At 37.8% G+C, this 72,089-nt stretch overlaps 4 protein-coding genes across 13 annotated transcripts; 2 read left to right on the top strand and 2 right to left on the bottom strand.

The window, feature by feature from the left end:
* The first annotated feature begins 13,213 nt into the window (after positions 1 to 13,213).
* Positions 13,214 to 15,503, top strand: LOC105040338 (protein DETOXIFICATION 51-like). The gene has a single exon (XM_073252875.1). It carries the CDS (start codon positions 13,604 to 13,606, stop codon positions 15,200 to 15,202), a length of 1,599 nt encoding a protein of 532 aa, XP_073108976.1. The 5' UTR covers positions 13,214 to 13,603; the 3' UTR covers positions 15,203 to 15,503.
* A 10,602-nt stretch (positions 15,504 to 26,105) lies between these two features.
* Positions 26,106 to 44,760, bottom strand: LOC105040326 (nuclear poly(A) polymerase 4-like). Of its 9 annotated transcripts, none has more exons than XM_073252870.1 (12): positions 43,889 to 44,760; positions 43,710 to 43,787; positions 42,997 to 43,104; positions 39,497 to 39,559; positions 39,258 to 39,416; positions 28,858 to 28,971; positions 28,720 to 28,782; positions 28,311 to 28,640; positions 28,065 to 28,229; positions 26,966 to 27,868; positions 26,785 to 26,860; positions 26,106 to 26,687 (listed from the first exon to the last, which is right to left on the bottom strand). In XM_073252870.1, exons 1-11 carry the CDS (start codon positions 44,009 to 44,011, stop codon positions 26,834 to 26,836), a joined length of 2,133 nt encoding a protein of 710 aa, XP_073108971.1. In that variant the 5' UTR covers positions 44,012 to 44,760; the 3' UTR covers positions 26,106 to 26,687; positions 26,785 to 26,833. The 9 variants fall into 9 exon arrangements, 7 of the variants coding, with proteins under 7 accessions (XP_073108971.1, XP_073108972.1, XP_073108974.1 ...); XM_073252871.1 differs by having other exon boundaries at positions 26,804 to 26,860; XM_073252873.1 differs by having other exon boundaries at positions 27,038 to 27,868.
* Positions 44,761 to 51,555: 6,795 nt separating this feature from the next.
* LOC105040319 (protein IQ-domain 26-like) lies at positions 51,556 to 55,131 on the top strand. Of its 2 annotated transcripts, none has more exons than XM_029264515.2 (4): positions 51,556 to 52,176; positions 52,997 to 53,470; positions 53,875 to 54,081; positions 54,179 to 55,131. In XM_029264515.2, exons 2-4 carry the CDS (start codon positions 53,075 to 53,077, stop codon positions 54,875 to 54,877), a joined length of 1,302 nt encoding a protein of 433 aa, XP_029120348.1. In that variant the 5' UTR covers positions 51,556 to 52,176; positions 52,997 to 53,074; the 3' UTR covers positions 54,878 to 55,131. The 2 variants fall into 2 exon arrangements, with proteins under 2 accessions (XP_029120348.1, XP_073107485.1); XM_073251384.1 differs by lacking the exon at positions 51,556 to 52,176 and adding an exon at positions 52,224 to 52,686.
* An 8,867-nt stretch (positions 55,132 to 63,998) lies between these two features.
* On the bottom strand, positions 63,999 to 70,008 carry LOC105040297 (probable pectinesterase 53). Its single transcript, XM_010916778.4, is given in 6 exon segments — positions 63,999 to 64,255; positions 67,394 to 67,629; positions 68,615 to 68,821; positions 69,166 to 69,235; positions 69,237 to 69,353; positions 69,561 to 70,008. Coding segments are annotated over 6 exon segments (1,140 nt in total). The 5' UTR covers positions 69,923 to 70,008; the 3' UTR covers positions 63,999 to 64,107.
* Between the last annotated feature and the right edge of the window lie 2,081 nt (positions 70,009 to 72,089).

Here is a 72,089-nt window from a genome sequence, read left to right as displayed (position 1 = left end):
AGAAAAGCATACAATATCTTATTTCTCTTGAGTATAGCCGAGAGGAAGTGGACTTCAGTTTATGGGCCAGACTTTACATGTCCGGTCCAAATCATGAAGCCACTATATTTAAGAATTTTGCATACTATTCCAATCTCAGGCTTGGGCCATTTGTCATCCTTAACTCCACACTCTACCAAATGCCCATCATTACCACATTACTATGCATTGTTGCGATTGTCACGCCGTGCCTACCGCCTAGGTAGGGAATAACATGCTTAAGTGATTAAACATGGTTTTATTTTGTTAAAGGAAAATCCTTTTGTTTGAACATAGTAGTTTAGCTCTGTATTTAGATTCTTTTTGGGGAGTCAGCCTTTGTTATTTCTTGGATTAATTCTTCTTCTGTCTCATACAGCGAAGATAGGTTCTTACTATTTTTACAACAACTCGTATTTTCTGAGGAACAGACAAAGTTGCTGATTGGATTGCTAGGAGTGATTGAGCCTATGATAATGATCTTAATCCTTTCGATCCTCTTCCACTGGAGTTGTAGTTGCTTCTGCAAACTGATACAACTGGGACTTATTATTGTCAGGTATACCTACGGTTTGTTGTTCATATTTTCTTTATTTTTTTTATGTTTAACTTAATAAGTTCTCGCTTCTTGCGATGGTTCTTGGAGTGTTTCTCAGGTTTTGGGCTCAGATTATCCATCACATTCTATCCTTAGGATCCATTGGATCACCAAAAAAAACCACACTTTGCCAAATGCCTATCATCACCACATCTCTCCATACTACTACGACTGTCACACCATGTCTAGCCAGGGAATAATATCTTTTGTTTGAATATAGTAATTGTTATGTATGCATTGGTTTATAGGTATCTATTCCAGCTTTTTACTACGTTTGCTACCAATTTTTTCGATATGAATCATCTCCAAATTAGCAAAAGAATGAAGAATTTAAAATAGATTCATCACTATATGTTGAATAAAAGATCTACAACTTATTCGGTACGAATTTATAATCCATTTTGATTTGAATCATGAAATTTCAGAATCAAAGACCATGGATATATGATATAGATTTAGGAGAGAAAAAGATCGAGAGAGGGCAAGTCGAGGCAAACTAGGTTGGTAGTGGCCCTATTAGACTGAGGCCACTAAGTTACAAATTGAAACCAATTTGGTTCTTTAGAATTCAGGCCTAGGCCCAGCCCAAATCACAACCAAGATTACCAAGTCCAGGTCTGATCCAAAACTTTAGATCATTTCTCCATCCCAATCGGTTGGAACCCTTATAAATTTAAACTAGTGGAAATATTCCAGCTTCTAGGGTTTCTCAAATAATTAACATTTAGGGCCTGAAATCCAGATGTCACTCAAGTTTTCCAATCTCAATTCCATGTAATTCATTGCATAATAAATGTTTCACTCTAATTCAAAGTGTTAAAATTTACATTATAATTGTTATATCATATGATAGATTGTTATATTGTTATTACAGTCATTTAATATAAGGTAATGAAATTGATGAAGTTTTTTTAAGTATTATAGATAATAATTTGACATTGATGTTACATATTTATGTAATAACTAAATATAAGCATGCGCCAATACATATGTCCCTATAACAACAATCTTTACATATATATATAAAATAAAATAATTATTATATTGATAAATGTTATAAATTAATTTATTAATTTTTAAAATTTAAGTTAGTAAATTGACCGGTGATATATCTCTAGCTTAACATCTCTTTTCTGTACCCATGATCTTCATTAACTAATTTCTGATATGATATTAACTAACCAGCTGCTTATAAAATGTAAGTTATTGAAAAAATATAGTTCGAGTGAGAAAGTATTAATTATCAAGAAAATTAATGATAAAATAATAAAATGTTAGGATGTCTACATGGGAATTCGGATTTGAATCTTATCCTCACTTGAATTGGATCATTATCATCAATCTTGTTTCTCAGAAAAAAAAAAAAATTATTTTTTTATAATGATGCCCGGCAGTACTATCCAGAAGCAAGGGAATAATTGATATAATTTGACTGCTGCATTGTCAGGCCGGAAGAATCTTGGCAGAGAGCAACTAGTATCATTAATTCCCTGAAAAGTCTCCACGATCGGCAACAATCAATGCACAATCTTCGTTGGATCATCCAACTTCAAAAGCTGAATCATCACTTCATAAACAACAAGTAGAATCAAACATCAACCGATGGTACTTGTTTGTTTCGGTAGAAGAGCAAAATATGATTACTTTAATGAGATAAGAAAGTCCAAAAAATATCAGTAATAAAATATGAGGAGAAGATAGGATACAGTGGAGCACCTCGCAGGAGGCATCATTCCTTTCTTTCTTGCACGGCTGAATGGGAAGACACCAATTCCTATTGTTTCGATGAAAGCAATGTTACCGGCTGCCACTTTCTTACACGGCCATGGATTTTTCATAGAGTGCTATCTCAGGGACATATTTCAATTGCAAGTGTTAAGTGTAATTATTTTGTTTTGAGAAATTCCCATAGCTAAAGTTGCAGAAGATTTGCATCCATGTGCCTCTGAAAAATAGCTAGATGTTTTGATGAACTATTGAATGGAAGGTTGGTAACTAAGCCTTGAAAGACAAGGCAATTCATCTGTGAATAACATAAAGACTAGATTATAACTCTGGAATACACATAGCAGTTATCAAAGAAAGCAAGTTACAATTACCAAACCTAATTGCTATACTAGCTTAAACACTGAGGTTCTGTTTGGTACTATTATTGTTTTTGTGATTTCCTTTCTCCACAAATTAGTGAAAAACTAGCATGGAGCTTGATGTGGATGACAGCATTTCCATGAACTCAAGCTATTCATTGATTATGTTTTCATTTATCTTCGAAAGCAATAAATTTATGTTTTCAAAGTCTGAGCAAGCTTTCATCAAACAAATTTGAAAATGTAAAATGGTTTTTATCATGCAGGTTGTTTGTCTAGTACATTTTTTTTTGGGCTTCTAAAAATAAAAACAGAAAATGAAAACAATATCAAACGGGCTCTCAATTATTTTAAGCTTCATGATAAGAGAAATAGTTTATTGGACTATTGGGTCCTATAATCATAAAAAGCAAAGATTAGGTTCAACACCACTCCCTATTATCGGATGCAGAGATTCACACATGAAATATACGTTCTATCAAATGGGACCTAATCTACATTAATGGATGCTTCGAAGAAAAGTATCTAATATGTCCAAAAAGTGGAAACAACGTGGTTAATTATATTGCAAAGTTATCTGATTTTATAGTAAATAGTGACAATATCAACTGTACAACAGCAAAACAATTATTATTTTAGAGTATAATTTGGTGGTGCCAATAAAAATTAACTGATAAAATATAAGAGGGGCAAATATGATATAGTAGAGAATGACATGGGAGTGATATTAGTGGAGCAAGCATGAGCAAAAAAAAATATATTTTAGAATGTGGTACGGCGGTGCCAATAAAAATAATTAATAAACTATGAGAGGAGCAAGAATGATATATATGGTAGAACATGACATGAAAGTGATCATATGAAAGGAGCAGACATGATATACTGCACAACAGCAAAAAAATTAATTATTTTAAAGTGTGATATGTTGGTCCCAATAAAAATTAGCTAATAAAAATATGAGAGGAGCAAACATGATAGTATAGAGCATGAAGGGTTTTGAACCAGGAGGGGGAAGGCAAAACAAGAAAAGGAGAAATATCCATAACCCATGGCAAGTGAAAATTTGTGCTGTACCAATGGCATCGGACTCTTCACATGGCCTTGGGCTTTCCATGGAACATCATATCAATGTCGGTCTCATAAACGTCAAAGGCAAGCTTATGACTAATATATGTAACCGTGCCATATGACATGATGCTGGATGCAATCCACCAAGTGGATGCAATACATGGTGGGTTTGTGGTATGGATCACCAATTCTTGCATGACACATTCCAATAGGGCCTCTGTTTCTGATAGGGTTAGGTCCCGAGGCTTTCTTTTTCTAAGCTAAAATATTAGAGTCTGCCACCTCTCTCTCTCTCTCTCTCTGTTTTTGATAAAAGGTTGAGGAGCAAAATTGACTACTAGGCCACAAAACTATTGCTGACTCATCCATGAGTTACCCGGATATATATATTCTAGGTTACAGCTCTTTAATTTAGTTACAATTTGGAGTGCATATAGCAACACTTGTATAGATAACGCATGGGACAATTATCAAAACAAGTTGTTATGATGACTAAAAGGCTCGACTGGGCTAATCTCCCAGGAGGTAGAGAAGTGAGCCAATTAGCTCTAGCTCAATTGGTGAGCATTGCTTTATATTTCTAAGAGAACAAGAAAAAGAGAAAAGAGAAGCCCATTTTATGGGTTGTGCAACCATAAAATACAATCGTTAGGTCCAACATCACTTACCATTGTTGGACGTGCAAATCCTAGTGAAATCTCTGTCTGTGGAACTGGGACCTCGACGCTTCAAAAGGAAGTATCCAATATGTCCAGAAATATAGACCAAACGTGGGGATGCTGCATGCACCCTATAATGTGGTGTTCCTCAAAGCTAATTGTGACTTTTGCTGGAAAACAGGGGAATTTTCATGAGTTGGACTTGATAAGAGTTCTCATCATCATGCATCCGCTCAACTGGGGAAATAGATTCCATAGACATGACTAAAGAATTGCAAATGGCTAAGGCGGTGGTGGATCACGATGCCATGTCCTTTTCCATTTAATGGTCCTGTACATTGGATAGCATGCTGCACTCTTAAGTATGCTTGTTGGAAAGAAAAATTCTGCCTGTCTTGACAAAGGCAATGACCTCAAGATAGCAAATTGGTTATCAGTGGGTCCTTAAAAAATCATTTGAGTGATTCTAAATCTAGCCTGGATATGGTCCACCATGTGCATCCGAGCTTCTTTAGCATGTCATTGAACCGATTTGTACCAAACCTCCTCCCCTAGCCCTAGGCTTTCCAGGATTTCCGGATCATAACCGTAACAAGCGTCCCATCAAGATGGTGATGACACAGAGAAGAAGATATTGAGTAGGAAGCTAAGATGGATGGGATTCAAACATCTCAAAGATCTTTTAGTTATAGAAGGCAAGTAGTGAAAGTAGGCAATTAGAAACCGCACCAGCTAAACCAAAAGCCGAAGTAAATGGGGTGGCCCGAGACACAACGTGCATGAACTGTGCATGGGAGGATAAGTCGTTGGCATTCATAGACCAGTCCGCATGTGTGGGAACCACGTGCGGTCCTTCCTTTGCCTTTTTCCCCAATTTCGAGCCCGAACTTTTCTTAAAGGGAGGTGGACGGGAAAACTAACACAAAGCGCCAAAAAGCGCCACCTGAAATGATGATGAAAAAAATGGCCACCCATACATGGCGGTTCTGATTAGAAGGTGCATTTGGCAGCCATTACGGGTATTAAAAAATTTGTTTAAGATAAAAACTAAATCGATTTATCTTATGGCACCGTTTGAATCTTTCATTTAGCATATTATATGTCAGCTGTTGAAAAGGTTTAAGAATACTAATGTTCCCTGGTTACGGGTCAATACCCCTCTCTTGATCCCATGTGCTGGACAAAGTTTTGGATTCGGATTGTATCTTTCGGATGAAGGATGATTGTTTTTTTTTTTCACCACATCAACCATTGAATTGTATATTGCACATCTTACAAAGCACAATGTGATCTATACTATAAATGGAAGGAAGTCTTTGGAGCTCTTTGAAAGTTGTGTAGTGCTCAATTTAGTGATTGGCATTATTAAAGAAGATCAACCATTTTCTCAAATAAGAAAAAACAATCCAAATCTAAACTTTTGGGGTTGGAGGTCTGAAGATGGGCTGTCCCAAAGGTTTAAGAGGAAAAATTATAATTCAACAACTTGCAAAACTAACTGTAACTAACTTTGCTAATTGAAATTCAAATAAATAAATGGAGTAGCATATTTGCATAAGAACTAGCATTGCATATTAGTTTCGATTTGTTGCGGATAATTTAAAAATTATTTCTTGAAACAAGCTCAGAGGTCTAGATTTAACATAGTGAAATTATCATCTTAAACTTTATTTGACTACCGTTCCATAACCACTCATTGCAATCTAGCATTTCATGTTCAATATCTTGTTTGCACAAAATTAACTCTAGTCATCTATATAATTATACATATTTTATAAACATTTATGCATGACCTAAGAATTAAATATAATCCATCCTTGGAAACCAGGGGCTATTATTTAAATCACTAACCGATAGAAGCTAATCTGTAAAACAAAATTCTATTCAAAAGCTAGACCTATAGCTATCTCAAATGCTCTCCATTTATGCAACTTGTGAATTGATACATCTTGGACTAATTCATGGTATGACTTAGATCAAGAAAATATCTCAGTGTCATCTTATATATTTTCAACAATATATATATATATATATATATCAAGCTTCATGCTATCAAATATTTTCAAAGTTAATATATTTTATGTTACCTGCATAAATAAATTTTTTTTATCATATTCTAAGCATATATGTTATCTTTAGGAGCTACTTCCCACCTTCTAATCCATATCCACCCAATCTCTTTGAGGACTGAACCCAACTAGAACAGGATATAATTTTTTTCTTCGAATGTCAAAGGATCATACCATCCAAGCAAACCCTTAGTAGCAAGTGTATCAAGTCCTTAGGTGGACAGTGATTTAAATTAGAAACCTAATCCTGAATTGGTGAATGAAGTTATGAACTGGATAGCATGTCAAATAGGATAGACTTACTCAATCTAAACCTTTTTTTTTTTTTTTTTCAAATAAACAAATAAATGTTAAACAATAAATTTTATTTTGCTTCATATATAATGGAAGATTGTTTAACATAGAGTAATAACATATTTAACAAGTCCTAATCACCGTATCTTTCTTCATCCCTCTTCTCTTCCATGTCTACGTGTCTCGTTCCTCACCGTTAGAAGTTGTAAAGCAGTCTTATAAGCTTGCTGCCAGAAAGCATGCAAGAAGAGACACCACTACTTTTTTCAAAATAAAATAAACAAGTCATACGATGTGTCATGATTCACATTAATTATTCAACAATGTTTCCGGATGCATGCAACTACTAGCGTGCTCTCACACAACTAATGCAAATTGCCAGTAACAAAAGTTGTTTATAGTTTAAAATAGATTAAGTTTGATCCGATCCCGATTGGACACATGGCTCTTGGCATATAAAGTCATGTAGCATGTAGAATTCGTGCAGAAGAAAAGGAAATGGTACGCATCGTATAATACAAAATTTGGTGAGAACACTCCACGATGTCATTTTCCACTAAATAAGCACCATTAAAATTAAATGCTAGGTCCCCTCACGGGGATCAACCCTACTATGTTGACCATCCAGCGCACTCAATTCCGTGGCTCAAGGGCCCCTAGTTTGGCTTATGTAAAATTCTCTTATGTCAAGTTGATACAGCTTGACTTGAATATTTGTTTTGAAAGTTAGGTATGGGATTTGTTGGATCCATCAAGCCAAAGTAACTGCTAATGTTTAGCATTATAGTTGTGTTTTATTACAAAACAATCTACAACGTGCTAATTGTTATGAAAGATAAAACAAGACGGTGATCATTCACGAGGGTGCTTTTTTTGGCCGACACAGCAATTATATGAGACATATTGATTTTTGATGTATTTCATGTGAATTGACCCAGCAGTCTTATCATGCAACAATGTCAAAACCCTTGGACAATATTATGCCGGATGTTTGGCGACCTACGTACTATTTTAAGTTGTTCTCCTAAAAAACCTCATCCAACTCTCTCGCTCTGATTTGGCGGGTATTCACCTTTAGAATCACCACCAGATCTAATGCATCTTTTCGTAAGAATGCATCGTGAAGAGGAGAGAGAAATAAAGATAAAATTAATCTTTATCCACTCAATAATTCTATTATTTAAATAAATTTTGTATTTAAGTAGGTTAGTATTTAGTTCGATATCTATTGTGGGACTATTCTAAAAACTTAAAATTTTGATTTATATATATATTTTTTATTTATAACCAACAAGTTGAACCTGGATATGTCATTTAGCGGTTAAGAAGCAGGTAATGATTTGATTATCCAGGCCTATAAGCTAGCTCTAGAGCTCCAATTCCACCTCTATTCTGGTGATGCAATTAACTATTACGTGAAATATATATGCACGAATGTGGAGAGCATCTCATTTTGACATGGATAAAGGGTGATTCAACAACAGTAGTCTAATGGATCAACTCACACACATGCTATGAAAAAATCACCCTTCTCTTTTGCATCACTCATACCTAACGGGAGGCCCATAGGGCAGTGGATTGGTTGGCTTCTACAAGATCGTTGATACTGATAGTTAGGATTGTGCTTTCCATTATTATTTAAAACATGGGCCTCGCACTATATCAATAAATTATTGTATATTAAATCAAAGAAGAAATAAAATGTTTTGAACACTTTTTTTTGGTACTCTTTAAGGACAAAAATAGAATCAGTGTGGCTGCCAGGATTTCTCCTCTTGGTGCTCCTACATGGCCCACTTTCCCCTCCACTACCACACCATAACTGAATGTATCCACTCCATCAGCTTGAAACCTTTATAGTTGGATGGTCATGATCAATTGGTCGTGGCTTGTGCTCTTTCCATCTTATAGAATTTATTAGTTTGTAAGAAAAAATTTTATTCAAAAAATACTATTCTCGAAAATTACTTTCTAAAAATATGATATATAAAAATATAATTTTGTCATGTTTGATTGTTCATAAAAAATTGTTATTACAGAATGATTTATATTTGATTAAGCATCTATTTTTTTTAAAAAAATAATAAAAAATATTTATTATATTCTTAATAGATATATAGGATCCTACATTTTTGCTCTCAAACCTTATATCAATGTTAATATTTTATTTATATAAATATAAATATTTTAATATAATAAATCTATTAACATAGATATTAATATAATATAATATAAATATAAATATTATATTAATATTAATATATTATAATATGTTATAATATTTATATTAATATAAATATATTATTATTCGATATTTTATTTTAACCACCTATTTATATTTTATAAAATTTTAATTGTAGACTTTAAAAATATATTTTTTTTAAAAAAAACATCCGTTCTCTTCCGACAGAAAGTCACAAAATCCACCGTCATTATGAATTTTTATTTTTTATAAAATATAAAAAATATATTAGAATAGAAATAGCTTTTTTTTTTTTTTTTGTCATCCTCTTCCTCTTGAAACTCCAATCTCTTCTAATCTCGAGGTCGTCTTTTCCCGCAAACGACTCCCTAGCGGTTGGATTTGCATTCGTACCAGACGGTTGTGATTGAGCTGTTGAATAGAAGGACGGGTGAGACCGATAGCAGGTGAGCACTGCCGAGCAGTTTGCCTGACAACCCGCGCGTGTCCAGAACCTGCCCGAAGAAAACCATGCTGCTGCTTTGCGGCAGACAGCTTGCTAGTGCGTACGTCTTGGCGACGTCACTTCCTACATCGCTGTGCACGTAATAGGATTTTTTTTTTTTTTTTTTGGATAGAACAAAATGGGAACCCCGTCACAGGACAAACTTATATTTATCTTCATGTTATTTATGAGAAAATTTTATCTCGGCTTGGAAATGTTTTTACGTTGGTATTTGCCAATTTGTAATGGCTCAATCACTCGCATCTCTCCCCTCCAGGGAGAGGGTTATGAATTAAAGATGACTTGGTCCTCTAAACTTTGGGGCACGAGATTGGGAATCAAGTTGGGCGATCTCAGTTGTCCATGCTGCACAATGAACGTGGTGCATATATTGCTGTATCATAGTTTTGAATAACATAGATGGTTATGATTGTCAAATTTAATTCTCAAGTTCCACATTTGAACTTGAGAGAAGGAAAACCCAATTTAAAAAATGATGGAAGAATCTACACGATATTTTTTTTAAATAGTATTTAATTCAAATAATGATACTTAATAGCATTTATCTCTAGGTATTATTAAAAAAATATCTGGACATAATAGCTCCTATTTACCTCGTGTATTTGATAAATTTGAATGGGTCACCTTTTCCTTTGCATCAGGCATAATGAGTCAAAGATTAAAAAAGCTTAACAATAAATAAGTTTAACTAGGGCATTTATTTCTCTCTTGATAATAATTTTACAAATTTATTTGATAGTAATGAGACATTTCTTGGGCAATATTGCTACTTTATTTCATATGAAACATAACCTTTGGACAACTTTATTTTTTTTCTCGTCAAGCATCAAACATTGTATGATAATCACGGATGATACTATTTGGATATATGCAATAGATGTAATAGGTTAAAAACAAATAATCTAAATAAAATGTCTAGCTATTTATAAAAAGTTTGATATTTATTGACGTACTGCAGTTGCCTTAAAATCATCCATTCTACTGCAACGGTATGTGATGTGATGCACGCACCTCTACATTGTCGCCAAGCCACTTCGATTAACAGGTTTCCCTATAAACTCTTTTTCAATTTCATGTCACGTGCATTGCACTCACCATAAACTAATTTGTTTATAGAAAATAAAATAAAAATTTCTAGGGATCATTCTTAAGTTAGTTAGCTTATCAAAAATCCAGACACTCTTTAGCTAATAAAATTATGTATACAAACTTGAGCTCTAGAGCTAGCTTGTTGAGTTGGCTTATGAGTTTACATTTGGAACTCATACCTAAAATCAACTAGAGGAACATGAAAGAAAGAACAGCTTGGTTTTTTATCCCTAAATCTCAATAACAACTAAGTGATTTTTCTTTTTAAAGTATAGCTAGGTGTATTAAATATTAAAGCTAAGCTTGATTAACCTTTTGTTGCCTTCAAAAACTATTTTTGGAATATTTTTCAACATTATATTAGAGCTCAGGTTTGTTGGAAGTGAGTAATTATGGTCCCTCCACATGTATGGTCTGGACAGCATGTGGAATGGACTTTTGAGCCTAATTTAGATTGCTGATTCTATTTTTATAACCTAAATATCTCAAGTGAACAAGTCACAAATAAGTTATTGGCATTTCATCTGCATCCTCTTCCCTGATTTATTATTCGAGCATATATAACTACTGTAGGGAGAAGGATGTATGTACACGCGCGCGCGCGCGCGCGTGTATGTATATATATATATATATATATATATAAAAGAGAAAAAATTGAGTTTAGAGTCCAGCAATAAGTTCTTGCAAAGGTAAATTCAGAAACCGCTGTCTCCTTTCGCAATGACTTGCCGGGTAAAACCACAACTCCCGCCCATTCCACGGGCCCCGTCGCGTCACTTCTTCCATCCTCCTCCCTTTTGACGCGACCAAGCTCCCGGACTGTGAGCCCGTGACTACTTTTGGTGGAAAAATAAATTTCCATATGCCGTCACCAACCACAAATTTTTTTGTATCACATCCACCATCTTGTATGTGACTCACACGCTACTGACGTGAATTTATTACGTCGTCTCTCGTACATGTCAAGAGTTCTCTGGAATTAAAAATATTCAAAAACAGACATCAAATCAAGCCGGCCAATCGGATTAAAGGCCCCATCCAGCCTGGTACCGCTTATTGGAATCTTGCCGGTGCTAATCCGCACGTGTGGACTCCACGTGTCGTGGAGGGACGGGCCAATCTCTAGTTTAGAACGCTTCAATCATTGCTGCCGAGGTACTTTATTAGTACTAATCTAATGACCATGCGAGCCGTTAAAATGACCGTTTTAGGCTAATGGGATCTTTTTCACCGCATACATAGTAGTATGCGTGTGCTGTATTTTTATAATTATACCAAAAGATTGGGAGGTATCGGATACGCTACTAGTGATGGCTGATGCTGTAGTTTGTTGGCCCATCAACACCGCCAATTAGATTGAAGCCGTTTATCTTGTAAAGAGGCTTAATGGATGGCCCCATTACACTTGTAAATCACAGGGAGGGTGAGATTTTTCAAAAGAAAAAGTAACGTTGCTTGGAAATTTTCATAAAAAAAAAAAGCCCACTTGACTTGAATTCATTGGATAGAGCCCTTTCTTGGTTGGCCATAACCTGAGAGCTACAGGTGGGGTCACAGTGTGGATGGATTAGCCGCCTATCCTAGGCCCTCGCCACGGGTGCAGGGAAGAATAAAGTTTGAAGTCTACCGGACGATCGACACAAACAATGTAGACTTGACTTCGGCTACATCTGTATAGATTGGGCATTCTCACTGGTTCCCCCATCACCCATGGATAGTTATGGCCTGCAGCCTTTTCTTACCATCAAGCAGTGCTGATGTAACAAAAAAATTCTCAAGTAAGTTGTGTCAGGCGCAACTTTATATTATTTATCTTTGTAATGGTAGCACGAGAATTCCATGTAATATGTGAAATGCTGGTTTTTTGCAGGATTTGTGTTGCTAATGTTGACGGTAATCCAGGAAGCAGCAAAGGTCCATTTAGGTATGAAAATGTATGCAAGTTTACTTTTCAAGCTTATTTCCATCATCATCTACAATCATGACGTCAAATTGAACATTAACCAAAATCACCACCACAACCTGTTTTGAGGCTATGGGCACGGAATTTCTGAAGCAAATATAAAGTCACGAAAGCTTTAATGCTACCAATCGCATATGCTGAACAAGTCGCAATAGAATCTATCAAAACCTGAAACACTAGGATCTATTAAATTACCTACATATGCTGAGCACATATATTTGCAAATATGAGCTATTATATATATATATATATATATATTATTATTTTTTTAATTCCAGAGTGGAGTCAATCCACGTGCCACAAGTAACCAATGAATGGCATCCATCTAGGGAGAAATTTCTTTAGATCATGTGAGCAATCAGGTAAGTCATAAGTTCAAGCTTAAAACAAGCCATCTTCCTCAACGCTCATATTTAAGAACCATGATCCCTTGCAATGCATTGTATACACCATAAAGAGTTGTAAAATCGTTCAATAGCCAACATTAGGAAATAGATGACCTTCCACAATAATATATTATATATGGCATGTTGATAATCATCCATTTCCTGATAGTGGCAATCGAGCGTAATACAGTACTCTGCACTATACTCTGCACTATATATGGTGCACCATACATGATTTGTACTTTTTATTTAAACGAGTCTAGATTCTTTATTATGTGATAAAATTTTGTATCGATATGTATAGCGGCTACCTTATCCATCTTAGAGATGGGCAACTCCTTTTCATTCCAGGAGTATGCCCATATGATTTGCCGCATGATACATGTACAGAACATGAAAAGGGACCATCAATCTTTAAAATAAACGACGTGATGACGATCCACAATCGCACCGGTCGTCGCACAGCAGAGGATCCCGTTTCTATTTAAGCAAACCCATCTCCTTCTGGCCATCTCGCGCTAAATGGTTGTCGTAACGCTAACAATCAAAGATCCTCGTAACGGAAGCAACACAGATTTGCTTGGTAACCCCTCCTCCCTTCCCTCCCTCCATTCAGTGTCTACACCCCAAAACACAATCTTTCGACCCTCTTAAACCCAACAGCATGTGCAATACCAGCGTCGCCAGCAAGCCCCATGTCTCCCTTCCGACAAAGCCGTGGAAGAACCAGAGCCACTCGCCAACGAGAGAAACTGTAACGAAGCCTCACCTACTCCTCCCCCTGCCGCCTCCGGCCGAGACTATAAAGGAGGCGGCCGCCCTCTTCCACCTCTCCTTCCCCATCGCCGTCACAGCTCTCCTCATCTACTCCCGCTCCATCCTCTCCATGCTCTTCCTCGGCTTCCTCGGCGACCTCCCCCTCGCCGCCGGTTCTCTCGCCATCGCCTTCGCCAACATCACCGGCTACTCCGTTCTTTCTGGCCTCTCCCTCGGAATGGAGCCCCTCTGTTCGCAGGCCTTCGGTGCCAACCAGCCCAAGCTCCTCTTCCTCACCCTCCACCGCTCTGTTATCTTTCTCCTCTGTTCTTCTCTCCCCATTGCCGTCCTCTGGCTCCACATGTCAAAGATCCTCCTTTTCCTCCACCAAGACCCCGAAATCACCTCTCTCGCCCAAAGTTACCTCCTTTATACCCTCCCCGACCTCATCTCCTTCTCTTTTATCCATCCCATTAGAATATACCTTCGGTCACAGGGGATCACTCGCCCCCTCACCGTCGCCGCCACTGTCTCTGCGGCGCTCCACTTCCCCGCGGGGCTCCTCTTGGTCGGTCGGCTCCACCTCGGCGCACCCGGAGTCGCGGTCGCCTCCGCCGCAGCCAACCTGTCCTTCCTCATCTGCCTTCTCCCTCACCTCCTCCGCGACCCGGCATGGCGGGCCCCCAACTCCGAGGCCCTTTCCGGGTGGGGCCCCCTCGCCCGCCTCGCCGCCCCGAGCTGCGCTTCTGTCTGCCTTGAGTGGTGGTGGTACGAGCTCATGATCCTCCTCTGTGGCCTCCTCCCTGATCCCAAACCCGCCGTCGCCGCCATGGGAGTCCTCATCCAAACCACCGCCTTGCTTTACGTTTTTCCTTCTTCGATCGGGTTCGGGGCGTCGACGAGGGTGGGGAACGAGCTGGGGGCCAACCGGCCGGCGGGCGCGCAGGCCGCGGCGGCGGTGGCGGTGGCAGTGGCGGCGGGGATGGGGATGGTGGCGATGGGGTTCGCGGCGGGGGTGAGGGAGCGGTGGGGCCGGATGTTCACAAGCGATGGAGAGATCCTACGGCTGACGGCGGCTGCGCTGCCGATCGTTGGGTTGTGCGAGCTCGGGAACTGCCCGCAGACGGTGGGGTGCGGGGTCTTGAGGGGGAGTGCGCGGCCGGCACACGCGGCGCGCGTTAACCTGGGGGCGTTTTACTTGGTGGGGATGCCGGTGGCGGTAGGGCTGGGGTTCGGCGTAGGGGTGGGTTTCGTTGGGCTCTGGGTGGGACTGTTGGCAGCCCAGGTTTGTTGTGCCGGGCTCATGCTTTATTTGGTGGGGGCCACGAACTGGGAGGCCCAGGCAGATAGGGCCCAGCTTCTCACATGTGCTGGAGAAGGGAAGCACGCGCTGGGGGATCTGGAGGAAGGGAGAGAAGCTCTGTTGGAGGGAGAAGAGAAGGAGGAGGTGGATTGCTGTGAAACATCGGTACCGGTCAAAGTGAGTGACCTTGAGAGGGAACAATGAAACGGAGAGATGGAGGGGAAGTGGGGTGCGTTTTGACTTTGATTATTGACATGGGTGGGGAAGAACGTAGATTCTCTCTCTCTTTCTCTCTCTCTTCGAATTTTTTTGTTCGAATCTTTCATCAATTGATTTTTGGTTGGATGAGGAGACCATTAGTTGAGGGAAGAGAGAAATTTTCTTCGTTCGTTTCCTGTTTGCAGTTCATATAAAATTATCGGTGTTAATTGTTGTATCTACTTAACAAATGTCCCTATTTGCAATTATCAGGAGCAAACTTGATTGAAGGTTGCTTTTTATGCCATATTGCATTAGCCTAATGCATTCCACCGATATTTGATAGTTTGAATTTTAAAGTGTGCCATATATCAACTTTTTGTTAAACAAAAAAGAAATAATGCATTATTTTGTTTAATAAATCTTAATTAAACAGTATTACATCAAGCGTACGTGTCTTGCCATAAATGAAACTACCTGCACCATATATGCTTGCCTGCTGATATATCAAGCGCGAGGAGAGAGAAAGTACAACAAGTACAGTTTCACTTCCGCAACGCACTCGTGAGTCCATCTCCAGCGCAGAAAAAAAAAAAAAAAGGGAACATAAAAGCAGCAACGTAGCTCGACTCCACCACATGCACCCTAAATCTAGTTGTAACGTACCATTGGATCGCACCGTACGTGGAAAAGGCACGGAGGTAACATGCAACATTAAACGACATATATCAATCACTCTCCCGCTCCATATGCACCGTCAGTTTACAACCATCAGGGAGCACATCAGCTTCGGCTGCAAATTAAATCAGTTGGGGCAAAGCTCCCCAATCATTAGCTTGATGGCTTTCCTGTCCGATCTCAAAAGGATGGCTGGCCTAGTTGTACTGGGATTCCTCCCCTCCTCTATGGTTGCGGTTGTGGCTGGGACAAGTCCAACGATTCTTTCCATTCGTTTGATTCGGAGACGTTATTATACTGCATGCCTACGTTCCGGCCCACGGGGACACCAGGCAGGCACAAAGAAGGGTGGTTGTGTCCACGTGAGGGAAGCTGGCACGTCTATTTGTGGACAGGCAAGGCTCCGTGTGGTCTGTGGTCCCGTGGTCCAGGGTAGGTTGAGAGTCTATAAGAGCGGGGATGGGCGGACGTGATTGCCATCCAAACGGCAGACATCCAAACACCACCGAGATAGCCGAGGTGACCCGGCACCTGCAATTTTCCGCATCAACATCACATTTTTCTTCTCCTATCCATGTTATCTAGGACCGGCTTTGTACGAAAATTCATGTTTGTGATGCCTTTTTTTTTTTTTTTTTTTTCTTTTCACCTCCCGCGTTACCTAGGACTGGTTATGTAAGAAAGGTATCATGTTGGTCATGGTACCAATGTCGGCAAGTTGACTAATGCACCGGCGGAGCGCCAACGACCTCCAAGGTTTTTGAAATCCGTCTCAGGTGCAGAGATGTGGGTCCCTTCTCTTTCCTATCTAATTAATCTTGTATCTCTTTTCTAATAAGGAATCTTAATTTCAAATCAGAATCTTAAATAACCATCCAATTTATCCACCTAAAATTTCTGGCTCTCGGTTTTTTTCCCACGTCTTCTCTCTACCTTCTCCCATCCTACGCTGGCGCTTAAATCATTGTGAACGGTTCTTTGTGGCACATGTTTCCGTCAGCAGTGAAGGCATCTAAACGGTTCTTTAAGCCGCGCACCCCACACCAACACCCCCACCCACCCCCAAAACCCCAACCCCAAAATTAATAATAAAAAAAAAAAAAAAGATTTTATTTTTTTATAAATTAAAAAAAAAGTAGAAACGAAGATGTTATAAGAAGATTACTACAGAATAAGGATTCATTGGATCAACCAACTAGATGGCGAAGGACTAATGCTTATTTTCATGGATATCATGGCTCAATAAGGCACATAAAATAAAATAAAGTGATCTAGATATGAGGATCAAGATAGACACGAGAGCACACATGAATGTAAGTACCAACAACTATATATTGGCTTTGAAGGAAAATTAAAAACTCAAAATTCATTCCATCTATTTCCAACCAAATCTTAGTTTTTATGAAGTTTAGTCCACATTAAAAAAAATAATAAAAAAAATATTTTGAAGATCCTTCTCTGAGACCTATCAACCACGCGTGCAGCTCGGCTCAGCACGCATGCGATCGCACTGTGCTCGCACTGCGGCGTGGCAGAGCTTACATTTTATTTCTCCGATCTTTATTCCACCCATTTTGTGATCGGTTAAGTTGTTTCCGTCCGTTTAGACTGGATTGTTACGAGATTATCGTTGGACTAACTATTCGTTGGCCTATAAAATGCCCTATGGTGGAGAGGTTTAGGAGCAGAAAAATACTCGCTCCTTTCTTCTGATCTCATTTCATCTTCTCCATCAGTATTTTTTTCATTTTTTCTTGATCCTTTGATCGTTCATTTGTTAGGTCAAAGTTCTGTCATCGTTTTCACTGTCGTGCTCGCAGAGGAGGTCTCTAATTGTATCTTGAGATGCATTTCTCGAGTCTGATAGCTCATGAAGATCGACAATCGTCTTAGGACAGTACACTGTACGCCTTCGATCCGTAAGCTTTAGATTGATTTAATATTAATTTATATTTATTTTATATTGATTTAATATTAATATATGTTTGTTAGTTTAATTAGATTGTAATCAGCTCTCGTGAGAAATAAGATTCTAACAATCTAAAGTGATTCCCGTTCCGATTGTGATTTAATTGCTACCAGTCTATCAAATTTCTTGATATAATAATTATTTGATCTTGTATAGTCAATTCTATTAGTGATAGTGTAATAGTTATTTTTCTCATCTTGATATAATAAATTTGAGTTAGTAATAGTGTATAATTAGTATTTATTTTCCTACTAATGGTCTATTGCAAATTCAATTTTTCGTGCAAAAAAAAAGTTAATTTCTATGTATCAGTTCAGTTCTGTATTTAAATTTATTTAAATTTTTATTTATCAGTTCTTTATGTATTAAAATTTATTTCCTCCTGTTAGTAAAAAATAATAAGATTCTACAGATAAATCAGTGATATGGAATCACTAAATATTTCGATATATATTTTTTACAGCTCTTTTCTCTTATAGTTTTGTTCCTTAATTTTTTTTTGAGATATTTTCTTATGAATTCTGAAGATTCATCTAGTCTCAAACTTGATAGGTTCAATAGAAAAAAAATTCTTAAATGGTAAGAACAATTAAAAGTTTGGTTGATATCTTTAGATTTGCTATCTACTCTAAAAAATCACTACTATTTGAATTATCCTCTTCTACAAAGATTCTAAATCCTTTGAAGAGATAGATTATCACTGTAGGTTTAAAATTCTAAGTTACCTATCTGATGAACTATATGAGACTTATAGAAAATATAAGACCTCTAAAGATCTTTGGCAAGCTTTAGAAGAAACTTATATCCGAGATAATGAAGGGGCTATAAGGTTCATCATTTCTGACTTCCACAATTTTAAAATAGTGGACGATATATTTATCAATGATCAAATTCATCAATTCTAAAATCTAATCCAAGAGATTCATAGAGGGAGATCTATTTTGGATGAAAACTATCATGTATCATACTTGATAGACAAGCTTCCACCCTCTTGATCTCAATTTGTCCGTGATCTTAGAAGATCTCAGTCTTTCCTCAATCTTAGGACTGTTTTTCAATCTATTAGGATAGAAGATCAATTTAGAATTAGAGAGATTAAAAAAAATCAAGAAAATCAACTTCAAATTAAAGTTAATCTAACTGAATCTCAAAATTCAAATCCAAATCTTATAGGTCAAATTTATAGAAGTCAAAACTCAAATTTCAAAGCTAAAAAAAAGAATTTTAAAGGAAAGAATAAAGCTAGATTTTAAAATCAAAAGTTGAGGTCTAACAATCAATTCCAAAAACTTAAAAAATAAGGTGATGAGAGATTCTGCTTTATTTGTAGTTGGGACAACCATCTTGCATCTAAATATTTCTATCAGAAAAGAAAAAAAATCTATAAAAAGAAGAATATGAAAAATCAAAATCAAACTAAACCTCAGGTCAACATAATAGAAGGAGAACCATCTTCTTTTAGGTCAATCTTTTTTTTTTTTTTCCATCTGTCAATTTAACCTACTTAGATTCAAAATGGTGTTAGATACTAGAGCCAATATCCATATCTATTATGATAGATCTTGTTTTTCATCATTTCAGAAATTAAGTGAAGGAAGTGTAACCATGGATGATGGGACAGCTATTAAAGTTATTGGAAGTGGAACAGTTAATCTAAAATTTACTTCAAGAAAAATTTTAACTCTTTGAAATATGCAGCTTATACCTGCCATAAAAAGAAATTTGTTAAGTGGTTCTTTATTTGTACAATTAGGTTTTGAGATTGTTTTAGAGTCTAATAAAATTATAATTTCTAAGGAAGATATAAACATTGGAAAGAGCTTTGTGTCTAAAGTTGTTCAAGTTAAATATATTTTCTCCTTCTAAAATTAATGAAAGTTCATTAGTTCTTCTTCATCTCTTGTACTAAATTCTGAATTTTGTGGAACATAACATGAAAGATTAAGACATGTCAATCTTAGATCAATCAAAAAAATATCATATCTTAACTTGATTTCAAAATTCAATATTGATCAAAATTCAAAATGTGAAGTTTGTGTTCAGACCAAATAGCCTAAAAAATTTTCAAACTTGTAGCTTTTAGAGATACTCAAATTCTCGAACTTATTCACAGTGCTGTCTATGATTCTAATAGAGATCCAATCTGTAGAGGTAGTCGTTATTTTATAACTTTTATTGACGACTTCTCCAAATTTTACTATATCTATTTTTTAAAGATCAAAGATGAAGTCTTAAACAAAAGGTTTATAAAGCAGAAGCTGAAAATCAACTTGAAAAAAGAATTAAAATCTTAAGGTCTAATCGAGGAGTAAATATACTTCAAATGAATTAACCCTATTCTGTGAAGAAAATGAAATAATTCATGAAGTCACTGCTTCTTATTCTCCTCAATTGAATGGCGTGCTTGAGCGACGAAAAATCGAACCTTACTTGGCATAGTCAATGCCATGATTATAAATTCTGGTGTATCTCAAAACTTATGGAGAGAGGCTCTTCTATCAACCTACTATATTCTAAATAGAGTTCCTCATAAAGATAGAGAAAAGACATTCTCTAAACTTTAGAAAAGATATCATCCTAGGCTTAGTTACTTCCGAGTTTGGGGGTGCTTGGCTAAAGCTGAAATTTCTGAACCAAAAAGAGTGAAAATAGGACCTAAAATTGTTGATATTGTTTTTATTGGCTACTCTTTAGATAGTAATACGTATAGGTTCCTTGTGGTCAACTTTAAAATACCTTCAATATCAAACAATATCATTATTGAATCTGGAGATGTAATTTTTTTCGAAAATATCTTTCTTTTTAAAACTCATATTTTTAGATCAATCATTGATTAACTATTCTCTTCTGACTTACCATCACCATTGTCATTTGTTTTTACTCTAATATAATGAACTTTTGAACCTGAATTTAGGAGAAGCAAGAGAACTAGGGTTGAAAACTACTTTGGTGATGACTTCTTTACTTTTTGATAGAATATACCTCTATCTCTTTTCAAGAAGCCATGAACTCTCCTGATACTCCATTCTAGAAGGAGGCAATTAACAATGAAGTCGAATCAATTATTGAAATAATACTTGGATTCTCATTGATTTACCTTCTGAAAACAAACCTTTAGGATGCAAGTGGGTCTTCAAAAAGAAATTAAGAATTGATGGTACAATTGAAAAATACAAGACAAGACTTGTTGCTCAAGATTTTGGACAAAAAGTCGGTATTGACTTATTCAATATCTATTCACCTATAGCTCACATTATTACTATCCGAGTTCTACTTATCTTAACTTCCATCTATAAACTTGTTGTTCATCAAATGGATGTTAAGAATGTCTTTCTGCATGGAGATTTTGAAGAAGAGATTTACATGCATCATCTTGAGGGTTTTTCTGTGCTAGGCCAGAAGCATAAAGTTTGTAGATTTGTTCGATCTCTTCATGGTTTAAAGCAAGCTCCTGAGCAATGGCATGAAAAGTTTGATTAAATAATTTTTTCTATGAATTTTAAATCAATGAATCATATAATTATATTTATTATAAATAATTTGATGATCAATTTATTCTTCTTTGCCTTAATGTTGATGATATTTTGATTCTTGCTTTTGATATTGAGTTAATCACTAACATCAAGAACTTTCTATCACATCATTTTGATATGAAATATTTAGGTGAAGCTAATATAATTCTTAATATGAAAATCATTTGTACTTTTGATTCAATTTATCTATCCCAATCTCATTATACTCAAATGGTTATTAATAAATTTGGATATTGTGATTCTATTTTCGTATCTACTCCTTGTGATCCATCCATCCACCTCTTGAAGAATAGAGAAAAATCTGTGAACCAAAAAAATATGTCCAATTTATTGGTTCATTAATATATCTATCTGATCGGACAGAACTAATATTACTTATGCTATTTCTAAACTCAGTAAATATACCAGTAATCCTAGTTTAGTTCATTGGATTGCTTTAGAGAGAGTATTCAGATATCTTAAAGGTACTACAGATTATTTTTTATATTTTGTAGGTTATCCAGATGTACTTAAAGTTTATAGTGATTCAAATTGGATTTCTGACACATTAGATGTTAAATCCATTTCTGATTATGTGTTTCTTCTAGAAGAAAGTGCTGTTTCTTGCAATATTTCAAATAAACAATTTTAGCTAGAAGTACTATGAAAGCTGAACTTGTTAGCCTTGATTCCATCTGTTCTCAAGCTGAATGGCTAAAAGAATTTCTATCTGAGATTCCTTTAGTATCTTCTCCTATTTCTCCAATATCAATTTATTGTGATTTAAAAGCTATAATAGATTTTTGTAAAAAAAAAATTATGAATACTAAAATAAACAGACATATTAAACTAAGACAAAAATTTGTAAAAAAAAAAAGAGAAACTTCAAATAATTTCTTTGAATCATATTGCAGCTAATCTTAATTTAGCAGATTGCCTTACAAAAGGCTCAAATAGGACTAAAGTCCTACAGTCATCGAGGGGGATGGGGCTTAACCTATAAAAGACCTTCCAGCAATAGGAACCCAACCTCTATGATAGAAGATTCTTTGGAGGAGGTTCAATGTGGTAATAATAAGCTGATTGATTGGTCAGAAAGCACATATGATAGACTCCAGTCCATCCTTATGGTGATTAGTGTTGTATGTAGTGGTTAGGAAGAGTTTATCTTTGAATAAGATCCGAGAGGTATTCCTTAAAATGTAATACTATACATATCTCTAGAGGGACTCACCTATGTGAGAGTATCTGTATTTGACCGCGGCTAAAGACATAGGCAATCTTTAAAAATTCTTATGAAATAATCAAGATACCTGCACACGGTCAGTAATGTGCAAACTTGCGATATGAGCTTCTATATTGTGCGTATAATACTTAAAATTTGAGTTAAAAGAATATAGTTCAAGATCTAGTTTACGTCGCTTCTTTCAGATTGATACTATTAACACTAAGTGAAGTTAAGTCTTGAAAGGCACTTAACCTATTGCACATATTTATGTCCAACAAAAAATTTTTCACATTATTAATTTTAATTATGTTGAAAATTTTGAATTTTGAGAAGAATTGTTGGTTTTGAAGGAAAATTGAAAACTCAAAATTTTCTCCATCTATTTCTAACCAAATCTCTAGCTTCCATGAAATTTAGTCCTACATTGAAAAAAAAAAAAGAAAGAGATTTATTTTGAAGACTCTTCTCTTGAGCCTATGAACATGCACGCACGGCCGGTCCGACTAGCATGGGTGTGTCCCGTCGTGCCAGCGTCTGCGGCATGATAGGGCTTACATTTTATTTCTCCAATCTTTATTTTTTTATTTTTCAAATATTATATTTTATCTGTTGAAATTTGTTAAGTTGTTTCCGTCCGTTTTGCGATCGATTAAGTTGTTTCCATTTATTTTACAATTGATTAAGTTATTTCCGTCCGTTTTGCGATCGATTAAGTTATTTTTCGTCCGTTTAGATTGAATTATTACGAGATTATCGTTGGACTAGTTAGTCCGTAGACTTATAAAATGATCATGTGGTGGAGGGGTTTAGGAGCAGAAAAATACTCGCTCTTTCCTCCCTTCTGATGTCATTTCATCTTCTCCACCGGTGTTTCCTTCTTCAAAATTTTTTCTTGATCCTTTGATCGTTCATCTACTAGGTCAAGGCTCTATTATCCTCTCCATAGTCGTGCTCACTGGGAAGATCTTTAGTTGTATCATGGGACAAATTTTTTCAAATCCGATCCTGCAAAAAGGTCGGAAATCACCTTAAGATAGTGCACTACATGCCTCTGATCTATAAATTTTAGATTAATTTAATATATCATTTTAAATTGATTTAATATTATATTTATTTATTAATTTAATTAAATTACAATCGATTTTTATGAGAAATAAGATTTTTGACACTATATTCCTTCGTTCTTTGGTTATTGCACCTGATAGAAGTCTGTTCTATACAACTCGATACTTCCACTATGAGAACTAAACCAGAGCAGTACATGCATACCTACAAACATACATATAGAAAACGATAATGATGGTGAGGTCTGACGTTTTCCAATTGAAGGATTTAGATATTGGTGCCATAACCATGATAGGAGCCTTTATAGTGATTTCAGCCACTGCCCTTTACGTTATCGAGATAAATAACGTAAAAAAATTATAACGACAGTTATTTTTTATTATTTTCTACAGCGACGGGACATTATAATATAAATAATGACCATTGCTTTCGCTTATACATTCTTTTCAATAAAATAATATTTTTCAAACAATTTTTTACCGCAAAATTTTCTTAACATTGGTTGTACGATCCAAAATATAATAATTATTATTTTATCTAATGATAAGCGAAGGAAAAGATAATGTTGTTATTCTTTAATTACTAGCCATTATAATAACATTACAACAGTCCTTATTTTACAAAGTATTTTAATATCAAAAATTCGAAAGTAACATTTTGAGACAAATAAAAGTTACTATAACATTCATAATGATGCATAACGGGTTACAGTTGATGCTGGTTAAAACCTTGATACAAATTCCGATAATGAAGAATGAAGGGAGAAGAAAGAAAGAGTTCTTTTTTTTTTGGTGTGTGGGGGGGGGGGGGGGGGGAGATGGGGGGCCGTTGTGGTGGGGGTGGTAAAAGAAGGAAAAAGAGTTTAAATGCATTCACATATAATTCACCATAAATATTTAACAAAGAATAATTATTCACTCGAATTACCTATTCTACACATCATAATTCTAGGGGAGAAACCGACTGCATTTGCAAATTATGATGCTTCCTAAACCCATGCACTAAAAAATACGCATGACTAATCAATGCCAACTAAAGACCAGTCACCATAGGCACAACTTTCCTTTCCATAAAACAATTAAGTCCCTCCAGTGCATTTGGGTTCCATGCTCCATGGTATTTCAAGCATAGTCACATGCATACGATTCCATAAATACTCGAACCAGGGCTGACATAAAAGCAAGCTATTTATAAGCTGGCTTGAGTTCAGCTCACTTGATTAAGAAATGAGCTGATCTAGAACTAAGCATAACTTACTTGAGCTCGGACTGAATCAGTTCAAAATACTAGTATATGAAGAGAATTACGGAAGAAAGATATGGTCACTTTTCAATTTGCAGGCCCGATACTGAAGTTCTATTTTTATAGATTTGGTACAAATTTTTGATACTAACAACACAATTGCCCCTACACCTTCCGCCCCATCCCACCAATGTATTACGTTGGCATAGACTGTACAAGTTTTGAATGAAATTTGCAAAAATGAAAAATTGATTTTAGGAAAATAGAAAATCTTCATGGGTCTTATGCATGGTTGCTATTTTTGCATTCCACTTGTTCTCTGATGAGTAACGACATTAGTTCCTTATTCCATACATCTATTATTGATGAATTTTATGACATTTCTGAACTGCAACCACGTCTAAAACTTGTGCAAAAGATGTTAAAAACTTGTACAAATTTTCAACATGCTGACTTAATTAGTCAAATAGATGTCAATAAAAGTTAGAAGCTCCATTACACACTAACTAACTCACAATGCTAGTTTAAATTGCACAAGTTCTACATGAAATTTTCACAAAGGTATGAATAGTTGAGCACATAAATATAGTTAGTGTACTAAAAATCTTGCATAGACCTTTTGCAAGTTCTACAATATGTTAGCTTTAAAGCCATTTATTGTGCTCTAACAAGTTATAATACTAGCCGTTTATCAATATATTTATTATTTATCAATATAATAAACTAGTTATCATGCTATATATAGTTTTGAACTCTATCCACTGCGTACACCTTATTCGAAACTAATGTAAACGGTATCAAAATCTTGTGCAAGTTTTAAACATTGGCAACGTAGAAAGATAAAATTCTAGACAGAACAGGCTAAGCAATTTTATTTCCATGAAACCTAAAAAATGTAAAACAGTATTCAATTTGCAAAATAAAAGGGTTTTTTGGCAACATCCTAATTAATACATACATACGACACACATTGTGATCCATAAATAATTATTTTTGTATTTATTTATACTAAATTAAGATAGACAATGTAGAATACAACCCATTCCACCCATTAACCATGATCAAAGTATAATCTAGTTATATAGACAAAGTTCCAAATAATCTCGAGCCCAACTAAAAATTAAACAAGCTAGCTGCAGCTCGACCATAAAATAAGCTGAGCTAAGGTTAGACCTGGCTCGAGTCTGACTGAAGATGCACAAGAGAACAAGCAGATTGACAGAAGATATGCCAATTTAAGATCTTGTATTACAGAAAGAGCAGTTTGCTACGAAGATGAAAATGTTTTTAAAGGAAAAAAATAAAGGAAATGGAAGAAACTAACCTAATCCTAAAACCCAGTACCTCTTTTTTGAACCCCGCCTCTCCCAACAGCCCGCCCCTCCGCAAAGACATCCTCATACAAGGACATGAGAGGTCATAGAAAGGACGCCAGCCCCACAGAACTAATCCCCCTGCACCTGATCTATGCGACATCTAAATTTATAAGCACGCACATTCGAACAAATCACTAAACCAGAAACTGACTGCCATTTGTTAAGAAAATCCTAAGAGGTCCACCATTTCAGAGAACTCAGCCATCAGGTCCCACAGCTCACACAGCAAAGTCTCGTGATATCCACCAAACCATGTGGCACACGAAAACTTCACCCAAAAAACCTTAACCCGCTAACAATGTTGCAGCGTTCCTAATCCCCGTTATCCTCCAAATCATCATGCTTTATACGCCCCACCCAACTTATTCATGAACGCACCCTACAATCGTACCCTCATGCAGAAGTCAAGCTCAAATTCAACCTGCCATGACAAACAGACACAAAAACAACCAAGTAGAACAGTAAAAAGATAACACAGCACAAAATAGACGAGTTTGAAATTCAAAGTAAATGCATGCCTTAGCGCTGTTTCTGTACATGTTCTGAAGTCATTCCTCCATCAGCATCCTAGGTCATCGCAGGCGCAGAATTTGGCTACACATGCAAAAAAAGTGGGGGCAAAGAGTCAGTCAACGAATAAGTACTACATTAGCAACTTGCAATGCAATATAGACATGCAGCAGGAATTAGACGCCAGACCCCTAACTCCTCCAGCAGGCCATTCTGAAAAACTCCATGTCCATTTAAGCACTCATTCTCCAAGAGGCCCACCTCTGTAGCTATCTCGTGAAGCCTTGTTGAGACTTCCTGACTGCCACTAGAATCAGTTTTCTCACTGTTCTTGTCCCCTTCCGCTTGCTTCTCTAAGAGGGCCACCTCCTCATCTAAACTGCTGCCAATATCATTCACGACATCCTTCCTGCCTTCAAATTGTTTCTGCTGCAGTTGAGCTTCAGAGTATTTACTAACACCAGTAGGAGCAAACTCCTCCATTTTAAGATAATTCCAAGACCCATGCTGAACAATGTCTACCGAGTTTTTATCCAGGTCCATATCAGAATTTTGTGCATCAGGGGATGTCTCCATATCCAGACAGGTACTCTCTGTTCCTCCTGAACCACCATTCGCAACTTCAGGTGAACCAAACAACAGTCGATTAGGACTAACGGATGCCTGTTTTTGTGGTTTTTTTGGTTCTGCATCATCTATGGCAAACCTTTTTCTTTTGCACCGTCCACCCAAAGAGCCACACTCACAATCATCAACTCCATCACTGCATTTTTCTGCCTTCAACTGGACTGTAAGTTTAGAGGGTCGAGATCTCTTGTACCCTTCTGGAAACACAAAAGAAGGAATCTGCCTCCTACGAACATGAGAAACAAAGATTTGCATTCCTGGCTTCCAAAACATGTACATGTTAACCGAATGCCTGAACTCATCAACTGTTACACGTATATCAAACTGCTGTCCTTCATGAACTCTCACCCCCTGTTTCCTTTGCAAACCCAAGAAAAAGGCACAGTGCGAACACTGTTTCGAAGCATCCATGTATTCATTGGGATATGGGTGACACTGCAACATATCATTAGTGTCCCGCTCTATCTGTCAAAATCCCAAATAAAAGAATGATGAAAGAAACTATCATTAGTGTAGACCTAATATATAGCTGACAAGCAGCAGAGGATTAAAATATCCTGTGTGTACCACACCCCCATGCCAAATTACAGAGATTACCAAGCACTGGGTTGGAAAGAACTTCGCCTTGTTATGGAGAGAACCCCAAAAGCATGGAATTTACCTTCAGAGTCAGCTGCCTCAGTCGAGATTCCACCCATCCCTTCCATAGACGCAAATCATCAGCATCTGCAGCAAATATGTCAACCTGAAGGTAGTTCTTGTAATTATCAAAGAAAAGGTAAGGTTCAAACAAAGCACTCCAACAAGACTTGTTGAGCTCAATCTCCTGAGAACACAGCAAAAAACAAGTGAAGCAGAAGTATGTATTTACAAAATGCCTGCCTCAATAAAACCATAAATTTCATACCTCACATATTCTATTACCAATATCAAACTGATCGTTCATGACACGTAAGGTGCTTGAGGAGACATTGTAGCTAGAGTTCATGCAAGGATATGCAGGTGTAATTATTGGCATATGATGTGTTCGGTCCCGAGGGTTCTTACGAGGATCCCAAACAGGAAACCCAAGTTCATCTTCCTCGATTGGACAAAGCATCACAGGATTTGGCCAATGCCATTGTGTATAAACTCTAAAGAACCGGGAAACTAGCATACTGGGTACAGCATTAGGATATAGCTGGCAAACACGAGCAACCAATAAAGCCCAATTGACACCCCCAAGAAAACCGGTTACCTGAGAAAAGATACCTAAAACATATTAGAGAAAGAAACAAAAATGAGAAATTTGCCATTAGGGAGCAGAGAAATCTTACATTTGAATAAACACCACGTCTCTTTGCCCAAAACTTTATGCATCTTAAAGTCATCCGGAAATGCTATGAAGAACATAAATGTTTCAGAAAAGTAATGCTGCAATCTGCTATTAAAACATACAATATTACAAATAGTACCTCAACACTGGGGACAAGTCGAAGAATTTGGTCTGCCACTCTGCAGCCATTCAGACTTCGAACAGTGAATTCATCAGCATTGTAAAGAACTGATCTATTAGAGATGTCCAAATCCTGCATGGTAGTTAGTACAAGAAATAACCATTATATTAAAAACATAACAAACAAGAAAAAGGCAGGTATCACTTACATGAGGCATTTAAGTATTGACATAATATCACCCACAGATTCTTAATATAAATTTTGAAAAAACAAGTAGTATACAGCCTCTAGGCAAAATATAACTATTTTATGGCTTATTCAATTGATGAAGTCCCTTGCAACCAACTGAAATAATTCTTAGAATCACTTTAGATGAGGCTCCAAGATTGCATCAAGTATAATAAGTTACTCTTCATCCCAGAAAGCTCTAGGATGCCAGAACACAGGTTATATGGTCCTCCTTCCTGCCCACAGATGTAAGTGTTGAAGAGATTCTAAAGGGGTATGATGGAGAACAAACCAACTAGTGGAGATGATATTTTGAAAAAAATAAAGCACAAAAAGATGCAACTCATCTTCACAAAGAAATGAATATAACAAAGACTTGGAAGATGCTTAATGAAACTTGCTCACAAGGGCTAAAGATTTTTTTTTTTTTTTTAAAGCAAGATATAATTAGTTGGATGCCTATCATGATGAAATAAATTTTCCATTGGAAGCTCAATAACAATTAGTTTCCCATAAACAATACAATAAACAAAGGTATGCATCAAAAGAAGCATCAATGGTTGCTACATCTATTTGACTGCATGTTTTATCAGTTTAATATCAAGCAGACTACTACTCATCCTTTAATTCACCCCAGAAAATGCAAATGAACCTCACAAACATTAGTTTACATTGTCCTTTGCCAGCAAAAGAGAAGGTTAGTTCAACTATAAATGGAGTGACAAAAAGAAGCATAACAGTTACCAAAAAGAAAAAAAGAGTTTGAATTATCATTATCAAAAGGTCAAATACCGAAGGAACATCTTGGGCAGATAAAAACCAAACTCACCAAAATGAATATGACAATCAATCATGACAAGACACATAAGATACAGGTGAGGAAAACATCATCCCTTAACCTCTTTAAAAAAAAAAAAAAAAAAAGAGAGAGTAAAGCATCATCTCCTTTAGCATCTCAACACTCACACACTGACCCCTCCCATGGTAAACAACATAATTTTTTCTAAAAAAAAGGAGAAAGGAAACCGATGTCTCAAAGCTACGATATTTCCAGGCAAAAAGAGAGAACAAGTGGATAGGGTATGACCAGAGTGTTGAGCAAATAGGGGAAAAGCCATAGAAGCTTACAAAAAGAAATGATGCAAAAAATGGAAAATAGCAAATCAATAAGAAGCTTGTAGGTCAAAAGTTTGGTCAAAACTGCATAAACAGCTAAATTCATGACCTAGCAGCAAGAAAAACTTGTTACAAATGATAAATAAGACAAAAGGAAGAATGCAACAATAGGTCAAAGATGAGCAGGCACCACACAAGAGCGGTTCTCCCTAAATCCTAACCATGGCAAGACAACTGCAAACATTACATTTCGTCAGTTGAGGACTCCATAGCTTCTCCAGGTCATGTGAAGTTTGAAATTTTTCTATCTATCCACTCTTTCTTCTTCATCCTTCTTTTTCTATGATGTTCAAGATTTTGCATCATCTACCTCTTATTTAGAAAGATCCAACCACGTTCCTGACCATCATGATTTGATCTCCAACAGCTTTACTCTGTTGCATCTCAATATATTAATGAGGCAAACAAAATTCATAGTTTCTCAATTGCCTGTACTTCGCAGTGTACCACCATGTCTTCAATATGCTCTTGGCATTTGATTAAATGAGTCCACAAAAGATAATAATCCACTATTGGCATGCAAAATCAGGACTGCAATATTCTTCCCAAAGGCAATTTTAAACAGCCGGCTCCCATATCTACTTTTTCTTGACATGCAAACTTAAAAAGAAGCAACAAGTTTAGATATTTAAAACAAACACTTAATACAAATCAGACATCCTTTGCTAGCATCAGCTATAACCTGCTACTTCAGCATAACATGTGGTAAGTACCTGTGTTAAATGCTATTATTCAACTAGTAAAATTCTTTCACAAGTGATCCTTGCAGAGGTTTCCTTGTCAACCACATAGCAACCCACCGACCTTTGCTATTCTGGCCCAATGAAATGATAAAGGCAGTCAGATGATACAGTCTGATGTAGTCATGAATACAGAACTGGTTTTGTTGTCTACGGAACAATCTGGCAGTGGTGCATCACAAGGTGGATGAATAAGTTAATTAGTCAACTCATCTTTTTCTTGATGATTATAGATTGATTGGCAGACTATGAACACAAGAGAGTCATTCACAGTTAACTGCAATGTGCTAAAATCTTTATGAGGATCCCATTTCATTGCAGAGTCAAAAACCCCAATGGAAGTCAGACTTCCATGGCCACGATTATGATGAAACTTTTCCAGTTACTGACATTTGATGTAGCAAAAAAATCTGACATCCATAACCTAGACGAAGCAGACCATGCTAAACTGATTGATATGGCTCCAAAGTCAAGTAACCGATGGGTGCTTCAGTAGCATATCGGTTGATCAAGATTTCTTAGGATTTTATGGAGGTAGGATCTGAAATAACAGATTGCTAGAATCTCATCAGAATGGTTCAAGCCCACTAGCAGGTTGAGAAAAAGTAGAAACCTGGTTGAGTCAAAGGTAAAGACTTCTGAATTGACAATAGAATAGAGCTGAAAGGTGTTGGGAAAGGATTCAAGTATTGAAAAGGTAAACAAAAACCGGACAAAAAGATAACAAATGGTGATGTACCAACACAGAGGCCCGGCAATAGTTGAATTGAGATTTCACGGTTGGTTCACATTGTAGGAGTGCTTTCCTAGAAAACAAATGGATATAAATAATAAAGCCTGGTCATAATGAGATTTCTCTCCCAAGCGAGACCAAAACACCTCCAAAGGTCCATAGTTAACAACTCTTCTTCCCCTCTTTCTGTCTTCTTCTTTAATTTTTATTGTACACATAGCAAAACTTCTCCATCACAGAATCATTTTAGTCAATTCGATATCAGAAATGCATAGCAAAAGTGACTGCCATTCCTCTTAGAAGGCCCATCAAATAATTTCTAAATTGGAATCATTGCATTCCCAACATTACATAGCAGTAGTTTCTGACTTTATTAACTAAAAGAAACCCTAATATGGTGGTTATGAACCTTAGAAATAGCTTTCTGATGATTATGATCTTGGCCTTATGCAAACGCTACAACTTATCTATGTGAAGCATTATCATGCCACAGACCTTGTGAAAGAAACTAAGATTCATCAGAATGGAAGAGAAACATGGAACTACTAGCAAGTAACACAGCAAAAGCTTATAAAGAGCATGCATGGCAGGAAAATCATGATAGCGCTTCTGCACTTAATTGATTTTTGGTTAACAAATATAATAAAAGTACCCCCAGGATCTAATTCCAGAAGACTTAAGCCCAATTTTGTTAAAATCTAGGTGTAGATTGAGAATTTTAACATGCACAAAAGATATGAATCAGGGTTTGGTTTCCATCCATAATGAGTTGATTAAATGAGTACTTAAATGCAAAAACTACAATCTCTATGCACCTACTATATATCTGCTTTTAAGTGAGGCAAAACACTACTTTTATGGAAAACAAGGTTGGTGCTTCAATTAAGTGTAAGCCAAAAGGCAATTTATTTTTAAAATCTCCTAGGTTGCATTTGGTAGCTGGCAATCTATCCAGATTGCTGGCAATTTAATATGGTAATCTAGATTACTGTATTTGGTATGCTTTTTGGGTGGTAATTCAGATTTTCTTGAAAATCTAGATTGCCTCATGGGAGGTAATGTAGATTGCCTTGAGAAGGGACGGCCATTCAGATTACCACTTCTTTGGCAATGTTGCAATAAAAATTTTGGATAAAATTATCCCTCAAAAAAATCACACAAAACCCATTGCCCAACCCTCCCTCCCCCCCACCTCTGACCCGCAGCTCCTCCATCACCCTTCGTCTGCCCGCGACTCCTCCACCTTTGTCCCCCACCACCCTTCCATGGCTCCTCCATGCCTGTCCCCACCACCTCCATGGCTCCACATGCATCGGCCCCCCCACCCCCCCAGTGCTTGCGGTTTCCCACACCCTTTAGCCCGCTACTTCTTCGCGCCATCACCATACCCACATCACTCCTGTTACTTCTCATCAGGAAAAAAAAGAGCATCGGGATAAAATTATTAGGGGTATTTCGAAAATTTGATTTTACATTACTGATAATTTGATTGTCATACCAAACATGTCAATCAAGATTTCTAGTAATTTTACTGCAACACTAGTCTTTGACCTACGCTGTGCAGCGGGTTTTCATTTCCTCATCATATTTATTCAATACATGCCCGTTGCTCTATACTCTTTATAGCTACAGGAGTCCCTTTTACAATTATCATTTTTCAATAATAAATATACAAAAAAATTAGAAAAATATCATATACATTCTAAATCATCAAAACAAAAAAAATATCTACATCTAAAACACAAAGAGCTATAACACATTTTTTTACATAGTTAACATTCTATTTTTCTTTTTTTTCTTTTATAATGCAGAATATAACTTACTAATAAATGATGGTTTAATCCAATATTTATAATCAAATTATTTAATTTTCATGGATATTTTTACTGCTAGTGAATATTTTTTTACTTACCATAAAAATTTATTTTTTATTAAAAATGCTACCACAACTTTGAAATCTATGCAACTTTTTTTTTCAAAATATATCTTATAACATTTTCTACATATTATGATATCTTATATCAATATGATATAATATTATTATATTATATTATTATATTATATTATATCATACTAATATAACATATTAATATAATATAATTTCTATTATACAATATTATTATGTATAACAATATAGTATAATATATTATAGTATATTAATATAAATTATTACATATTAAACATATTATATTATTATTATATAAATATATTATATATAATAATTGATATAATATATTGTTATATTATTATATTATAATATATAATAATAAATTATATTATTATATTGTTATACATTACTATATTATTATAATATATTATAACCATTATCATATATAATAATTATATATTATAATAATATAGGATATTATATTATACTATAATAATATGTTGTAATATTTAATATAAATATTATTATATAGTATATTATGTTAATACAATATACTATAATATAATATTATTTTATTATATTATAATATATTAATATATCATGTTAATATTATCATATATTATTATACCATTATTACAATATATTATAATATATTATGTATATTATGTCAATATCTTATATTAATATAACATAATATAATATATATTATTATATATAATAACATATTATATTATTATATTATCATAGTATTATACCATTATATACAATAATATAGTATAATATATTATATTATATTTGTATATATTATTATATATAGATATATTATACGATTATATTATTATTGTAGTATTAGATGAATATTATATATTATATTATTATATTTTTACTGCTAGAAAATATTTTTTTAGTCACTAAAAAAAATTTATTGAAAATGCTACCATAACTTTGGAATCTATGCAAACCTTTTTTTCAAAATAAATAATATTTTTTTATCTGTGTATATTGCCTAAATTTAACATAATTTTATTAATAATTTTTTAAAACATATTTTTTTTATAATTTAAGATTTTTTTGTAATTACAATGAAATGGTGGACTGCCCTGTAAAAATAATAAGTAGAATATTTTTTTTTTGCAAAAATATATATTTTTTAAAAGTTTCATCCAGAATTTTCTAACTCATTCTCTATACCCTAGATCCTACCCCCCTCCACTCTTGATCCCCAAACCCTAGCCCCCTTTGTTCCTCAGTCCGTCGCTCCCCGGTGACGTGGCCCACTCTCTCTACCCCTCCTCCCACAATCTCTCCTCCCCGTTCCTCTCCCATGGGCTAGCCCCCAGATCGGCCCCATGGCCTCCCGTCGGATCCTTTCCTCCCTCCTTCGTTCCTTCACCTACCGCTCCCCGATGGTGTGGCCCACCTCATCGAGTATACAACCAGTCCCTTCCTCCCTGGTCTCCTCCACTGATCTCCCCCACCGCTCCCCCACTCTCGATCCCCAAACGCTAGCCTCTAGATCGGCCCCATGCCCTCCCACTGGGTTCTTTCCTCCCTCCTTCGCTCCTCCGTTCGCTGCTCCCCAACGACGCGGCCCACCCTCTCCGCCCCTCGTCCCCCACTATCTACTCCCAGTTCCTCTCCCACGAGCTTCCTCCTCTATCGTCCCGTCGAGTAGACAACCAGCGTCGTCGTCTCTGCCGTCCCTTCCACCGATCTCCACCGCTGGCACCGGCGGAAAGATGTGTGTGAGGTGATCAGTGCCGTTGTTGATGTCCGGTTCGATGAGGGACTGCCGCTGATCTTGACGGCCCTTGAGGTCATCGACAACTCAATCCACCTCATGGTAAGCCCTCCTCTTCCCCCTCTCTCTGCCCTTTTTTTTTTTCAGTTCTGCTTTTCCTCTTTCGCTTATTTCCTCTTTTTTCCTAGATTGATCTCCTCATTTTTCCCTTTTTCCTCTTCCACACCCCCTTGTCCTCTCAACCGGATATTCCACTATCCATGCTCTGACAGCAGCTAGGGTTAGGGTTTCTCCTTCCCTAGGGTTAGGATTAGAATTCAGCATTTGGGTTAGCCAAATACCAGCCCAAATTGTATACCTTAGGCCCACCCTACAGGCTGATCCATATCCCACTCCCAACTCATTGGGCTTTAACCAATGGTCTGAGCCCAGGTCCAAAGGCCTAACCCATGACCAATACCATGGGCTATAATCCAAAAGCCTAAAGCCTAGATCCAAAATGTTATGTACCCCAAGCCCAACCCATAATCTAACCCAACTCAAGCCCACAAACCCATAAGCCCATGTCCAGCCCAACCCTATATGCAACTGGATCCTGATCCAGAAACGTGAGTCTAAACCCACATTAATCTTAACCCATACCTGCAGACCCGAACCCATCCACAAACCCGAACCCATTTACGAATCCGGATCCTCCATCGGACTCGTATCCATGCCCGCGAACCTAAACCCATCGACAAATCCAAACCCATTTATGAATCTGGATCCTTTACCAGATCCGTATCTTAAACCCATTTACATACCCGTTATTAAACCCATTTACATAACTTTTATCGGACCCGTATCTTAAACCCATTTGCATTCTCGTTCAGCCATCTCCTCTTTACCCATCAGCACTCTATCTTCTCGTTTAGCCATGATCCAGTTCTTTGTTTTTCTTCTAGCATAGGAAGGCTGCTGTACCACAGCAGCAACCATACCCGAACCCTTGCGTTTGAGATTTTTTTCGTGTTTACAAAACATCATGGATAGCAGCAACCTTTGTCCAACTTCATGAGCACTGGAAGGCTCCTGCACTACAGCAGCAACCGTGCTCCAAAATTTTTTTTGGCACAGCAAGGCTACTGCACTGCAGTAGCAACTGTGCCCGGACCCTCTAACGGCCCCTCTCTCAACCTCTGACCGCCCCTCCCCTAAATGATGTCATAAAATAAGGAGTGAAAGGCCATTGTTAGCAAAACAGCAACCCTTTTTTGTAGCTAGTGAGAAACAAAATTAGATTTCTCATACAATGCTAAAATTACATAATGCTGATGGGGAATAAAAAAAAAATTATCTAATCCCGCTCTGGTCATGAACTCCCTCGCTAAAACAATCCTTGCTCAAACAATCCTTTCTTACTGTGCACCTAACAATAAATTGAAACATATAATGAGCAAAAAAAAAACAAAGAAAGAAAAAAATCTAGAATTAACTGAAAACCCACCTTGGAACCTCAACCCGACCAACTGGGCCAGCAACTCCCACAAAACCCTTCTTAAACACAATTTCTCCATACGCTCTGTCATCCACAAATAAATGCCCCGTCTAATCCACTTTCCCTACCATTTCTTCCCACCACTCCTCCCGCCACGCACAGCCACCGTCCACAGACTCTACAATACTTTTTTTTCCCTCTTCCAACACTGAACAGTACACTGACATGTTACATGCCTGTCACATCAGACCATTCCTCTTTTAATTACCTCCCAAACCTACTCTAAAGCTCACCTCTCTCCTTGCCCTCTCTGGACCTAATCCCATGTCCACCACGTCCTGTTCTCCTCCTGCCATTTCTTTTTTTTCTTTCTAATCCACCTTCCCTACCATTTCTCCTGCCGCGCACAGCCACCGTCCGTGGTCTCTACAATACTTTTTTTTTCTTTTCCAATACTGAACAGTACACTGACATGTTACATGCCTGTCACATCAAGCCATTCCTCTTTTAATTACCTCCCAAATCTACTCTAAAGCTCTCCTCTCCCCTCTCCCTCTCTAGACCTAATCCCATATCCACCACGCCCTGTTCTCCTCCGTCGTTTCTTTTTTTTTTCCTTAGGTGTACGGGAACTTGTGGCACGTGGGGAGAGCGCACAGTCAACGAGAATGCCACATGGCACATGGAGACAGCGCACAGTCAGCTCCAATTGCATATATCAGCGAACATGCCATGTGGCATGTTGGGAGAGCGTAGGGATGCGCTTTAATGTATAGGATAGATTATCGTGTGTACCAAACACAGTAATCAACATTACTGACAATTTAATGGTGGCAATCTATCCTGAAGACAATCCACATTACCTTCCAAGATTGCTTGGCGATGCACCAAACGCATGCTCGTGTAAGGAATACTTTACTTGCAGTCATGGTTTTAAGAACCGTCCCAAACTGAACAGTTTGGGATGTGCCGAATCGAACCAACGGAGAGCCGGAACGGTTCCAGCTTGGAAAGGGGCATACGCTGGCGCCAAGGGATAAAAGGAGAGAAAGAGAGGAAGAGAAAACAAGAGGAGAGGAAGAGAGAGGAGGACGCCGTTGGAGGCCAGTGATGGCCCGCTGCGATCGTCGAAGGGCCACAAAAGCCTCCGCGACTCAACCATTGTTCGATAGCACTTTTAAATGAGCGAGAAAGATAGAGTGAGGGTGAGTGATGTACCAGAGGGAGGGTTGCTGGAGCTTGTCGGCTGGTCGTTGTGGCCATTGGGCGGAGGAAATTGCACAGATGGAGCCGCGGCCGTGGAACAGGGGCTACCGTCCCTGTTCCTTCATCGTATTTTTTTAAAAATATGATGAATAGTGAAGCCAGCAATTGGTTTGCCGGCTTCACTCTATTCATTCAGCAATCGGTTTGCCGGCTTCACTTAAGTGAAGCCGGCAAACCCAAGTGAAGCTGGCTTAAAAAAATACGATAAATAGTGAAGCCAGCAATCGGTTTGCCGGCTTCACTTAAGTGAAGCCAACAAACCCAAGTGAAGCCGGCAAACCCACTGCCGGCTTCATTTTTTTTGAATTATTTTTTAAAAAAGAAAAAACATGAAGCCGGCAAATAGTTTGCCGGCTTCACTTAAGTTCAGATTTTTTTAAAAAAATCCCATGAAATAAGGACATCACCCCTATTTCATGCCCGCGGCACCGCGCGCATAGACTGCGCCGTTCGACGGCCACGGTGGTCAGCTAAAGACTGTCTGACGGCCCCTCCGACTCCTTCCCCTCTCTTCTTTTTTTCTTCCCCCCTCTCTCTATTTCTTTCTCTCTCTTTTCCTCCTCCGATTCCCTTCTTTTCTCTATGTCGGTTTGTGTCGGTCCGGATCCATACCGACTCGTACTGCCGGCCGGCGTGCATGGACTCCGATACCGAGTCCACAAACCTTGCTTGCAGTACTACCAAATGCAGTTTCTTTCAAGAAGTATTTTTTTTCCTTTACTTCAGAAACTGTAAAGTGTTGTTTCTAAGCAATGTCAGGCATGTTAATGCTGTGAAACCTGCACCTACAGGGGGGTGGGGGTGGGGGTGGGGACCATAAGACCATGACATAAATGTAGAGATAACCTTCCACAAAGTATGACAAGAAGCATTAAAAACATTCAAACTAAAGTACAAATGAAAATCACAAACTTAAAACCAGCACAAAATACATCGAATCATAAATTGAAGACTGATTAATTTGAAGCACATCCAAGGCTACAGGGTAAAAGACAGGGATGAGAAACAATCTGAGAAAACTATAAATTTGACCATCAATTATATGAAACTATAATGAGCAACAGATCCTTAAAACCTTATTAAAGAAAACTTCTGATAGTGAAGCCAAGATGAATTGGGGATAAGTGCCAAAATAAAATCAGTGTAAACATCTCCAGCAACCAACTTACTTCTGGAACAACTAGGAGAGAGATACTGGCGTAAAGAAGATCAAGAGATATCCCATTAAATTTGAGCTTCATAACAGGAACGTGAGCATCTGGCACTGGTTGTAGTTCAGTCACTTCTTCCATGCCTGCCAAAGTGTCATGCAGTATAGTGAAGAAGTCCTGCCGAAAGGAGTAAGCAAACTCGGAAGTTAGGTACAGATACAAATGTCAAAACAATGGATTAAACAAATTAAAATTACCTCTCGATTAACATATGAAGGTCCAACACAAAGAGTATCAATGTCAGCCCCTGGTCCATGCACCTGTCAACAAATTTCACATATGAATTATGTTCATGCAAGCTTTCAAATGATAAGCAACAAAGTTGTAAGAATGTATAGCTGTACTTAAAGTTGAACTAGGAGAATTAACATGGAAGTTCTTAGAAGGTACCGACTAGCAAGAATAATGTACTAAGCCTAATGATCTAAAGGGAAAGGGAAAAAAAACAGCTGTAGTTAACATGCACTAAGGAACCACCAGTGCCTAACTGCATATATCGTACAAAGTGAGGATATTAAGGTGAAGCAGAGGCAGAACTCCAAGACAATAAATAAATCATAAATCAACATTATCCAATTATTCTCCACAGGTAACTAACATTTGAACAGAGATGATCTATGCTAGTCTGCATCAGACAACAAATTAAAGGCCAAGACTTGAGAAAACATTAATGACATGTTTTCCAGTGTGTGATACAAGACTGGTAGCACAAAAGCAAAAGGTTGAATACTATCCATGTACATGTACCCAAAACTTATGCTGCATGATCCAGCACTTTTCACTTTTCCCACACATGCGTGGCACTTGTGGTCAACCTCAATTTAAATAATCAATAGGCCACAAAACTATTTTGAGGCAACCTATCTATATTCAAGTTTTAAACCCCTTCAAGCACAGAAAAGAGACTAACATTGGTGTACACGTGGTTTGAAGTTCTGGCCAAGACTTTGAAACCAAAAGACAAACTTATTAGTTTTCGCCAAACTGATCCAAAAGCCAGATTGGTCGCAGAGATTTAGCTAATACGTTCCTATGTTCCAAATATATGGCAGACAACGGCAACTCATTCTAAGTTTTTGACCTTCTCAATTCGGAGAAGCATTATTATTGAGAATAAATTTGACAATTGCAATTTCTGTGAAGGATTGGAAACATTTACATATTGGGTTCAGAGAGATTTAGAAGATTAAATTTTTGATATAGGCTTGCCTATGCTAGATATTTAACTTGATAGACATTTAGATTTTATTGTCAGATATGCATAAAACAATAAAATCATACAATAGAAAAAAAATGATATGGAATATAATTGCTCAATCATTTACTTGAAGGACAGAAAAAGAAAACAAACACACAAGATCTCATATGCACAGATAACCAAAACAATATAATCAAAGGTCTGAACGGTACAGCATACTCTAAATGTTGTCCACCTTGTTTTCTTGAATTGTGCATTTTCCATTTTCTAAGGTATTCATAATGTTTTTATCACAACTGAAACTGATTTTTACCCATCCAAAATCAAGGCCAAGTTTCAAAATGTTCAAATGGCCATTGCAAATTTGCACTGGTCAAAAGGATGTGAAGTGGTCAGTAGTTTTCATATAAGGCCCAACATGGTGCAACTTGACAGGGTAGAAAATTCCAACAAAAGACATCACTCATTGAATTACTCAGGGTGAAGAAAATGAAGCTTCCAGTGTTGCACAAACACCTCATTTAGATGAGACTGGAAAAGTTTTGTACAATATGGAAATAAGGCCACTAGTGTTTCCATCAGAATGTTGGACAAAACTAAAGAGGACAAACACATTCTTATATCTTAAAATTTGAAAGAGAGATTAATTTACATAGGTTTTCTTAATAGATCTGATCTAACAAACATCTTTAGAAGAAAAAAAAAAAACAGAAAGAAAATACAGTCTACTTCAAATGATAGAGTCAATCAAGTGGTACCTACTATTATATTCACTGTTGAAAACAAAATTAGTCCCATGTATATGAAATCAGCTGAATGGTCAAGAACATGTTACTGTTGGCTTTTAGTTTAATATCAACATTATGTGAATGGTTCAAAATTACAGGACAAAGTAACCTTTGACATGAAAAGGGCTACCAAGAAAACCAGAAGAGTAGCTGGCAAGTAGGGCCATCTATCATATTGGTCTCCAAAGTCTCTCCCAAAGCAAGAAAAATTAGACAAGGGTAAAATTTTACACAGGGAACAACTACATTTATCTCTAAGCCACAAGTCAAAAACCCAAAACTTAAAAATGGAGACACATTCCTTATCAACAAAACAGGAGAAAGATTCCAAGCAAAGACAATACAAGGAGGAAGGATGGCAAAATCCATATGTAGTGAACTTGACATCATCTGGTTACCATATTTGCATCTAAAGATGTATTTTATGATTTGATATTATTGCTCCTCTAGTTGATATCAAAAGATAAGACATTTTACAAAAGTCTCATTTTAAGAGAAAAAGGATATTGAGATATTGAACCACTGTTTCAAAACTTCCAAATTTTTAATATTGTCAAGCAAAATTTATGACCCAACTAATTGAACTCTTTTCCTAAATCTCAGAGACATTTTATTTTCTTTATTTTCAAAAAAAAAAACAAAAAAAAACAGGTTGAACAATATTAATGGGTACGCAATGCAAAGGGTGCCAAATGACCAAGAAGGTAAATTCTCTTGTCTTGATACAAGAGACATGGGATTGATCCTGTCCTCACTCCTATAGTTCAATTAAAAATTGAAAAAAAGGGTGTGTATGTGCTGCAAAAATAAAATAAAAATATCAGACGTGCATACAAGAGAAACACAGGTAATATGAAACTATAATGCTGAGATGAAGTGATGAGGAAGAGGCTAGGTGATATATGTCGAACACAAAGACAAACAGATATTGTCTGGGTAGGAGTGTGCACCATAATTCATCATAAGATATTAAATTGCAAAATGTTCTTCTCCCCCTCCCCACTTTTCCCCCTCTCCCTCTCTGTCTCTCCACGTGTATTTGTGTTTACTGGGTGGAGGATGGTTAGTTAGTTATGAAAACTATAATAGAAATTGTGGAGGATTTGAAAAGGATAGGTATGACCAAACTTAACCCTAACTCTGACTGGATGGTTCAGAAGCTCATGAAATGAAATCAACCACAAACTAAAATGACATGGGACGTGATCTCTTTCGTTTTCTCATGTTACAAGATGCTAAAATGAATCAAATGCACAATAGATTCTGAACTTGTTTAATGAAAAGACCAATATCGTGCAGCTTGTTCATTCAATTGTTCAGAGACAAAGTCCAAGGTTGAAATGCACTGCATTAGTTGGAGAAGACAAGAAAAAACAGCAGCCATAGCCTTAACTATGTTAAATCAGTCAAAAATGGAAGACAGGGATCCTGATGCCACTGATTGTTCAAGTACTATTAAAAAAAAAAAAAAAAAAGCATCACTAGTACAAACATATCAGTATTAAAAATTCCAAGTAGATACATATTTTCGTTACTACTTACCAAATATCCTTTCATCCACATTGTTTGTCATCTTTATATTAAAAGCTCAATATTGTATGATCCATAAGGTATTTCACATCAGTCCAACTCCAAACAGTTAAAGGAACTGTTATAAAAAGAAATTTAAGAAAAAGGCCTCCAACTATGACAGAATAAATTTCAAGCTTACCCCCAAGCGATAAGAACCAAAGGTGAAAATGATGGCATTAGCATCTTCAACCATTTGATTAGTATACCCTCTCTGGCGGGTTAACTGCCTCACCCAGCTTTTGACAATCTAAGATATCCACCAATCAAACATGAAATCTTCAGTTAACAGGAGAACTACATTCAAGAAATTTCCAGCATTGGGTATAAATTGCAGAACAACAATATCCATTTCAGCTAAATTGGGAAAAATTATTACAGAAAAATTAAACAACCTATGACTACAGGAAAGGAGACAAAAGGTAATGACTCATCGAGACATCACATCCTACAAAATACAGGTTAAAAAGGAACTGCTAGCAGCGACATGTTCATAAGCATTTATCCATTTCTGTCCCATAAGAGAACTGATTTGCTTGTTATGGAAAGCTAAATAACGTGCGCGTGTGTTTGTGGAAAGAAATCCATCAAAACAACATAACCACATGGCCTCTTTCATGTTCGTTTCATTTTTATAAATCTGTAACAGGAGAGCATATAAGACATAACTATGTGAAATTCTAATACAGTCTTCGGCATTGATGTAATATCATAGCATACTAACTATCATAAGACCTGCCGCAATTAGAGGGGAACAACCTGTGTAGAAACCCAATTGATAGCAAAATTCCCCACAAATAGTATCTTTTAATGTTTGGAAGGGAATGTAGCTATCAGATAAACGAGAAAAGTCACCTGATCTATCTGTCCTAGAACCTCTTCTCTCTTCGCTGTTTCCTCCTTGTTCTCATATAGACCGGAGTCAACCAACAACTGTAACCGGAGAGGGAGAAAACAACATATTAGAAAAGCATGCCCACAAAAATAAGAAAGCTACTTGATATATGAGGCAAGAAAGAGCGAAAGAAACATACTTTCTCTAATTCCACGGTTCTCCGGATATCTGCCTCCGTTGGACCAGCGGTGGAGATTGGTTTCGTTACACCATACTGCCTCTGAGCTTGCAGCGGCCCCCTACCAACCTCGAAGCTACCCATCTCCCCCCTCCACCCCACCTTAAAGGGGGGATAAAAAAATTCCTGGCGAAACCTAAATCAAGAAACTGCCTAATCCGCCGAAGCACCCACTTAGAACGAGTTCTAACGGGAAATTCAAGATTCTTTAATCATTAAGAAGAACAAAACCTCGAAAAAGAATTCAGATGTCCATCGAACAATCTCACATAGAAGATTGTTATAGAATCGGAAAGATGTGAGAGGGACACACGAAGCTTCGAAATTGAAGACCTAATCCCCGGAATCATCGAGAAAAGCGTTTCTTGACTCGATACCGATAATAACGACCGAAATAACGAGTCTTTTTTTTTTTTTTTCAGAACAAAAAACACGATAATTCTCCAAGAATCCAGAGATCGAGGTTCCCGCGATCATCAAAAAAAAAAAAAAAAGCGAATCGAAATTAAAACCACAGAATCCAGACTCATAACCAAATTTGCAACCTTGGAAGAGAAACACAGACAGAATTCAAAGAAAACAAGGGATCAAAGCAGACAGCAAGCATCGATCTTGGACTGCTGAGATCTTCCGGTCGAACGCCGGAAGGAGATGCCGCACGCCGGAGGGAGGGAGGTAGGGAGGGGGGGAGAGAGAGAGAGAGAGAGAATGGAGGAGGGTAGGGGAGTGGAGTGGTTCTGGAGAGCTCTCCGGCGGTTTTCGGAAGCAGTCGTCGTGACAGGATAAGTATTAAAAAAAGGCGGTACCGGGGAAGGCTTTGGGCTGCCTGGACAGGTATTTCTGGGCAAGGGGAGGATATTTTATATTTTTATAGCGGCAAAAATATCTATTTTTTTTTGGGGGAGGAAAAAACGTAGCGTCAACAGGTGTGGACGGTCGTGATTCAATGGCCTTTGTTGGAGCGGTCCACTGGATGGGTGTAGGGGCTGTTTGTTTGGTTTAGAAAACGGTGGAAGAACGAGAATGGGACTTTGGAAGTTTCGAATGTTTTCTGATGGTGTAGTGCTAGAAAAATATGGTGTCAACTGTGGCCAAGCTTTGGCCGCGTGGTTCCGGGCTGCATTTTTGCGCAAAAGAATGATTCACCTTTCCCCACAATATGGGCCGTTGGGTCGTTCAATAATTGCTATAAAAGTCGTGCGGATAGATAACTAAGGTGCAAGAGTCAAGAGAGGCAAAATTATTTTAGATGCTCTAAAATAGAGCAGATCATGGACGGGACCTTAGATTTAAATTCTATTCATTTTTAATCAAGTTTTAAGTCAGATCTACATAAAATTTGATACTGTTTGGATCCAAGTCCAGTCCATAATTAGGCCTATTCTCAAATAGTTTAAAAGCATGATAATCTTTTTTTTTTTTTTTTTGAGAATAAAGCATGATATCTTTAGCCTTTAGATCAACTCTAATCCAATAGCTGGAAATAAAGATAAGTAGGTGATATGTCTTGGAAAAGGAAGAGATCTACTTCCACCAACTCGGCTAACTCAACATGTTTGCTATACACTAGGATTCCAGACATACTACTTGCTCCATGAGTCATAAGGCGGTAGGCATCTAATAAACTAGGCTGTTACATTGTATTAGCACGTCAATCAAGTTGTTTCATTCTAAGAATAAAAAAAAAAAGATAAATTATGTCTATAATCTTTAAATTATATCAAATTTTTTAGATGATCCCTAAACTATAAAAATTCGAACTTTGATCCTTGAATATTTTGAACCATTTTAATGTTGCTCTCCATCCATTTCCGATACCTTTCTCACACCGAAAATCATATGTGGCAGTCATCGGTGCTTGTATAGCTCCGTTCATTTGAACAGGTGACATCGATGCTGATTGGATCTTTTTTTTTTTTTTCTGTTCTTCTTCTTTTCTCTACCCCTGCCCCCTCTTCACCCACATCGGCTCGCCACCCACGCACTCTCATAGTTTCAACTCCCACTAGCCTGCCCCTCCAACCGCACCCTCGCTCGCTCCAGCATCAGTAGACGTGCGCTGCCATTTCTCGACATGAAAGGAGAGGAGCTGTTCGAGCTACTTGATGAAGTCGATGGTCCTATCGATGATGGAGGCTTGGTCCCTCTGCGGCCAAAAATAACATCATCAAATGAGGAAACATGGATGAAATTTGTAGAAGATGAGAGAGAGAGAGAGTGAGCGTACATATTGAACAAAGGAGGAGGACATGACAGCACGAAGGGCGATAAGGTGGTCGCCTACCATCCTGTTGAGCTTGTGGGAGGGGGGCACAGGACCCACCGAAGAGGTTGGTGGTGGGAACCGCGAGGGCACGCGGGGGTGGGGCGGGACAGGGCGGAGTCGGGGGGCCACCAATGCACAACCCACCGCACTGGGGCGGGCTAGGATGTGGTTGAAGGGGGTAGGTGGGGCGGGCACTAGGGCGGGCAGGGATGCGGTCGGAGAGGGAGTGGCAGGGGGAGGGGTCTGCGTCGGGGCTGGTGGGGGTGTGGTGGGGGTGCAGGCAAATGGGTCGGTTCGAAGGAAGGAGAAGACTCCCATATATGGGAGTCTTCTTTATTTTTTTAGATGCTTTGCGATTCGTGCAAGATGCCGATCGAGCTTGATTATCCATGTAAGCACTAGTTCAGGACGAAAGAAGTAAATCGGTGAGAGAAAGTCATCGGAAATCATCAAAAGGGCAATATTAAAATAGTTCAGAAAGTTCAGAGACTAAAGTTTAGATTTTTATAATTTAGGAATCATTTAAAAAAATTCGATATAATTTAAGGACTATCGACATAATTTATCTAAAAAAATATTAGCGATGAAGTGACTAATGCATGGTCCATGAGGAAAGGGTTCATTAAAGCTATGAAATGGTTTGAATCCATCGAGATATAGTTATGGGAAGAGGTTACTGAAGTTGTAGACCATGTTAAATGGGCGGCGGTGAATTAATATTATTAAAATAATAAAAGTTAAAAAAGTGTAGGGCCTCCTCATAATTTATGTGGGTGCTATGAAATAGGCCGTATTAAGCTCAAAGACTTCATCTTCTAGAGTGAGAAATTTTTGTATACCGCACGTGGTGTGCTGGTGCACACGATAATTGACTTACACATGAGACTGATGAAAAAAAAATTTTATGCACTGTCCAACTTCATGTGTGAATCAATCACAGCACGTGGTGCGGAACATGCACACATTCCGCACCACATGCGGTGCACAAAGATTTTTTCTTTCTAGAGCTACACTTCAACCACAATCAATAAGCTGATTTGTTTGCAAGAAAAAATTATCTCAGCTATTATTGTTTTTGATGCAATTGGAGCTTGCCCACATAGTTTATTAAAAATAATAAATGTACAAAAGCACTGTTTTGTGAATGGCTGTTTTGGCCATAAGCCGAGTTAGCTCAGGCCGGGGCATAAGAAACGAAAGGTCAGAAGGGGGATATTGTTGTTTCAATGTTTACAATTACAGTAGCAGCAGCCCCTTTCCCTCTTCTTTTGACTATGAACCGGTAACAGTTTGCTTTCAAAACATCACTTTACCTGTCGCTTCTCTTCATGTTTTGGCTGATTACTTGAGATCCTGAAGTACCCTTCTCATCAGCTCTTGCAATGGGTCTTGAATCTTTGAATCTTTCAATTTTAAACTAGGATTAGGAGAATAGAATCTTGTTCTTAGTTCATTGTTTGATGTTTGTGGAAAAAAAAAAAAAAAACTATTGTGGCCAATAATAAAAATGATTTCTTGTGTACCTGAGCGTTCAAATAAGATATTGAAAATACTTGAAGAAAATGTCTCGCATGTACAGTGTGAAAGAAACCAAACTGCTTATATCATTGCTAAAATAATTAATTGATCGACTGGGAGATTGTATGGTTGGAGAATGCCTCCATGGAGCAATAGGATTCTCGCAAGGCAAATTAAGAAAACAATAAGGAGGGAGGCAAAAAAAAAAAAAAAAAAAAAAGAAAGAAGAAGAAGAAGACATAATGGGAATACAATGTCTCTCGGGGCCTACTTCTTGATCCAATCACTTGTAATTTCAAGCCCAAAACATTGCCAGCCCAACCTTTTCCCCTGGGCCTCGTAACTAACCGATTCTCGAATCAACCATTATTCTTCTTGAGGAAAGAATCCAGCATAAAAGCTGCTGATGAGAATATGTGAACTTTCCCTTGCGAAGCGATAAGGCAGGATCATATTCGTATGCCGTGTTTGCTTGTAGTTTGAGCCTTGGCATTACACCTACCATCTCATAACATTTGGATTCTGAATTTTTTTGCGCATAATTACAGCTCAAAGCATTGGTTTCAGGACACCACTTTTATAAAAAAACTTAAGGTCCGTTTGTATAGGCCACTTCCATTAAAACATTTAATTGGGTGAAAGACTTAAACATCATAGATGTCAGCGCATGGATTAGCTCATCATTGCTTGAATGAATCATATGGCAGTGAGCCTACATGTATTGGAATTAATGAAACCACAAGGAATAGGGAATCGGGATAGCGGAGGACTTCGATTAATGGTGTTGTGTGTGTTTATCGGGATAGGAGAGGCTAACGGGAAGTGATTAGTCATGCTTGGCTTTGGATTTCAAAGTCAAAAATGAATGCTGGCCATTACCGGACCCAAACTCTGCCATCTTTAATTGTTTAATCACTGCTCATTTGCGTGTCAATCTTCTAGGTCAACCGTACATAGAGCAATAAAGATTGGAAAAAAAATATAAAACCATTTGCCGACACACCTTAATGGGCACCAAAACCGCTAAAAAAAAGTGCAACTTTGCATTAAGGCTGGCTAATGATTAATTAGTCACATCAATAGTTGAAGGACCATATCTTTGGACATAGGATAGTGGGCTGACATATAGGCAGAATTTACAAATAATCTGTTACAGATTGAGAATTAGATCAGCACCATCCAACCTGCACACAAGCTTGTTTAAATATTTTCGAAAGACTCTGGCTTACTTTACCAAAAAAAAAAAAAAAAAAAACTCTGGCTTTACTGCATGTCTGTGATGCTTATGATGTCCCGCTTTTCCTTTTTTTTAAGAGAGAAATTTATGATGGTAGAATCTACGTTATCATTTATAAAATATACTTTTAAGTTTCCTGATCCTTGAGAGTCGAAACTAAGCCTCTCAAAATTTTGTGGTAGCTATTTGACATCCGATGTTAATTACAAACATCAAAATCAATCAAAATTAAAATAAAATTTTAATTCAGGTACAACTAAGTATATTTTTATTTTGGAAATTTCATATAAAAAAATCATGTCCGTAAAAGAAAAATGAAAAAAAGTTCCTGAAATTAGCATTATTGTTCTAATGGAGCACATATCAATTGGTGGCTGGTGTATTGGACTCTTTCTCGTGTGATTGTGTACCGATAACAATATCATTTGAGCCTGTGAATATATTATTTCTTCATTCATTTGTTCATCTAGGTACATTCTTATACATCTTGCATCAAACTTGCTCTGCTAAGCACAGACATTGTGATACTACATTTGCCAAAAATATTTAACTGCCATGCCAAAGGCTATGGCAATGCAGGGGTCATAAGACACCTCTCACTGCATGAGGTATTTTAATTAAATTTTGCAAAGCTTTCCCAAGTTCAGTACAATAACTGGAATGCAAGAGCTACCGCTAAATTATTTGGAGTCCTTGCAATAGCCAGGTAATAAAGCAATTATTCAATACAAATGATTAAGCACACAAATGAGGACTAATGTTCTTTGGATGCACATGGTAGGGTCTAGCCTACCAGGATTGAATTCAATAAATCATGATTTATTGCATCTTAAATACTATTTTAACTTAATTCAAATAAAAGATGAGTTGGGTGTTGCCATATAAATTACAAGGATGACTCATAAAATATTATTTTTTCAGCAAATATTTTAAGTAAAATCTCAAAAAGTCCACGGGCATCCAATTCCATTCCTCCCTCGTGTATGTAGAAAATCAATTAAATACATCTTATTCACGCAGATACCATAATTACTTTGGGGTAAAAAAAGTAAAGAAATCATGCGCGTTAGCGATCGTTACGATTTTGCGCGCCGGAAACGCGAGATACCCGCACGCAACTTTAAAGCCAGTTACGTCAGCGGAAGACTCGGAACCCGAAGGACTTTTTTTGAAAAAAAAACTTTTGTGCCCTCCCTCATTTACTATTCTCCTGTCAGCCCGTACTTTTTTTTTTTTTGGGTCCTCCATTCCACTCAGTGCATTTCCGTAATTTCAAATCCTACAACGGGCCTTTCGCCGTCACGATCTCACCACTTCCTCCATGGACCATACCATACCACAACTTCGAATTCTTATTCTAAAATTGCTTTCACCCTCCTCCCTCCTCTGGACAGACATTTAACAATAAGCCTCATTTTTTAAGTATTTTTTAGTTAAGGAATCAAGCATGTATAAAGCTATTGAAAAGAGTTCAAATCCTCTTTAATTTATACGTGGGTTGGGTAATTTTAGTTTATGAATCATGACTACTTGTATGTATGAGGTTGTAATGTATAATCTATTTCTCATCTTTTATTAGAAGTTCATTCATTAGAAATATATGGATTGTTTTAAATGTTTATTTCTATGTTCAAGGATAGCTGTGTAACCTTCATTTTTCTTGAATTTTTTTTGAAAAAAAATGCATATTCAACCAGTCTTGTGAAGAACATAGGATTAACTATTGATATCAATGTTTTGGTATATTTAGCTTGAGTGAAACAAGAGAATCTTTCTTCATAAGCAAACATCCATTTTTTCCATTTCTATAAAGAGCCCTTCCCTCGTTCCATCTTCAGAAATACTAAGGTTAGAGAAAAAGATTGAAGAACACCGTCAAAATTGGACTCATATTTCTTCTTTGGGTTCATCTTAATTTTTTTCTCTATCCCTCATTCTACTTATTTTTGTATATATAGTTACTTTAAATTAATAAAATTAAATAGATGAGATATCTTACTTTCTTCATATTCCATTTAAAAAAAAAAAGGACTATCCATGTTATACATGAAATTTCATGATTATTAAACTTTGGGCAATGCGCACAACATGATCTCAGAAATTACAAGATTTATATAAAGAACACAAATAATGGTTATGTGGATTATACTATCCAATTTCTCGTGATATTGACTCCTAAAATAGTCATAAATAAAAAAAATAATTATACTGCTCAAATTTGTTAATATCATGCGTCACTATTTTAAAAGTTGCTATCAGAAATTCTTTGGACACAAAATCACTATTCAAAGTTGTCTTGTATGCCCATAATTTTATAGATAAAATGTTTCTAGTCCAAAATTTTTGCAATTGTAACTGTGGTGTAACTATGTTAACAGCTATTGGTACCTCTGTTCTAGTTTACATAAGATAGATTAAAGTGCGTATAAAATAAAGCACAAGCACCCATATTATATACACTAGTGCACTAGGGACTAAAGCACAGAGAAAGATGTGCAGGGGCTAAACGTTAAATAAATATCAACATGAGGCCTGGACCGTAATTCACATTCTCCCTTCCCGGAAAATATAAATGTTTGCTTGCTTGACTCTCAAAAGTCTGAACCCAGCATCCATTTCCCACCAGCTTCTCTCAGACTCCCTTGTAGTTTCTTTCTTTACCCATGGAAAAAAAAAGAACCAATAAAAAAACTTTTCTTTTCCTTCTGGCATTCAGTAGCACCACAGCTTTCGGATCTGCTGAGCTTTGACCAAAGCATACGCTTCTCAGAGATTTCCTGCGAGGGACAAGCAGCCTGTTGACGGGAAGCAGCATGAGTAGAGAAAGATACGACCAACCAAACCCAGGATCTTTCTTTTTCTCTTTCTCCCCTCCCTTCACCTGGCCCTTGGAAGAATAACAAGATAGGAAACAAAGCACTTAATGGCGAGATAAGGAAATGCTCTGCTCTTCTTTTCCTTCTCCTGTTCTAAGATTTCGTTCCCTGAGACCAGGTCTCAGAAAAGCTGATAGCATGGAGAGAAGTAGAAGATAGAGTATAACATAATAAAAAACCAGGGACTGTTCACGAGACTATCAGTGAGTAGAAGAAAAGGAAGTATCTACCTTTTCCAAGCAGAGTAAGCTCCTGAAAGAGAGAAAAAGCGGTGGAAGACAAGAGGCTCTCTAAGTTCTACTGCGGTTCTCTGCTACCAAACTCTCTGCATTGGAGAAAAATCGACTTTGGTGTAAGTATATAGAGATAAGTTTCTTTATTGCTTATTCCCGTCCTTATCTGGAGATTTTCCTACTAAGTTAACAGGAAAGATCCAAAACTTTTCGTTCTTTTGAGGTGCGTTTGCTTCGATCTTTCTTTTGTATTGGACTCTGTTTTCTAGTTAAACGTAGTTCACAGGGAGATAGACCACCGCTGATGGGAGAAAGGAGCCAGCTTGCAGAAACTAGGCAGGGGTTCTAACTTTGTGTTGGGTCCTCTTCCCTCTTTTGTTCCTCTGTCTTTTCTGCTATGAGTGGAGAAGTGGGGAATATTTGGAGACACGAGGAGTCATCTGCAGTGCTTTTTGTTATCTGATGAAATGGAACGCACGTCTATCCTTCCTTTTGCTTTCCTTCTACTTTGAATTTTGAAAATGGCTTAGCTGTGCTCTCTCTCTCTCTCTTTCGGTCGTCTTCCTCCAGTTGCAGTCCAGTTTCTCAATGGATTGCTCTCTAATTCTCTTCTGCTCAGTAATTTTGAAGTACGTTTGCTTTACTAATCCCAATTTTTTGTTAATTCCATTTGTCCTTTAAAGCAGAAATCCATGAGGTTATTACTCTACCAAAAAGTTCTTTCCTTTCCATCTTTTCTTCTCGCTGTTCTCTAGTCACCTTATCTTCTCGTTTTCTTGGGAAAAGGTTTTTTTTGAAAGAAAAAACTAGTTGCTACAATTTTATCTTTTGCAACTTTTTAATACTCTTTCTATCCAGCAACTTGGAAACCGACTGCTTTAGAGTTTACTCCATTTGTGAACTCTTGATTGAATGCTTGTCCCCCCGTTTCTTCTACAGGACCGCCTGACCTTTACTCAGTAGTACTTGAGCTCCTGTCCTTGTCTCTAAGTTTTGTCTGCTTCCGGCGGCCGGGAAATGGGCCGAGCTACGAGGTGGCTGAGGAGTCTTCTTGGCGGGAAGAAAGATGCCAAGGATCAAAAGGACGATGCCGGTACCGGTGGCGGAGAAAGGAAAGAGAAGAAAAGGTGGAGCTTTGGGAAGTTCAGAAGGAGCTCCAGCGGAGGGGAGACGCAGAATCCAGTGCCGGCGGCAGATTCAGAATGGTTGAAATCATTCTATGCTGAGAGGGAGGAGCAGAACATGCATGCTATCGCGGTGGCGGTCGCCACCACCGCTGCAGCTAGTGCAGCAGTGACGGCAGCTCAGGCGGCGGTGGTGCGGCTCCAGAGCCAGGGGAGGGGCACGATGTTTAATGGCGGCATCGAGCAGTGGGCGGCCGTCAAGATTCAAACAGCTTTCAGAGGATATCTAGTAAGTCCGATCTTTCTGACACCAATAAATCCAGCTTTTGCCAAACCTTTTTGAGCTAATTTCTCACAGAGTTGATTTCGTGGAATGCATATTGTCTTTTGAATCGAGCCACTACCATCCTCTGTTTCTGTTCTGTTCTTACATCAAATATATGGAAGTGAGTTATTTGGGTAGCAAATGTCTCAGTGGAGAGTTCCTATGCTATTAATGGGTTAAGAATTCGGCCACTTCCCTTGTTTTCCAGTTACCGCATCTAGTACCAAGTATATATCAAGTTTCTCTGATATATTTTCGAGGTTACCATCTAGATAATCTGGATAAATTTTACTCTTACTTCTGCCTTCGTGTTGCTTTTTTCCGTATTGTTTGGTAGAGTTGAATCCTTTGGACTGCTATTATTGCAGGCAAAGAAAGCTCTTCGAGCTCTCAAAGCTTTAGTAAAGCTACAAGCTCTGGTCCGAGGCTTCCTTGTGAGGAAGCAAGCGGCTGCAACTCTTCACCGATTGCAAGCTCTTATAAGAGCTCAGGCCGCCGCTCGGCAGCAGAACTCTCGCAGCCTCCCTTCAAAAGAAGGAAGATTTCCAGCAGATATCCGTCCCCGGCAATCATATGTATTGAAATCCTCACTATGGTCATACATATTTTATATTCCAATTAACAGCCAATTAATTACGCTTGTAATTCTCTTTCTCTTCTGTATACTTGCAGGAAAGGTTTAATGAAGCAAGAAGTGAACAATTAGCACCAGTTCATAGCCGGAGGCTGTCGTGCCTTGACAGTCCGAGCTACAGCATTGATAGGAGTCCAAAGATTGTTGAGATGGATACTTGCAGAATAAAGTCGAGATCTTCCCGTAGAACCACCCCTTCTGTTTCAGAGCCTACTGAAGACCAGCACACACTGTCCATTTCCTCTCCATTTCCATGTCAAACTCCCACTAGACTCTCCATACGCACTCGCCAAATATCCCAAGATCGGGACTCAAGTCTCAGTAGAGATGACAAATGCCGGTACTCCAAGACTGCTTATAACACCCCTCGCTATGTGGGCTATGCAAGCAATACTCCGGTAACACCGGCGAAGAGCCTCAACACCGTCGATGGGGTTTTCCGGCGAGTTCTTCATTTGCCAAACCGGCCTAACTATATGACAAACACGAGGTCGTCTGTGGCGAAGGTGCGGTCGCAGAGTGCACCAAAGCAGAGGCCAGAGCTGGCAGGGCTGAGGAAGTGGGTGTCATTGAATCTGAATGAGGCGGTAGAGTCCAGGGCTAGCTTGAGTGGTGTTGAGTCAAGAAAGTCTTGTTCACAAGCACATGGAGCCTTTAATTTTAAGAGTGCTGTGGTGGAGAGGCTTGATAAGTCTGTTGAATTGGGCAGGGACTACTACTTGCAGAGGATGTGGTGATCATGGAGTTTAGAACCAGAAGCCCTACTTAGTACTGCATGTGTAAATCTGATTATCATAGAGGTCTACTGCGAATAGAAATGTTGTGAGAAGAGAGGAAAAGAGAGTGTCCAAATTGTCCAAGTCTGATGAGTTTCTTGTTTCTTTTGCTGTTCAGTTGTCTAGTTGTAATGAAAATTTTCAGATGTTAATGTAGACAGAAGGAACATATCCATTATCCATCCTTCAAATGAAAATAGAAGGAAGATTTTAGTTGCAGCACCATGTCAAGTAGTCTGGATCTTCTTCACGCGATCCAATCTGGATATCTGAAGCATGATTAAAATGTAAACCAATACCAATTTGATTTTATCCAACTCAAAATGATTAGAAAAGTGTTAAGACAAATCTAGGCTCAAATCCTGCACCCATATGGTCACTTTGATTTAGATTAGATTAATAATCACGCGGCCCCCCCGTTAAAAGGAAAAAGAGTGATGGGAGACTTTTTTTAAACAATGAAGGAATTGGTGGTGCACGGATCGCCAAGAAGCTTCCATGCAAGTTGTTATACTTATCCAAGAGTTACCCTACATAGAGCCTTTGCTCCTCCAGTCCATCTCAAAAAAATAGATTTCGCACAAAAAGCGGAGGGGCATATGAAAAGAAGCAATATTAACAAGCTGCCGGCATGAATTTATTTCAAACATCTGGAGTTGTTGTTCACCATTAAAAATTTCTAAGGACATGTCGAACTCTATGAATGACCATCTGTATAAAATATTTCGTAGGTTTAGATCCTGTGATATATATATGTAGTTGATCTCACCCATTAATTTTTGTCTGTGCATTGTGGAATGGTTGGTGGTTGAGTATTCTGCGAGACATGACAGGGCCTCATCAATCACTATCCGCTTTGCAATGCCGATGGCTTGGGATGGAGAAATAATTTCTAATTCAATTTTGAACTGGAGAGGATCTTGCTTTATATTTCACAAATAAAATAAATATAGTGTGTGGGATGGTGCACGATGGTGTTTACTATTTACTTGCATCTGTGCAATAAGAGAGACAGATGTCTACTGAATGCAGTAATGGAATTCTTGTTGTCGGTTTGGTGAGAGCAATAAGAAGAGCCATATTTTGGATCTTCCCAATGCGAGAAATCCTGATGAAAAGCATATGGATATCAACAAGCAAGAGAATTAGTAGATACTTAAGAGCTGTTATCGTTTTTGCACATTTTAGCAATGGAACAGGTGATCTTGAGTTTATTTAGAAAAAAATAGCTCTCAGGTAATCAAGATGTAATATGAATGGCAAATAAAAATCCCTCATCTTCTTCTTATCAATGAGTTGACCAATTAGCTGAGCTGGCACATTCCACAATCGCATGTGAAATGCTTTTTTTTTTTTTTTTTTCGGTAAAGGGTCAAAATATATTAAGCTAAGATGAAATCAAGTACGAGTGTAAAATACAACCAAAAGATACAGACAAAGAAGATGTAAACAACCATAAGGTAGCACAGAACATGGAAAGAAAAATAAGCAACCAAAGAGAACAAAGACTGTAGACCAAAAGAGTTCCAGTGCAGCTGTTGAAATTTATTAACCATCTGGACAGAGAAATAGCTACAATCATGCTAAAGAGCTTAGAAAGTGAAAACCCAAATGAAGTTGCATGTAATAAAAATGACAGCAGCCGCAAGATTTTGTAGAGATCTTGAGCAAAGCAGCAAATTACATGGAACCCCGCTATATATTTCTGAAATCCTGCTGTATATTTCTGAAACTTGAGAAAATCGAGTAGACAACCAAGCAGAAATGATGGAACCAGGTAGGAGTGGAAAGCAGATAATAGATAATTACTTCCCCCAATGAAATCCTATGATGATAAAAACATATCAAACTATGGAGCCTGGAAATAGTATTAAACTCGATAAAGTAGTAGATGAAGCATGAGTGTAGGAACAGATTTAAATAAGATATCATCATTGGCACTGGTACATTGTAAAACAAGCATTGACTCCTTTTGTGAAGCAGCTGATAGATCATGAGTTCCAGTAAAAGAAGCATAGGCCTGTTAGGATGAATTATAGCTAGTAATGTGCTAGATGTATCATGTATATACAAATTCTCATCAGTAATATTATTCATTATAACATCATTTGAGAATCGATAGGATCAGCAGTACCGAGTAAGCAAATAAGTTAATCCATGCCAGATGTGCCCCATATATAACTCGTGCCAACCATTTCCACAGTGAGTTTGATCATTGAGACATCAGTTAGGATCTCACAATACCCACAGCTCAGAGATGTTAAGTAGCAAAATCATGGCAGATGTACCAGCAATATAGTGTATGCCCACCAATTAACATCCAGCAAAAGGACAAAAATAAGATGGCCCATATATTGAGGGTTACAGGATGTATGACCTAAGGGCCAAATCCCATCATCATTCAACAATTGGAAGATATCATTTGGGAGATAGATGAAGTAGCAATGAATATCCCCTGACAGATGAGGAGAGTTAAATGAAATGTTAGGCCCATCAGTAGAAACATCATCGGGAGAAAGAAACCATATGGATCCTTGACTTCAATAAATGTCAACATCATTTTCAAGTAGATAAGTTTGAATGTTAAATTAAAACAGAGCTGGCAGTAGATACAGCAACAATTGAGCAAATGACAAAAATATTTTGAAATAGAGAAAAAAAATTTGAAGCACAAAAAAGTAATACCATAAAAATAAGCATGTAGGCCAAGTGGAATAAAGGCAACCCTTCTCCTGCAACAAAGATATGAAGTAAAGATTGCAAGATAATATCGATGCCTCCAATCATAGCTATGACAGGTTTTAAAAAGAGCAGTGGAAGCCCTCTTAATAGGTGGATTTTTAAAAAATTCTTCCTCCTATTAATATGAGTAACATTTGTCCTTAGTGTAACAAAGCTTTGAGTTTGCCCAGTGTAGATTTACTTCCAAGATAAAAAGATGAACAATAGATCAAGTATGCACAATATACCATTGCAAAAATAATTGTGAGAAAAGTGACATAACAAGTAGAAAAGTTATTTTTAAGAATCAATTGCGGTGATATAAGACATTCGAAAAAAAAAAAAAATGATGATACAGAACAGTGACAGCAGATTGTTTAGTCATATCTGATATAATTAATTTAAAAAATATCTATATTTAAAATTTAAATCAATTTCAGATGAAGGGATGGTATGGCCAGCAGTCCTATCTACAGCTTGATTACTCTTCAGTATGATTGATATTTTTTTACCTATATCAACCTCCATCTTGACTCCTCGTGCTTTTAGAGTCGATTACAATCGCCTTTTTGGAAACCTATCTTGCATTTATTGACCTATGTACTTTGAAAAGGAAGAAAAATGCCAAACTTGCATGAAGACTGACAAATAACTCGAAAGGCATCATAAATTTTCACCCAGACACCGACTCTCTTAATTACTCTCCTATTTCTTCTCTTCGCTCTTATTGGATGTCGCCACTTTCTGACAACCCAAACCACCATTGTATATTTTCACCCTAATTGATAATAAAAACAGGGTGGCACTGCCTCCCTTTCAATCAAAAAAAAAAAAAAGGCATCATAAATTGTTGAAAGAACTGCCTAGCATCAGTGACTGCTTAGAACTTAATTTTTTTGGATAAGCTGTTTTCAGAAATTGTATTGTTAATTTAGCATCTCTCATGTATCTATAAATACTCTATAAACACATTATAGTCTCAAGACTAAATTTTGTCACCCTCATCACTATTTCAACCTTAGTTGCCACCATGAACTTTTTTTTGACACGAACACTACTTCATGGATAATTTGGTATGGCATGTTCCTCCTCCGGACTTCAGAGAGTCTTCGATTCATGTTCCAATGCCTATGCTTTAGGAATGGGAACTTACGTGAACAGATCAGAGGAGCCCCATAGTGCAAAGATGATCCTTTACTTGTGGTGCTACTATTGTAGCCAAGGGTTTATAATCAGACATGTGAGATATTATCCGTTCTGATCCACGAGTCTCATGATTTTGTTCTTCAAAAAATGCTTCACATGGAAAGCATGATCCTTTATTATATAAATCAGAGTCCTCCCTAATAATGCCCTCTCTTCTATACCACACAACTTATTTTATATAATATTGGCCTATTTGCTGAATCATACCCTAAAGATTTGATGTTCATAAGCAAACTTTTGCCAATCATGTCATCTGTAATTGCCTACAAGGATGCAGTTCACGTACTCATAGTCTCCAATGGAGGAGGGTGACAAATTTCTGGTGCAACAAGGTAATTAAAGAGCTGGCCAGGTTCAACTCGATCACTACGGAGGAAGAGGCAAGTGCGAGCAAAGGTCAGGGAGAAGTGGGATTGCGCAGTCATGGCCTTGTGCTGGGGCGTTTGAATTGAAACGAAAGCCCAGTTATTTACTAAGAAGCAGCGACAGGCTCCGGAGGTGTTGCGAAGGAGATTCAAAGCTTCTGTTCGATACTGAGAAGCTTCTAAGGAACGCAATTTTTTTTTTTTTTTTTTTAAATTAAGTTTTCTTTGCAGCTAGGTCGCAGATGAACTGACGTTTGTGTGTAATCGAACTTGATAGGACTGGGCCTAACGAGTACATAATACTTGGCCTTGCGAAACTGACCAACCTGACGAGGTATCTGGAGATGGACCAAAGATTTTAAGTTCTCGGCAAGGAGCTCTTTTAACATGATCACTAAAAACTAATAGTGCTGTCACTTGTTAGGTAGCTAATCTTATATGGAAGGGCCCATTATTGGTCAAGGTCAGTGTATTTATGGTGTTGCTTAGCAGACAGCAGGTGCTAACCACCGAAAATTTATATATGAGACAGGACCACAGAAATAATTTAATAAATATAAATCCCAAACAACAATCCAGTAGCTGTAATCAGAGACAAAAGTAGCACCACAACAGGAGCGAGAAGAACACTGGTATGAAGATCGGAGCAAATTCAAAATAAAGCACAATATCTGCACATTATTCAGGTAATTAGAAGAAGCCCAAAATTGAGGAAAAATCACACCTTGATTGGAAGAGAGCAGTGGTCCCAAGATAAGTTTTCCACCAGAGGACAGGGATGAAGATTGCGAAGTTCGCCAATTACTTTGGCGAAACCCAGCAACTCTCATTCGTTGCATAAGATGGACCGGTCTGAAAAAAGTTTGCAGCACTTTTCTTGCACCGAACAAAGAGAGGTGCCTTTATATGGAGAAGTGGTCAACACCTATGTCTTGTATGTTTTGCCAAATTGAAGAAGAAACTGTTCACCATCTTTTCTTAAATTGCTGCTGTTAAGACTTATAGGTGAACATTTTCTGTGTAAATTGAGGTCATCTCAGATATCAACTGAAAGCTACTTATTTTTGGTTCCTTTGGCGTTGGTTTGGGTATCAAGAAAGACTGGAGGTTAGCCTGGTTCACTTGTGGCTCATGTGGCAAGTTGGACCATCAGGATTTACAGGAATAATACTATTCAGGAAAGAAACAAAACCGTTCTCTGAGATGTTAAAGGATGTGCTCTTGTAAGTTAATTATCAGGGACTAAATTTACTCCACTTGCATGGAAGGCTTACTGCTCTTGTTTGCTTTATACTTTACGATCTTTTTTCCTTCGACCCTTCTCCCTTTAGTCTAAGTGAGTGGGTTGTATCTTTCCCATGAAAGAACTCCTTTGCACGGATCCACCATTGGATCAGCAACAGCGCAGATCTCAAAGCACTTTGAACTCTATCATTTATCCACTTGTAGGGATGGCAAAACCGACCCGATCTGGTAGGTATGCATCCTACCCAAATCCTGTCAAACTCGAAAAATAAGATTTGACTAGGTCTGGATAAAATCCGAAAACTGTAGCATGGATATGGGTAGGGTGCTGTTTTTTATCCAAACTCGAATCCGAACTTACGAGCATGGGTAATACCCAAATCCATACCCGAATATATATGTTTATAATTTTATTTTGGTAATTTTGTTTTGGTTGATAATATGCATAAAATTATTTTGATTATTTATATATTCTACGTTGAATTGTAATTCTATTTCTATGTTTGGTTTCTATAAATCTAGACTTATAAATTATGTTCTACGTTGAATTGATAATTTTATTTTGATTGATAATATGCATAAAATTATTTTGGTTGTTTATTTTTTTTGGGTATGCGATAGGCATGGGACGGATATGGATTGGATATGGAGAAATGGTTATCTGTGGGTATCTCCGAACCTATTGGGTATAGGGATGGATATCTCTTTTCTTACCCGATTGGATATTGGATAGGGTTTGGATATAAGATATTAAGTTCGAATTTGAGGATAGGTAGTATAATATCCGACCCAAACTCTATCCATTGCCATCTCTATCCACTTGCATGGCTTTTAAAGCAACCAGTGGATGATCCAATGGGGCATCCTTCTTTTGCATGAAAGATACAATCCTTATCCTTTGTCTAAATATATCTCTTCTATGTATATTTTGGTACCACTCGCACTCTTGCAGTCACCAATGTAATCTTTCTTCCATTTACTTCATGAAACTGGTGGATAAGTGCATGACTGGAGGCCTCTGGCGTAACTGGTCCAATCAATTCCTTTGCATGGCTAGTCATGTGCTGGGACGTCAGTGTATGTGAAGCCTTGCATGTGCACATAAGCAAACAAGAAAAAAAAAAAACTTCTATCTCAATAATGGAATTAAAAGAAATTGGTTGTTATTCTTTTTCCAGGAATTTTGTCTTCTCGAAAACTAGCACTTATATAACATGTTCAATATTGATCTAAACGAGATGCTATATCCAAATTCAAAACTCTATTGTAGTTGTTTAAGATAATTTTTCTTTCCAATGGATAGTATTTAAACAAACAACAATCTTTTTTAAGAAAATTAATGCTGTTTCTTTTATTATCATCCTTTTTGGCAAATATCAGCTATTGTGACCGTCATTTTATTTCTAAATATTTTCAGTTCTGAAAAAATATAGATGAATAACACCTCATATTTCTGCTCAACCTTTAAAACAGTAATGGAGGAGGTCTGTTATTTGGGGTTCGGCTTTATGGAAACCTTTATTGCGGATGCTTAATCTTGGCATTTTATACTTGTCTTTATATGCCATGGGAGGAAGCAAATAATGTCAATGTGTACAACAAGCGAAATGAAAGCGTTAGCTCAGAAAAAGCTGGCAACAAATCGGGTTCAGACTTTGACCGGATGCAGTAGTCGAGCAGCAATCGCTCAGCATCATTTGTTAAGGTAAAAACAACAGAAGCGCCTGCAAGTGGAGCAGGCGCGTTCATTATAGTCAAATTATACTTCTCTCCATTCGAATTCAAAGTTCCTACACAAATAATGCATAATTACGGACATGCTTTCAATGACTGCAATTAATATTTGATATTTATGCATCCGTATTGTGAACTGGACATGGGCTTGGGAGGGGAGGACGAAGGGAGAACAATCGACAATTGTGAATGATGGTTTCTCAAAAACAATCATGATTGTCCGTGCATCTCCTTTTTCGGCTAGGTTATTTTACAATGCCGTTATGTAAGCTCACATTTCTGTACAGTAATCTGAAGTGGCTCAAAAGGACAACTGTACATAAACTATGATGATATATATATTTGATAGATTTTTTGAAGCAAGTTTGATAATGCAAAACAAAGCAACCGCTAAGCTGTTGCATTCCCCCTCCATTAGAAGAATTCGAGGTTTTTTTTTTTTCTATATGTTGCCATCGGAGAGTCAATCTAACCCAGATCGATGAACTGGAGCCGATGTACTGAGAGAGAAAGACGATTGCAGGATGACTAATCGAGATCTCCGAATCAGATTTTAGTTCTGGATCCACGATCAATCTATCATATCGGATCTTATAAAATTATTAAAAATAGAAAAATTCTCACACATGGAGATTCCTTGACGATAGATTTTCGATGCCTAAATCAATTTTTGTAAAAATAAACAGACAAAGATCCGAGTTCTTTGAGAGAATTTTGATGGTAAGTCAAGTATGTAGTTGAGTGGACTGAGATAGTGAGATAGAAAGTGAAAGTTCAATGGACGTTACGTGAGAGACAGTGCTCTCTGACGAGATCAGAGTTGCTCAGAGTTCTATTGAAGTAGACAGATATGATTCGTTTAGAGTCAGTCTCTGAAAGAGGGCATATAAAGTATGGAAGGTTCCGAAGAGTTTGAATTTTATAGATGAAGATAGGTATTTCTTTGGTACGATCCTAAAATTCTAGATGGCAATGGTTCGGTGATCGCTCTAGCACCCCTTAACGAGAACATGCGTCGGACTGTCATTGGGTCGTCGGCACTATGGTGGATGGATCATCCGTAACTGTATCATCATGTATTCTGGCTTGAATAATTTTCTTCATATGTTATTGAAATGATTGATGACGCTATTGGATTTAACCGTAGGAATCAGAACGGCTAGCCAGTCTTAACTCGTATTCTTTTAAGAGTTTATCCTACTCTTTGCCTAAATCCCAACAATGAGTCTGCTGGCCTGCAAGAAGGAAAAGGTTCGCGCTTTTTTTTCCCCTCCCATGAGATTCAAACTGGACAGCTGTTGGGTTGATATGGATCCTATCAAATAAATTATCCACTTGATGAATCTAATAGAGAAATCCAATCCAGCCCCGTTGGAATTTCCCAATAAAATTTTAAAAAGAGAAAATGATAATCATTGAGAAAACACCAAATAACTGTCAACAGAATAGTGTGAGCCACAAAACGGATTATATGCATAACTTGCTGTACTAATCCACGTGCCTATTTTACCAAAAAAACAAAAAAAAATCCACGTGCGTGATAGGGGGCGCACGGAGGCACCAAGGGTTAGCCGTGTATGCACGTCCGTGTGCACGTGTTTTGTGCTTGTATTCGTGCATGCATGGTTTTGTGTCCATGTGTATGTTTGCACAAGTGAAGTATGCTTTCTAAGGTGTCGTCGAAGTAGCCAATAAAATCATTCGTGCTTCTAAAACGGAAGATGTTCTCAACCGCAATTATATTAGGGACAAGCCAATTGGGACTTTAGACTGGTTTGAGTTGGGCGAATTCGAGAAAACGTGAAGCGACACTAGAGAAAAAAAAGGACTTTTTATTGGCAAGAGAATCACATTATTCTTTCGAAATATTTTCAAGTGATGTGGGGCATCAGAATCTTCGTTCTTGGTTTTAGAATAGAATCACAATTTGACCCATTCGGTTCCATCGATGAAGCTCAAGGAAATAAAAGGCTTGGCTTCCTCGTCTGTGAGTTCCCTGGACCATGAAACCCTTCCAACGTAGTTGGCGCCAGGGCCACTGCACTTGTATTGGCCGTAGAATACCGTCCTGCCACGCCATCAGTAAAGTCTAAGCTCACAGACCATACATAACAATCGAACTTTGCATCTGACAAAAGAAAAAAAAAAAAAAGGAAAAAAAAAAAGGAAGAACAACTTTGCATGTGACAAGGAAACGTAATCCTATCAATAAAAGTCTTTCAAGTATCGGTTAAATGAGTGGAAGCCCCAATACAACCAGACATATATACTCAATTTGGTTATTTAGTTTAAATTTCGCAATGAAGAAAGAAATTAAAACAAAAAATAGATCATGGTCCCTCATATTAGTTGTAACACACTCAGAACTTCCAAGTGACTTGGGTCTGGCCAAAGGCTGATTAGGCTCAAGCCCAATTAGAACCAAATTTTGGTTGTCAGCAGCGTCGTTTTCAAACGCTAACCCCATTTTGAACCCGGAACCAAGACTCATGGTTCTAGTCGGACTAGATGAATACCTATTAATTCAGGCATTGACTACAATGCAATCCAGCAAGAGTCCAATGCTCTTCGTTTTCTTCTTCCCAGTGTTGCACCTATTCCCATTGGTTCTCGGCTCCAATGTCTTGGGAGAAACTGGGCCGGGCCTTTCTTGAAACTCTTACAATCGTTCCTGAACCCAACTCAAAGTTTAACCTAGATACCTGCACTCTCGTGGATTTTAGTCCCGCCTATTTACAGATTAAGGACATTGCCAATCACTTGCTGCACTTCCAAACTCTAAGAGAAGTTAAATACCATATTATGAAACATCTAATCCACTTTTTTCAATCAAGTTATAAAAAAAACCATGAGGGGCACATTAAAATATTTGAATGATAGACGCCGGGAACCAACCTCTCTATTAGTATTTCATCCAATGTACAGGTCTCACCTAAACCTAGCCATCATGCTGGAAGAAGCCAATCACCTGTGACCTAAGTCTACGACGTTCCAAGACAAACATATTTGGTTCTGATGCTCATCCAGGTATTCCCTCTCTGCACCCTTGCAACCTAGAACTAAATTATTAACCTACATTTCAATATTAAAAGAAAGACAAAAAGCCGGGAGCATTCGTAAGCATCGTCATACTAATCAGTCATTATAAGCTTCTCATGATAAGAATCCAAAACCATATGATTCTTATCCTTAGTTTTATATTCTTAGTGGACCCATTCCTATGGTTTGATATTTAAATGAGGGAACGCATTAGGGAGGAATGCTTACAGCAATGCAAAAAAAATGTTTCATTTTCTGGTAGCTTTGAGAACTTAGGAAGGGAAATAGGTTGAACGCATCTTATTACGATACCAAGACCACAATAAATTTGGCAAAGGGGCAGGGACCAAACTTAGCCTGGGGGAAGCGATGACGCAATTGATTCGTCGCTCTCATACATTCCACTCATGTCATTGAACAACTGAACAATGTGTGGTAGATGGGCCGAGAGGTCCAGTGTAACAGGACCAAACTATAACTTTTGCCAAGCGGCAGCTGCTAAAGGACCATAATATGATCATTATACGTTGGCATGAACATGTGGTGCCACTATGACCTGAGAAGGAAATCAAAAACCAAGAAAGATATTGATCAAGGGAGAAAGAATTTAAGAAAGATTCTTGAAAAAAAAAATATTAATTTTCTTGAGAAAAAAATCAAGAAAGAAAAATTGAATTCTTGAGAAGAGATTAAAGAAAAAAAAAAAAAAAAAAATATATATATATATATAGATCCTAGCTATTTAGTAATTTGGTATGCTGATAAAGTCAAAAATGGCTTCTGTCAAATTTCCATTTGAAAATATATAATTTTGTTGGATCCTTTTATCTTTCAGCTATTAAAATTGAAATATTAAGAAAAACCAATGCATTATTTCCTTATTTTCTTTTTTTTTGGTACAGTATCTTATTCTCTTTGATGAATAGAAAGATTCACTTCACCCATCTAGAATCCAATGGGAATTGATAGGAGTTGCATCGTGTTCTTGGTGATGGCAATAAAATTGTTTATATTAATCATTATAGATCTTTAATTTTTAAGAGAAAGAAGGGCGACCCTCCGGCGCTATAAATTTTTATTTATCCCAAATCCAAATTTTTGGGTTGCACCATCCAGGAAGTGTAACCCTCAATCTCTAGTTTGTAGGCAAATGGGTGTGACCATTGAAAGAAGAGATAATTTACTCTTAATTAGCATAAACCAAAAAGTGGATTCTTGCTGATCTCGCATTTTGCCGGTGTTTTCCATTAATAACAACTAAGAGTGCAGGTTGGTGATGAATCATAGAATCCAACTGTTGATTTGTATGTGCAGATGCTATTTTTGAGTCTCCCCTTTTTGTCTAGTCCTCGATTCTTTACTACTTGTGTGTATTGTCTTTGGCTTTTTATTTCGCATCTACTTTGTACATTCTCATTCTTCTCAGTGTTTTTGGTTGTTGTGAGATGCTTCTTTGTACATTCTCTCTATAGTTCTTCTGAATAAATTGGGTGAGTAACGTGGAACTTCCCATTACTCTCCTCCTTTTGTTTAAAAAAAAAAAGAAAAAAAAAAGGAAAAAAAAAAACGAAGAAAAATCCTTAAACTCCTCATGTCCTGATGTCGAACCCAACATTTCAATATCATTATGATGTGGAAAGGCTTTTGATTTTGTGTGAGGGCCATGAATTGGGCAGTTGATATTACTTTGTTAACACGACAATACCTAGCCAAGTAAACTTAGCCTAGATGGTTAGCATCAATCTTCACATGAAAAGAGATCCCAACTTCCAATCTATATGATAGCATTCCCACCATATTCCTGATAAAAAAAGTAAAAAAAAAGAAGGAAATGTGGTACTCATTACAAGTTGTTAGCACGTAAGACTAAGTAAAACTACAAATAAATACAGCATTAATGCAATAATCTAACCACATCTATCATTTCAAATACCATTAGTAGTATTGCCCTACGAAGAGAACCTGTCTTTGTTTGGGTATCTCTAAAGTTTTGTTGCCAGGCCCAACGGTGGTCCCTTCCCAACTAACGGTCAGAACGGCCTAACGGAAATAAAGCGTGCAAGGCCCGTCCGGCACATGCTCGTGGGCAGGACCGCTGGTGCAAGACAACCAGAAACTTAAAAAAGAGCTCAAAAGAAGGGATAAAAAGGAGAGCCTTCACACTTACATCTCTCGGCTGGGGTCCCCCCAGTTATACCAGCCCCTGGGAATTATGATGTCGTCCATGTATGTGTAGGCAAACACTACCCGGGAGAAGGTCCCCCATGCCCTGCCCAAGTAGAGAGCCCCGGAGCCGGTCACCTTGCAGTTCACGAACGAGAACCCCGTGTCCTCCAATAGGCTCATCCGATTCTGTGCCGTCACAGCTCCATAGTTCTGTGCTATGGCGTGCACATGACATCCCTGCTAACAAAGAAAAATAATATAGATTGATATAGAATCACGCTAAAAAAAAAAAAAAAAAAAAAGAATACTATGGTCTGAGATGGATTATTGTATGATCGCTAAGATTATATGCTCCCAAATCAGCTCCCATGACATTCCCATGGATCCCTCTTATTTGATTCTAGCTACAAAATCCTTCCCAACAGTTATTTGATGCGGTTCTGTAGCTTACCGAGATGTATTTAATTAAATATTTTTAAATCTCCAGCAGTAGCAATTGGACCTGTAGACTAGTGGAGATACAGCCAAACGAACAACCGCTGCTAAGTGCAACATGTGAGTGAAATCTTCGGAATATTGTTTTACGTGTCCAGTTCAGTGTTCCATGCTGAGAGTGCAAAGAGAAATGGGCCTTTCTGCTGTGGGACAAGGGAAATGATGTACGAAAAGCTCACACTAATAAAACAAGGGCTCAAGTTGATGTGCAAATGTGCGAACGTTTCGATGTCAAAGGACAATAAAAAACAAGTTACTGCAGTAATAGATATTAGATTTTTCATTCCACGCTTCTTGTTTATAGATTCTAATCTTTGTTTAGAAAATATTCTCTCGACTGACTAGAATAGCAGAAGTTCCAAACACCAACTGCCAGAAGGAAGTAGCCTTTTCCCATTCCGCAAGGAAGTGTCCAGATGTTACCCTCTTGTACCTAAATAATATGAGGTCTAAATTTTAAACAACAGCCACAGGATCACAATCAAAAGCCATGGAAGGACTTCTCATCAGAGAACAACTACAAAAGGAGACCACCCGTGGGACAGCTGTCACAACTTAAGGTGTCATGTGAAAGACTCACACCTAACTATTTCCTGAATTGAAGTGAGATAGAGACACCTCTATATTGATTCTTTTTGAGTAATTGTGAGCATGAATGCTGGAATGGTATGACTCATGACTACAGAGCTGGAGAAAAAAACGTCTGAGACATTTTTTTTTATCTGACCTCAAACAGGGAGAGAGCATTTCCAAAGATGAAGTCCACAGAGCCTTCAATGTAGCAGTCTTTGTAGTAATGCCGGCCGATGTGATCATAGAGCGTGTCCTGGCCACCCAGGAACTTGCAGCCCAGAAACGCTGCAGTGTCGCCCGATATTCTCAATGCTACTGCTTGCTTCCCCATTGCCCCTGGTGGCGGAATTGGGGTGGTGTTCTGAAGAAAATGACATAGACTTGTTAACATGCCAAACTACGCACAATGCTTAAAAACATAGGTCTGATGCTCGTCTCAATATGTGGTTATCTACTTGCAAATGACATATTGGTGCAAAAATTAAACACATAGCAATTACACTAGTAAATGATCACTATACAGGCAGCACTCAATGAGAAATCGTCCAACACAAGAAATTTTGTTAAGTTTGGAATACGGAACACAATAACATTGGCTTATCGGCTTGTGAGACTAAAAAGGGCAATGAGAAATTGGTGCTGTTATAAAGCGTTGGGACAGAGTATAGGAGGGTTCTTTTGCGTTTATTAGTATACTTTGATTACCTTGAAGGTAATGTTCTTTGCTATGAAATAAGGGGCATTCACGCCAAATGTAGCTGAATTGAAGGTCCCATGGGCTGGCCTTTGGCCCAGGCGTGTCGGCAGTGTCTCCCCATTGAACCACCGTCTTATCTGCTCCTGCCCCTTCTATGGTGATGAAAGCTTTTCCTGGTGATATGTTTACCTTCTCTCTGAGAGGAAACAAAAATTTCACAATCCTGGCATTAATACTACAAGTAGTTCTCTCATTCAAAACATTAGAAAACAGACAAGGCATTTATCATAACCCATATTCCTCGTGATACCATAAAAGTTATAACATTTACCAAAAAAAAGAGCCTAAAATATTGGCAGTAGAATATAATTCCAACAGCGATGTAGAGAGTGCAATCACTCACTTGTAAGTGCCGGCATTGACCTTGATCACAACTCTTACTAGATTGACAAAAGGAAGTGAATCGATGGCATCCTGGATCGATGTGAAGTCGCCTTTCGATGGGTTCTTGTCCACTGTCAGCGTATAGGAAGGAATGACCTTATTCAGGGCCCTCTTAAAGACTGAATGCCGGAGGCCACCGACGTATCTAACCCACCTCATGAATTGCTTCTCTATCAGCTGGCTCTGCGTTGCATTCTTCGAATACTCCTTCGATGGTTGCCGCCGCCCCGGCCGGAGACCCTTTGTGTGGCAGACAACTTGGCCAGGGCTGAGAAGGATAAAGAGAAGAGCAATGGAGATTGCGCATTGGATGCTAGGCATTGTGATAAAGAAAAGGGAAGGAGAGGGAGTGATGAATGCGGGAGAGGAGGTTAGCCGTTTGGTTTTTAATGTGGAAGAGGAGGAGGGAGAGGAGACTACTTTAAGGGAGTTCACGGGCTTTTCTTCTGTCAATAAAGCTGGGGAGTGGAGGGTCACAGGTGGAGACTACGTTAGGCCACGTACGCATGCTTCTTTTCTTGGGGTTGATTAAATCGTAAGGTATTTCTACTTTGAAACATGGTGGTGTGGGTCTCATTTTACTGTTGTCGGTTTTTGTTTTTGCCTCTGTTCTGTTCTTGTTCTATTATCCAGGTGCTGCTTCTTTTTCAAGGAATTAAGAATTTCATTTTCTTTCTCAATTCTTTTTAAGTTTACAATTTTGTTGTTGGTACTGTATCTTCTTGTTCTGGCCTGTGTTGCTGCTGCCCGTGAATCTCTCTCTCTCTCTCTCTCTCGATTTCCAAGGGGACTGGAGCTTGTGGTTCTGTTCCACTCCCTAACTGGTACAAAGTCAAGCACCACGCTAGGAAATCACTGTGTATTCGTAGAATCAGTAGACATGTGATGCCTCCGTATCGTTGCAATCTAGCTCGTCATAGGTCCGTGATGAAGGTGGTCCGCAAGGATACTCAAGCCTAAAAATTGTATGCTGCTTTACGGTGACATAGTGATAGGGTATTAACGATCAGAAAGCACTTAGCTTATTGTGTATCGTTCTGCTGACCACACATTGAGCTTAGTGGTCTCTTACGTAATGCTTGTTAGAGATCGGCCATAAGTTCGTCGTTTGGGAATATTAATGTGTGGCAAAGTTCTGCTTATTTTTATAAGCACAATCATGGACTGTAATTTAAGGAGTACCCGAGTTGGAATTATGTTTGTGAGGGAAGCGACCTTTTGTGTCATGTTCGGATGTGTGTTATCTTTCTTGTTTCCTTTGGGCTAAAAGAAAAAAGAAGAGAGAATTTCCCATCGCAAATGATCAATTTTGAATGTTAGCTTTCTTTCTCTTGCTTGCTTGGGTGAGAGACGAGCTCAAAATTTGTGAGGCCCTAAATGCGTTGCATAAATTAGCTTATATCCAGATTTTATTTTTTCGGTACTTATTTTTTTTATTTAACCTAGTTTGGTCCAAACAGGAAATCTAGACATGTAGGTTGGGTATACATGGGTCCTAATTATAGTCTTGGTCCTCTTTTATTGAGGCAAAAATAAATCTTCACCATCAAATTTTGGTTCATATGTACATGAGACATGGTTGTTATTCTTATTTTTCAAGTTTAATGCTTCCATCCAAGGATTTGGGATGTATCTTTCTGGCGAAAGAAAAATTCACCTTCCTTTGTACGATTCCACCATTAGATGATGCAATTGTCCTTTGAGATATGTGCAGTGGATGGATGAATGAATGTAGAGTGCTTGGAGATCTTTATGGTGCATGATCCAACCGCTGTATGTCATGAAAGGAAATTAATCGTTCTTTCGTGCAAAAGATACAACCCAAACCCTTCATTTAAGCAAATCTTAGTGTGCTGTCTTGACTCATGATCTGATCAACAAAGAATTTAGTCGGGCTCTTAATTACACACCTAATTGAAATTGGACTCGGCTCTGCACAAGACCTGCCGAGTGCTGGACGTCCTGGTCTCTTTACCTCTGAGACCGGGGGGTGGGGGGGAAATTAGTCGACGGTCATTCTAAGCCGTTCTATAGCGGTCTAATACTCTAATTTGCAACCTTGCCTAGATGCCTTGCACACCCCCGCACCCCACCTTATTTCATTATTTTTATTTTTATTTTTATTTTCCGGGACAGAAAGAAGCCTTGCACTCTGGCCGTCAATTCCCACCTCATGTTGCATAGCCGGTGCGTGCTGGTGAATGATAAGGTGGATGACATCCACCGTCATCAGTTTCCATCAATGGGGAATATTAGGTTGTACACGTAGATGTGACTATAAAATAGGGTGCCTAATCTAATCCAATCCTATGGAATCAAAGACGTGATCCCAAGGAAACACAAAGTTGGTGGGGTGGTTGCATGTACTGTGTATAAAACTTTCCCCTTCTCGCACTTGTCCGGAAGAGGATTTGCATGTTTGAGCCTGGGGTTAATTTTCAGCCTCCAGTGGATGCTGACGATCTAGTTGGTGTACACTAAGAAATCT

This window comes from Elaeis guineensis, chromosome 2, assembly GCF_000442705.2.
Source record: "Elaeis guineensis isolate ETL-2024a chromosome 2, EG11, whole genome shotgun sequence".
Lineage (NCBI taxonomy): Eukaryota > Viridiplantae > Streptophyta > Magnoliopsida > Arecales > Arecaceae > Elaeis > Elaeis guineensis.
This window is presented reverse-complemented; position numbering and strand designations above follow the sequence as displayed.

Coding starts and splice junctions, on each gene's coding strand:
- LOC105040338 (XM_073252875.1), top strand. CDS start 13,604: ATGTGCAATACCAGCGTCGCCAGCAAGCCCCATGTCTCCCTTCCGACA.
- LOC105040326 (XM_073252868.1), bottom strand. CDS start 44,011: ATGGGTAGCTTCGAGGTTGGTAGGGGGCCGCTGCAAGCTCAGAGGCAG. Junction 39,560..42,996: donor TTGGTTCTTATCGCTTGGGG/GTAAGCTTGAAA, acceptor ATTTGTTGACAG/GTGCATGGACCAGGGGCTGA. Junction 28,641..28,719: donor GACGTGGTGTTTATTCAAAT/GTAAGATTTCTC, acceptor ATCTTTTCTCAG/GTAACCGGTTTTCTTGGGGG.
- LOC105040319 (XM_029264515.2), top strand. CDS start 53,075: ATGGGCCGAGCTACGAGGTGGCTGAGGAGTCTTCTTGGCGGGAAGAAA. Junction 53,471..53,874: donor CAGCTTTCAGAGGATATCTA/GTAAGTCCGATC, acceptor CTATTATTGCAG/GCAAAGAAAGCTCTTCGAGC. Junction 54,082..54,178: donor TCCGTCCCCGGCAATCATAT/GTATTGAAATCC, acceptor GTATACTTGCAG/GAAAGGTTTAATGAAGCAAG.